General features: G+C 47.1%; 1 protein-coding gene across 16 annotated transcripts; it reads right to left on the reverse strand.

Moving 5' to 3' along the window:
- Positions 1 to 321: 321 nt before the first annotated feature.
- On the reverse strand, positions 322 to 33,350 carry LOC109770557 (uncharacterized). 16 transcript variants are annotated; one of them, XR_012204789.1, is made up of 15 exons: positions 33,020 to 33,330; positions 28,162 to 28,236; positions 19,908 to 20,017; positions 19,709 to 19,819; positions 19,573 to 19,630; positions 16,505 to 16,594; positions 11,718 to 11,812; positions 11,520 to 11,573; positions 11,275 to 11,430; positions 10,186 to 10,243; positions 9,978 to 10,092; positions 9,658 to 9,706; positions 2,311 to 2,380; positions 1,782 to 1,853; positions 322 to 855 (listed from the first exon to the last, which is right to left on the reverse strand). XR_012204789.1 is itself a non-coding variant. In XM_073510351.1 (14 exons), exons 2-14 carry the CDS (start codon positions 28,349 to 28,351, stop codon positions 739 to 741), a joined length of 1,278 nt encoding a protein of 425 aa, XP_073366452.1. In that variant the 5' UTR covers positions 28,352 to 30,218; positions 33,020 to 33,350; the 3' UTR covers positions 322 to 738. The 16 variants fall into 16 exon arrangements, 13 of the variants coding, with proteins under 13 accessions (XP_073366452.1, XP_073366451.1, XP_020184854.1 ...); XR_012204790.1 differs by having other exon boundaries at positions 11,293 to 11,430; positions 33,020 to 33,329; XM_073510351.1 differs by lacking the exon at positions 9,658 to 9,706 and having other exon boundaries at positions 11,293 to 11,430; positions 28,162 to 30,218; positions 33,020 to 33,350.
- Positions 33,351 to 72,089: the final 38,739 nt, after the last annotated feature.

Consider the following 72,089-nt stretch of genomic DNA (forward strand, 5'->3'; position numbering starts at 1 on the left):
CACTTTTATTTTGCTAGCTTTCTAGCTTTTATTTTGCTATAAATTATGTGACTTATTAAAACTATATTAGTGAAAACATTTTTTCAATATGAATTTAACGGTATAACTTTTGTTACACATAACTCACATTTGGTTGGTTAAACATTGACCAAAGTAAAATTTTGACACGCCATAATCATTCAAAGGGAGTATGATAGGTGGAGGTGATCCCGCTAGTTGCGTTGTTCCTTTGAGCCTTTGAGCGTCCTGTAAATTTGTTTGCTGACTTCTATAAAAATTATTATGCCAACGGTGTACTCTACAAAAAGTATTTACATGGAATTATAGGCATAATGAGTGGATGGACATCAATTAATAACCTTTTTGTGTACACTTTCTCTTGTACGCCTAAAAGTCCAGTACAACAAATAAGGTAATAATTGGGTGTTTTTGTCACGACCCGATCGAGAGGGGATCAAGAGGGGAAAGGAGATCAGGGGAGAGGAAGAGGAGCAGGGTAGGTGAGAGCGAGAGAGACGTGAGGAAGGGGAAAGTAGTTCATCTATTTTCTCATTGCCATCATCTGTCCACTCACACGGTTACAAGTAGGCTACAGCTGGCGTAGCACACACGCACACCCCTGGCAGGTGGGTCCCAGCCCAGCCTCCCCGCTAACTGGTCGTTGCAAGTTCAGGTTCTGCACTTGCACTCTTCAGTCCGCTGCAGGTTCATCTGCAGGCGTGACAGTTTTGCTAACAGTTATGGTTTATGCTGAGCCCGAATTGAAGCCCGGGCAACATGATGAGCAGCTGGAGCTTTCTCGTTGATAATAATTTGTTCTGGGAAGTCCACACGAATTGACTTGAACTTATAGCGCTGTTTGACATGGAAGAAAAGACCATGTAAATACTGAGCATAACAGGTTATGAAGCTGGTAGCATCACCACAAAGAACACTACTAAGCCATATTTTCCTCGACTACCTTTATTCGAAAACAGTCAAATTACTACTCATTCAGAAATATGATGTTGATTTAGATTAGTCAAGTGAAAATAGCGTCTTTATATTCATTCAGAAATAGAATTTGTAATGTTTAATAAGGTGTCCATATGAAAAGAATCGTCAATGTTGCATACTAGAGCCCCGCAAAAAAAAATGTTGCATGCTAGAGACCATGTCTATAAGACCCAGAACAGCATGTATTGGTGAAGAGGGAGTAAAATGGACAGTAGATTTGTCTCCTCCCCCACGTGAGATTCTGAAATAAACTCAGGTGGTTGAGATTTCACAATTAAGAATGATCTTTGTAATCTAGTTTCTGCAGGAACAGGTTATCCGGAGCACGTCTCATGTGCACTACACGCTGAAGCCCTGGCCATGTTGCACGCTATAAATGCTACTGCAAGAATGGGATGCAGTCAAATCATATTGGAGACCGACTCTATGGTGCTAAAGCAGGTGGTTTCAACTCAAGATTGCAATTCAGCTGCGCTAGGTTCTCTGTTTCAGGAAATAAAGCTCTTGATGTTGTTAAATTAGGTACTTGCCCAAGATCATGTAATGTTGCTGCGCACAATTTAGCTGTATGGAGCTGGGTTAGGGAATGGCAACTTTGAAATCTCGGTTGGCCATTTTCCAGACTTTGTAACGAACTCTGTAGCCGGCGACTCTGCCGGCATGTATTAGTTTAATCGAATACTAGTTGTTCCTTTCAAAAAACACCAGTAATGAGTAGAAAAAAAGGGCAGAAGTTTAATGATAGGTTTATGAAGAACAGGAGGAGGATGGTATCAAAGGTATACCTGTTCTTTCCAAGATATATCTAGGATTTTGTAGTATGGTTCCAGCAGTACCACTCGATCGCCTTCTTTAATCTATGGCATACAAGGATTACACTAGAATGGTTACATAAAATACAGTACCAGCAAGAGCAACTTGGGGAACTTCAATATCGACGGGCTTGGTAGCTATTTAAATAGTAATGAATTCTGGGACAACAAAAACTATTGGCACAAGAAGGACATTGGATCATACTCCCTCGTCCGGAATTACTTGTCGCAGAAATGGATGTATCTAGACGTATTTTAGTTCTACATACATCCATTTTTATCCATTTCCGCGACAAGCAATTCGGGACGGAGGGAGTATGTTTTAAGATTGCTCTTAGTAATCCCAATGGTGTGGCACTATAACAGCATAGACACCAGTTTATGTTCCATACATTTGACGCTTAAGCATGCAAGCACAGCTACACCCACTAGGATAAAATCATGACGCAGTATCTCAATTTCTCATATAAAAATTATTCAGCAGTGATATGAGAGATCTTACTGCTTCATTCTGTAGCCCGTAAACTGATAGTATGAAATAAGACTGATCCAAGTCACATGTTAAATAATACCTGAAAGACCATAAAATTGTTGTCTCAGTGGAGTGTAGCATATAACTTTACGTATGAGATAAAAATCCATGACAATAAGTTACGCGTAAAGAGCGGCCGATGGGCTATGCCACCTGGATTTTTACTGTGTCGTAGAGGAATAGACAAAGGAGGTGAAAATGCATCGAACCATCGATCCTATTCCTGTCCTCGTCTCCTCATTCGCCTCTCTAGTTTTGTCCTCCCTCTAGGAGTGGCGGCTAGGGTTACCGCGACCGCCGTCGCCGCTGCCCCATTCCCCATCCCGTGATTCCTCTCCTTCTCCCTCGTCTGCCGCTGCCACCCACCACTCACCAGCGCTATTCCCCACAGCCACCGCCACCACCGGTGCCCCCACCCCTTCTCCCCTCCCCTCACGCTCTCCCCATCACCGGTGGCCTCCTCCTCACCCTAGATCGAGCAGCTGGTCCAGATCCGATGCAGGCTCAGATATGGTACGCCCACAACGCTGCTTCAGCTTCGCCCCGTGTTGCATCTCCGCCTCCCAGCAGCACCATGATCTGGTCCTCCCCGTTCACGGCTATCAGCAGGAGACGGAGCATGGCGCTGCCAGCGGGAGAGGCGCCCTTCTGCGCGAGCGTGGCCACTTTTCCCCGGACGTCTACTTCGTCGAGGAGGTCATCACTGGATACGACAAGACCGACCTCTACATGACATGGCTCCAGGTACATGGTCTACACAGACACACAAATCCCATACTTTTTGATTTCTCTGGTTTGCTTCAGATTTATTGATCGATATGTTGGATGCGTCGCAGGCAAATGCAATGTGGAGTCCGCAGGAGAGGAACACACGGCTGGAGAACAGTACATGGGGGATCTGGAACCTCGCGTCACCCACGTCGACCAAGACGGGCCATCATGGTGAGTTCGACGGGAGTCGCGACATCGACGACATCCAGATCAAGCCCGGCTCCTCCTATATCTGGATCGACCGTTGCTCCCTCGATGACTACGACGACGGGCTATTGACATCATCAGCCAGAGGCGACGTTGTTGTTTTCCTTCCGGGACTCCAGAGTTCAGACGCCCATGGGCGTGGACTTGTGTGTGAGTGATCATGAGCTCTACTCTTCTTGAATTTTTATTTGGTGCATTGGAGAGAGTTTTAGACATGCCGGGCGTCATGCCTGTCAAACTGGGTGAAGCGTTATGCACAAATTAAGATGCTCACGTTCCAGTGATTTGCTAGAAGCAGCACTAGCCAATTTTACATAGATTTTCAGTGCATCAAGATGTGATGACTTGAACCAAAACCCGAACAAAGCCAAAATGTGATGATACATGTTTTGCTTCGAGACCAGTCTTGCTGCTTAACTTGAAAAATACCTATATTTTGTCACAAACTAGATGGGTTGAGTGATTCTTTGTTGGTGAAATGATCTGCCCAGATAATTAGATAGTGATAGTTAAAATTGTGTTGTGTTATTATTTTTGTTTTATCATGGGAAGAAGCCAAGCTTAGCAGGCGGGCAGAGGCATTAACGCAACATCAGTCTCCTAATACACGTTTTCTAGAGTCGCCTGGTCCGCATTAACACAACCCACGCAAAAACTCGGCTGCTAATACAACGATGTTCATGTACACAGGTCAAAGTAAGCCACAAACAAACCAGCCCAAAATAAGCCAAGGCAAAAGACCGCCACATGACAAGGTATGTACAGCGTCTGGATTCTTGGGTGGTTTTTGACTGAATGTTGGATGGTGCTACGTGCAAGATGTTGACCTCTGAACTGACACTGGGTTTGATTTTTCTCTGTCACGCTTTCTGCAGGATCTAGCACTGGTAATATCATGCAGGTGTTGGAAGTGTACCTGCCAGTTTTGCTCGGATTGGTTGAAGAGGGTGAGTAATTGCTGCCATTTTTGGTTTTTTTGCTGTTTTGGTTTTGATGCTCGGCAATTCTGTATATTTTCTCCTTTCAGTTATCGTGTAAAATGCGCAGGTAGTGAGTTCAGGCACAGTGTGCAGTTTGTATGGAGTAATCAAGAGGACAAGGTCGAGCTACTTGCTTGCCCATGTCAAGCTTTGACCAGTATTTACTTCTGTCTTCAGCTCTAACATGGATCAAATTTTTGATTGCAGGAGGCGCTGTCTGAGCTGCACTTAATGGCCATGGTCTGCTTGCTGCAGGCCAACTCCCTGCTTTTTCCAAGGGCTTACGGCGAGGGTATAGCCCACGGGTCTCTGAAGGCAGCCTTACTAACTTACTATAAACTGAACTGCATGTAAACTCATGGTCTGGCAAGTTTATGCATTTATGAATTGGAGAATGTTCATCACCTGATGTGTGCTTCATGCCGATAACTAATGCATCATTTCTTGATAATGTACATACAGAGCAAACGTGCCACGGTAGACGTTTTCTTGAAACCATCTGGCTACTTGGATTGCGCGATCAAGTGCTCCAACATACACCATCAGAATTAAGGTAATCTACTCTTAAGCAGCTCGCCAGATAAATTGAAGATTTTTCTTTCCACATTTTAAAATATAATTATCTCGTAGCTCTGAATCATTGTTTATTTTATACAACTGAGAAGGATGAACTCCATTGTGCTGTCAAGCATTACAACAAGATGAACCCACTAATCTATGTGAAGCTGTACACACACCAGGTAATATTTCTATATGTTCTTGGATGATTTTCTTTTTTGCATGGAACACATTTTATCTCAACGAGTATTCTGCTTTGAGTAATCGGGTTTCAATTCCGTATTCATCGATGAAAAATGGTGTGCTTGATCTGAGGTTGTACACCTTTAAACAGTCAGTTCTCTTCATGCTAGATTTGCAGTTTACTTGATAAAATTAGGAAAGACCGGTTATTTATGACTTGGCACTAGCTGGTTATCCCATTTTATTTTGGCATTTTAGCAGTACCATTTTCCTGTTAAAATCTAGGCAACCTTTTCTAAATAGCATATTATCATGCAAAGGTTTTAAGAGCAATCCAGAATAGAGGTCCAACCCTTAATCATGGTTATATTTCCTTCTATGATCTTCCAAGTTTCATGGCATTTTTTGTGTTGTGTCTGTTCCAAGTTTCATGGTATTACTATTTTTGACATATGCAAGAACGCCTTCACCAACTGATGTAGCAAAAGAAAAGTATGTGGATGATATGTACTTTCTGAAAATAATTCCTTCTGTTCTGTTTTTCATTATACATTGATTGCTATTTATGCTTCTTTAGCAGTGACATTATAGTCAATTTGCATTTTCTATCTTTTAGCTACACTGCCAAATCCAACGACTTTGATTTGTTCGTACCATTAGGCTGCAGGGAAATATTACTTTATGTAACATGCACATTTTTTTCTTAATCTGCTGTTGTTGCTTCTCATTTCTGAAATTTTCTTGATGCAACTTCATTTGGATTTATGTGAATAAAAGCGTAAGGGGTCCAGTGGCAATGCTACAAAATAATTCCGGACGTGAGTATCTGGATCGCACTGCTGTTGGTCGTCTCATGTCCTTCGTACATCGGGCTTCTGACAGATCCAAGTCATGGCCTCATGGGGTCCCTTTCTTCAGCCAACTGAAACACTTCTTGTTAGCTTGTCTTTGCTTTTGAATTAATTGTAATGCATCATCTCACCCATCTATGATCCATGGGTGAGTCCTACATATCCCCCTTAGAGGTACCGTTGCCTATGATGGTTCTAGCTCAAATAATATAGTTAGTTCTAAACTCAAATAATATAGTAGTATTTGTATGTTTGATCGATGCGCTAATAATAAATCCTAATGTTATAGCATACACACATATTAATGTAAATAAGTGAGACTAGGACCAAACATGACAGGAGATTGTGCCGACACAAGATAAGTGTGCACAAGCCTGCCTCAGGTGGCGCCCCATCCTCTAGTAGGAACAAAAGAGATGCAACAATCTTGTACGGACTCTGTAAAGGAACAAAGTTGTATAGATTCACATACCTAACTCTATTGTGCTTTGACATCATAAAAAGGGTGCTGAATCTTATCGACAAATATTAAAGGGCACACAGCTGTGCAATGGATTTTTTTTCTATCTTTCTAGTTGAACAAAGATAATAGCTTCTTTAATCTATTCAGAAATACTATTTGGCTTTGACCATACTATATTATTTCTTCTAATTTGCAATTGGTTGCATAACAACTATTCTGGAATATTTCTGTACCACATTTGCTACCTTGAGCATACTATCTATTTGTGAATCTGTGTACTGCGCTTCGAAATTATGTAGTTGTATACGGATTTTGGCATAGCGATCTGAGACCTTGTTTTTTGGCCTTGTGCTTCAGCCTTTGGAACTTCTTGGCCCCTAAAAGCACACACACAAACACACACACATTGCTTTTTGATGAGCATGTGAGAAGGACTTCTAAAAATTGCACTAGAAGCAAAAAAAAAAACACTGATCTCGGTGCTTCCTAGTTCCCTCAATCCCTCCCTCTTCGTGCGCGCCGCCACAGGCCGAAGCTTCATCACATCATGTCCGATTATGACTCCCCAAATAGGATAGATGATGAGCAATATCCGTCTATCTAGGTTTGTGGAACTATTTGTATAATTTCATATAGGATACTGAAGTGGAGCTAACTTGCTCAGCAATCCCTTGTGCCCGCCCCTTCGAAGACTCATCCAACCGGCTCCTGTACTCATGCCTTAGGTCATGTTGTACTTCTACATATTTGTCATGAGAACTTACTTTCAGAAGGTGCCCTCTTATTTTCTATGGATTATTTTGTTGGTTGTGTGTAACTTAAACTTGGATGTGTTATTTTCTTTTAGCTTGGAACAATTACTTGGTCTTGTAACATTCAACATAGATAATCTTAGCATGTGATTGATGTTTGAATTCTTGTTGTTTTATATGCGCGGTTGTCTATCTATACTTATCATGGTTTATTGTGTAATTTGGTCATGTGCATTTTGTTGATAGTCTAATTTGGATCTGGCTTGAGGGGTCGCCCAGATTATTTAGTTTTGGTGGTCAAGCTAATTGTTTGAGAATGCACACATGATTGCAAGTACAGAGGCTAGATGCAGCAGGCTGGACGGAACAGAATTGTGTGTTAGAGCTCACGCATGGAGAGAAAGAAGGAAAGAGGTCTGGTTTGGAAAACTGAAGATGGAAAAGATTTTGCATAATCAGCTATTCTGCCAAAACAGAGCTAATATGGAAAGTCTAGTAGTATTGGGCCCAGGCTGATGTTTTTACAGATATAGACGAATTAATTAAAGATTACGAAAAGCCTTTTGGCTTATGTGCCAAGGAAACAGCACGTCAGGAGTCCTACTCCAATTTGCCAAAGGCCAGGCATACCCTTATATATGTGGGTACATGGCCGATTGAAGAATCAATCGATCCTTTTACAACCTTACGTTCCTTTTTCTCCTACGTTCTTTTCTTTCCAGCACCTAGCTCGTAGCTTCTGCCCAGCCCTAGCAACCCTAGGGTTTGGCTAATCTTTGCCGTTTTGCATTGAAAAAAGGTCGGTTTACCTCCATGAAAGTGAGGATTCTGTGGTGCTGTGTGGATCAATTTCGCGCAGCAACACATTTGTTGATTTCATTTTTGTTTTTGGAGTGCATGAAACTTAATTAAATAACCATATGTTGCTGAGTTTTTAGACGTGCACAAATAATAATGATGATGGGACTGGTATGGATAGCTCAAACAAAAGAAGATGAGCTCATGCTTATGGATGCCTATTATGTTATGGATCATAACCCAAATACTTGAAGAAAAAGAGGAGAGACCATTATGTACAGCGCAACAGTGGGTCTTTGAAAACCTTAGCGATGCAAACGATTGTTACACAATGTTCGGAATGTACCAGCCTTGTTTTCAAGTATTACATACCACAACTGGTTGAACACTACATACCACAACTGGTTGAACACTACGAACTGAAGTCGACGAGGAATATTTTCATGCATTGGACCAGTGGCGGAGCTACAGCAAGGCTACATGGGCCATGGCCCGCCCAGCTTTGTAGCATTTCCTTCTATGAAAGTCAGCTCATGAGCCCAGAAAAATCAGACATTGGTATTCTTTTGCACTGTGGCCCGACCAATCTTTTGCTGGAAGCTCCGCCAGTGCATTAGACACTACGAACTGGTTGAACATTACATACCACAACTTGTTGACTTCCCGCGTCACACGTGAGGGGGTGTTGAAGCTTAACAGACACGAGAAAAGGGCGAGAGGGAGGCCAGCAGGGATGGGTAGGGCGCGACGAGGTGGAGCTTCTGGCGCGAGGATAAGGCTCGGGGTGGCCTAGGTCGCCTGGGAGACGATCGGCGGCGGAGGACGGCGATTTCCTGTGAGCTCAATCGCGACAGCTGCAGTGCACGAAAGCAGCGGGCGGTTTTGCTGCATGCAGTAGCTGCAGAGCGACGGTGTCATGGTCGGATCACCTCGAGCTGGCAGCGTCTGGGTTGGGCTGCCTCGTGTTGGAGTTGGGGAGCAGGTATGAGCGGACAGCGGCGGCCGGAAAGAAAGAGGAAATCCTATCAAGCCTTCTGCAATTTAGCCCTTTAACTGTTTATTAATCACGTACTATTTCCTGATGTTGGTATGTGTACGGAATAATTTCGAGGGTGTGCAGTAACCGGTTTCGGAGTTCAGGGTTGAGTCTTAAACAAAGCAGTAACTTGAGGGTTAAAAGGTGAACTTCTCTCTTCTAAATATAGCTTGTTCTAACCAGAGGTGGCTCTGACAGGGCCTACACATAGCAACATAGGAGGGGCAGCCACAGCATGTGTGTTGCTCACAAGTGGAGAGGCGTGGTGGTGCAGAGACATGCAGGACACGGGTGGTGGCGGTGGAGGAGGCATGGGGAGGTTGTCACAAAAAATAAACCTAGGTGGCAAGGTGGGTGTGTGGGAAGGCTCCAGCCAAAGTTCCACAAGTGGTGGTTGAATGGGTGCGGGCTCAGTGTTAAGTGCGGGGCTCAGAACAGAGCACTATGTACTGCATTGTATACAGCTGCAAACTCCTGTCCGTTTTGAATCTGTACTGCTCTTTATATGAATTTTAGGGTTACACATTTTGCCAAGAAAGAGCATAACTGCCACCTACCGTGGGGATGGCCTTGGGACCATGTGGATTATTGTGGCGACCAAATAGCATGATGCAGCACAGTGAGTCGCAGTGCATCGACAGTATTGATTTATACTAGTGCAAATCCTGCTCCTCATCTTTACTATTAAGCAGAAGTTCTTAGCTGTAGTTAATCTCACTTATGAGGTGGAGGATCACCGTATAAGGACACCATCTTCTTCGGGAGACCTAACGACCAAATCAGCATATCGTCATTTCTAGTCACGCTAGTACAAAGAGCTCAAAATCCGTACAAACTAGATGATGCATCATAGAGTAATTTTTGTACTGAAGCTGCTAATACAGCAGACTGTTCAAGCATACATAATAAAAATTCATGTTTTATTTTTTTAGATAATTCCAAATGTTCTGAAACAACGCAGTATGATGATAACAAAAATCAAGTTATAATGGAGCAAGCATAAGAAACTTATTGAATTTAAGGACTGAGACAACTTACAGTGGAGCATCATCGTCATGTCTTATCCAAAGAACCACTTTACACACAACAGCAACTGTCTTGTTCAAACCTCCTGATAGGATGCTTATGGTTGCTTTCTTGTGGAATAACTTGACTATGATGGCATAGAGGGAGAAGTTAAACAACAGTAGAACAATTTTAACACAGTATACAACTTCAATGTTCGCAGTGCCAAAAAGAGTATTACAATTGACTTCATTCAGAGATGACACCAATGATGCTGATCTCTTGGGTCGTAGTCGTCCCTGTGAAAGAAGTCATAGGTAGAAACTTTTGCACCAACAGACAAAAAAATAGTTTTGAAAGCACAATAATGGTGTGCTTTAAGTCATTGCATTAGCATCGGAAATAGTTGGGCAAATAAAATTTGAATCGTGGAAAGCATGTGTGCCACTTAGGGCTGTTAATGGTTTGGGCTCAAACCATGAACCAAACCCAGACTAAACTTCCTTCGCAGTTTTCTAGGACCAAGGTCAAGGTCGTGTCAGAACCACTGAACCCATCTCTATCCAGGTGATCAGTCTGCTAATCAGTGGCACCACGGACCTTGTCCGCCACGACAGCGGCAGCTACCAATCTCCTCCACCACAGCCTCAAGGGATGATTCCTTAGACTGGTGACTTTGCCATTGCTGCAGTTGCCACTGTAAGATATTGTTCCATTGTCGCATTCACCACGGTGAGCGCAAAGATGTGTTGCTACGTCACACCAGGAACAGGTGCTGACCACACCACTGATTGATGCTGCTCCATTCAACAACAATCACAAAACGAGTTCAATTAACTCAAAGTTGATGAGTGCGGACAGCAGCCGCCCTCCCTCTCTGTCTGGCTTTCTATTGCCTGCTTATAGGAAACCATCGACCCATATAAACCACTCTCTATTCAAACCCATCAAAGGCATTCACTTTCTGGGCTGGGTTGGTTTTCATCGCAAAACTGATTAAACGGGGGATCACAACAGCAGGCCTATGTGCCACAAATAGTTATATCCTAAGGAGTTAACTAACACTTAAAAGGTACGAGTTATGGGCAAACTGAAACTATAAACCTGACAAGAGCACTCTCACGCTAAAACTGAGCATGGAATTGATGTTGTAACAAATGTTATCATATCATTTCATCTAGGTTGTACTGAATCCCATGAAAATTGTTAACTTCTACATATATGCATAACCATTAAGTAGCATCACACGATCGAGACTAAAGCTCAAATGAGACCAATGAGACAATTCTGTTAGTTCATGTCCAGTGCTGCAGTTTGCAAGTGCACTTACTATAGTTACAGAAGGTACCTTCATTGCATTCTCTAACTTATCAAGGAGATTGATGATCTTCTGAACTTCTATGTCAGCCCTGAGAGCAGGATCTTTTAATGCAGCAGCTTCAAATCCGCGAATGGCACTTTCATAGTTCTCTAAGTATTTGTAAGCCTGAAAGGAACCAAAAATATTATGGAAATGGAAAGTGTTGGTGGAATTTTTAGCTGACTCTGCTACCCATTAAAGATCTGGCTACTCACTGTGGCACAATTATAGTAGAGGTCTGGATTTAGTTTCATAGTTTCATCCTTCTCCTGAAACAATTTATTGAAACAACATAATACATGCTTTACATTTTGAAAGAATGGAAATCGATATAAAAAAATCCATCTCATAATTTAAGAAATTACAATTTGCAAACTAATAAGATGCGCAGAAGCATGACATGCACAACTTACAGCGTTTTGATATGCTTTGATCGAATGATGAAGCCTAGCTTTGTCCCAGGCTCCGCTCGCAAAGAAGCTTGTGAGGTATGCATTACCCAGATTATCTATATACAGAAAAAGGCAAGTGAACGGTTGTTGAAATGGTAATCTTGCTGAAAAAACTGAAATTACATCTCAGAATAGTCAATAGAAGTTGTTTCAGCAAGACAATCATTGGTCATTACATAATGCTAGCCTAAACAAGCGGAGGAAAAAACAGATTTAATGTACTCATAAAGCAAAAGAATAATTTATCTTTTGTTTCTTTCGATACTACTAGTGACCCTGCCCTGTTGGCTCCCTTTTTCTCGAACGACCTGTTAGCTGTTTTCATATATATAACTTCTAGTAATGCCAGGAAGAGAAACCTTTCGCATTTAAATGTGGGTTGAGTACCACTTCGGCTGCGTTTGTCATTGCAGTTAGTTGAAACTATCTTTTGTTTAGAAAGAATTATTCCAGCGCAATATAGTTCAGCAACCACAAACTAAGCCATCATCTAGAAGTGGCGCCTAACTTAAAGAAACTATTCATATGGAATATTCACATATGGCATAATTTGTCCGAGGAGAGATGATTGAGAGAAGGAATATTAGTATTAGCATTGGGGGTGTTAGGGAGTATTAGTATTGGTCTATTGAGTCTGTATTAGTCCCTTGTCCTTCATGTCTTGTGTAATATATTATACATATATGCCCCTTGGGCTATGCAATAGAGATAAGTTGCATCCATAACAACACCTACTACTTCCACAGCCAAAGCACCTTCCACTTCTGCTCCTCCGCCACCACCAGCTCGGTTGCCCCCACAGAGGTTCCAAAGACTAGTGGTGCATAATTCTCCTTTTACCAGTGCTGCTCTTGCACAGAAAATCAAGGAGTAGCTACCGTTCCTTCCCGCCGAGAAGGTCTCGAGGGTTGTGGTGTTGGGCAAGTTTCACTCTATGAGCACTCAAGTCAAACCTCTTGCCAAGGACGTGAAAGCCATCAAGGCACGGATAGAGTATGATGAAGATGCCATGCGATCTAGCGATGATCATGAGCATGATGACATCATGACAGTGACCTGCACCTAGAGTTTGTTGGTGACCACCACCTCCTTTGGCAACCGGATTTTCTTCGGTGACTATTCACCTCTAGTTCAAAAAGATCCCCCGTCAGCCACCACTACCGAGATCAAAGCCATGACCTTCCTCCGGACTCCTTCCATGATCATCAACAACGAGACTGCCGTAAGGGCATCTTCTCCTCCGGATGTTGATCAAGCTTAGTCTAGTGGGACGATAGTCCTCTCACTTTTTGGTGTCTTGATGCCAAGGGAGGGGAGGGTGTAATTCTAGACTAGCTTCGTGCTTTTCGGGAAAGAGCTTTCCAAGGGGGGCAGTTGTTTAGGAGTTAGTATTGTTGAGTTACCAGTCTTGCTACTTTAACTGATTCTTATGACTTGTAAACTCTTAAGTTCCATGTTATGACGTTGTAAGCAACTTTGCACTTGCACTTTATGCTTATGCTTTAGTGCATCTTTTGAGGTCATTAACAAGTGTTTTATCCCATGTTTGTTGCGTGGTAGAGAGCATATTTACATTCTTGTACACACGATGTATTCTCACGGATTCTATAGTATAGAGAGTTTCTCACATTCCCAAAAGATTGTTGTGCATTTGCATTTCAAAAGCAAATTCTAAATAATGCACAATTTTTGGGGGAGCTCCCATATTTCATATATATCTAATTATAACTTTGTACACTTGTTGCATATCTTTCGCGAAACTTTAATAAATGTTGTCATCAATGACCAAAAACAGGGAGACTGAAACTGCATCTATTGCCACCTACGGGTTTTGCATTATATGACAACATGATTAAAGGGACTAATGGTTGGTGACCCCCACTTCTTCAAGGACAAGTGTTAGCAAGGCCAAGGACAAATTTTTAGTTGTTAGTGATCCAAGATCACATTGAGTCCATAGGTATGTCTATACCATCAAAAGGGAATCAAGTATGTGTAGTGATGAGCTTCTTGCTATGTGCTTAAAGATCGAAACCCAAAATCACCCAAAAACCTCAACTATTTCCCTAATATTCTCGCTCTCTTTACACTGTTAGGAGCCACCAAGCCAGATTCATTCAGAGAGATAGTCGTTCCAAAACCCTTGCCCATCAGGAGCCTACATGACAACTCCACTCAAAGCCACGAAAGCACTCGTGCAAGCCTCTGTACATCGGTCTGAACCTATGAACCATCGCCGATCGGAGATTCCGAATGAGGTCCAGTAGCGCGCGCAGGTGTGTCAATGCCAGTTGAAGCCTCTGGATACTTTCTCCAGACCCTCCGAGCTATACAAAAGTTGCCTCTTTGCAGTTCAGTCGGAGCCTCCAAGCTGATCATTCGGTGCCTCTGAGCTGTACAGAGAAGTGTGCAACAGTCAGATATTTTAGGTCTAACCTATATATACCCTAACCCTGTCCCACCAAGTTCACTCAAGCGCTTCAACTCAAACATCCACTTCTAAGAGAGAAGTTAAGTGCTGTGAGGACTTGTCTACTACAGTTATACTCACAGCCCCCAGCCACACCTCCTCAAGTAACAGAAAGACAAAGACCGATCATCAGACCTCACACACGTCAACTTAAATATCAGGTACATTCAATTCTAAGAACTTACACTAATGCTCATGAGAATATGACTCTAACTAAATCAAATATGTTTATATTACTCCCTCCGTTCCTAAATATAAGTCTTCTACTCCCTCCGTTCCTAAATATTTGTCTTTCTAGAGATTTCAACAAGTGACTACATACGGAGCAAAATGAGTGAATCTACACTCTAAAATATGTCTATATACATCCGTATGTGGTAGTTCATTTGAAATATCTAAAAAGACAAATATTTAGGAACGGAGGGAGTAATAGATTTCAATATTGACTACATACGGATGTATATAGACGTAGTTTAGAGTGTAGATTCACTCATTTTGCTCCGTATGTAGTCCATATTGTAATCTCTAAAAAGACTTATATTTAGGAACGGAGGGAGTATTAAGGAATAAAGCACCTAGCATGGACGAGAGGGGCAAGCACTGCAGCATGAGCAAGCATACGAGGAATGAAGATGGCCCTTCTAGTGAGGATAAGAGGATTTCAAGACTTTGCGTCCGCCATAATGACACATGGAAACATGGATGAAATATACAAGACGACACTTCATAACTTTGTCCATAATCATCCATAGGTGTTGTGTGACCTCGCTTTTAGGCCAGGCCCATAAAATAATGAAATACAGAACAATAAGCAGTTTTTAGAGTCCATATTAGTGGAGAAAACGGACTTAGGGTGGATTTCGGCACCCTCCTTGGGCTGGCCGAATTTCCCCTTTGTCCCACCATAAATACCACCCTAGGGCATCGTTTAGAATTGGGTTTGGTTTACTCAAAAGCTAGCCAATGTTCCAACTTCATGTAAACTGACATGTGCAACGCCATTAGCGAACGCATTTGGAACCCCAGTTTAATCAATCCTTAGTTTGCAATACTTAGATTGCTATTCTTAGTTCTCTTTTATTCTCAGTCAAACACAGGGGATTAGACATTCATGGGCAGGCTGGCCGTGCCTCTGACATCATCGGTAACCCCAAGGATACAAGTCTAGCGGTAGGGTGCACCATCTAGTGTCTGGTGTAGCTAGGTAGTCAAGGACCTAAAGGTCGATTCAACGCAAATCGAATAAGTGCCTCCCACCGAAAGATTAAACACCCTTGTGGCTATCATTGCGCTGAGTTCAAAAAGCATTCTACTCCAACATCCACGTCAAACCTTTGAATATCTTCTCTCCTATTTGCTCTCAAGTCTATCTTTCAAACATCCAAACTCTCCAAATCCAAAGATCTATCCTATGACAGTTTGAGTGTGGAGGAGATTATCTTATGAAGCATAACCAAGGGATTCATCAAAAAAGAAAGGGCAGCCCGGTGCACGTAGCTCCCGCTTGCGCAGGGTCCGGGGAAGGGTCCGACCACTTTGGGTCTATAGTACGCAGCCTTTCCCTACATTTCTGTGTTTCCAGGACTCGAACCCGTGACATGGTCACAAGGTCACAAGGCAACAGCTTTACCGCTGCACCAAGGCTCCCTTTCAAGGGATTCATCAAAGGCAACCTTATATTGTAAACTTTTGAGGGTGTGCGCCTCCTAGATCGACTAGGTGTGCTTGGGAGCCTTCAAGGTGTGAAGGCACCAAGAAATTTGTGAGGGCTTGGAGATCATATCCCGAGTGAGACTTGACCTTTGTAGTCTATAAGCCACGGTGGAATAGATTGGTCTGCGCTTGGTGGGCCTGTGGGCGACCGAACCAAGACCTACAACATGTCATGCAATCAGATGTTCTGACATGCAAAACTGAAGGTTAGAATTACCATGTTTTAATAATTTCTAGAGAATAAGAAAATAAAAACCAAAAGCAATTTATGCCCTAGGAGGCAGAACATGCTTAAGAACATATTCCTGGTCAGAAAATAGGTTAAAGATCTTGAGTGGCCATTTTAGATTTCTGATTATGCATCCATACAGCTAACTCGAGCTCAAGGTCATACAATGTATTGATAATATGCAAAAATCACATAATCAATGCATCTTCAACTCAAAAATCACCTACTATATTTTATCAGCAAACTAACACCATGGAATTAAGACTACAATACCATCTCTAGCTAGGTGAGAGCACATAACATATGCAAATATATTTAGAAACAAGGGACTCATACACCAGGAATTTCCATCTTTTATGTCCAGCATTACAGCTTCTTTTGCATGATTAATGCTCTCTTCCACTAACAACGCTTGGTCTTCACTAGCTGCAGATGCAAATAGAAAATACATGAGTGCAACGAGATGAAAATTTGCCGACAACAAAAATCAGCTTCTATCAAACTAGGTGCAAAATATTATCTAAGAGGAAAAAACTCATGCACAGAAACAATCAACAATAGATAATCCAACACATCAGAAAATTATGTTGAACTTCCCCAAAATAATAACTCTTAACCAATAATGCCTAGTCCTTTTTGTAAAGCGGATCGGTGAGCAAGAGGCTAATCTGAACACCTATGAGAGAAAAGGACATACCATAAATTAAAGCTCACGGACCACCCATGAAGTTCTCAAATTCTACTCAATTTAGTGACAACTCCATCAAAAAGGAAACTAACCAATTCAAGCCAAAATCAAGATTATCTATGGAGCAAGGCTTATACAACGGAAATGGGACTAAGCAAAAATCACTAATTTAAACTATCAAAGTCTGATTTGTGTTAAGGGGTATTACTATTCGTCTAGGTGTTCGTATTAGTCTAGATTTCCTTTCTTGTACTCCAAGTCCCCCGTACTATATATTTGCCCCTTAGACTATGCAATAGATGCATTCATAATATCCTATCATGCGCCTAGGTTTAGGGGAAAAAATCAGACATCCGCAACTCGTCCTCTCGATCACCTCCCTCAGCCTCTCCCCCGATCTCATTCTTATCAAATGGATTCCACTCCTCCCTATCGATTCTTTTTTCGGTCCTATGGATGATCCCTCCTCTCCGGCATGAAGCGTCAGGCCCGTTTTCGTACTCAATCTCGACTGTTTCCCAGTCTTCCCCCGTTCCCATCATTTTTCACGGTCCAAGCTTCCAATGGCCATCTCCTTGACTGGATCGACATCATAGCACATGGGTGCTGGAAGCTAGAGTCCCTGGGTCGAAGCCATCTTCTCCCAAGATAGTGCTAGGATCAAAGAGCCCCTGGATGATGCCTCCATTGATAGTTCTAGGATCAAAGTTGCCGGAAATCCAACGGAGCACATCGATGCTCCACTCTGGTGCTGGGTCGAAGCAAGAGTCCCCGCCCAATATGTGATGCCTTGGTCGCCACCACTCATCATTCGCATCTTCAGGCCGCCCCCATCCACTAGGACCTCATGCCACCTCTAGCTAGACATGTGTCGTCGTCGTCCCTCCCTCTGAATTGCAAGATCCTCTTTGTGAGTTCCTTCCTTGTCTTCCTTGAGAAGGCTAGATCTATTTTTCTCTATCTTCGGCGGCATCGGGTGGGTCCCTAGTCCACACCTTCTATACTGGCGTGGCTAGGGTTACACAGCTTGACCCGGGATGGTTCAGGGCCTCGAGACCTACGCAGCTTCACATCTCGGGTCTTGTATCTTGTCTGCATCTACTTCAGGCTCGCGACCCTCTCCGGGCTGAGTACTCTAACTTCATCCGTCATGGGATCGCCCTTTCAGAGGGACCAAGGGAGCCCTCGGGATCATGTCTCGCATTCTTTGCTCTACAACCTCGTTAGTAGCCCTCGAGTGCCAGGCGATCTTTTCTTTGCAGATTGTGTGGGACTTGTTGAAACTCCTTCACACAACTCTCGAGCCTTTTGGAGAAACCACTAATTTTATGGATGCAACTTATCTCTATTGCATAGCCCAAGGGGTATATGCATATTACACAAGACTTGGGTACAAGAAAAGAGACATAGCCTAATAAGGACTGCTAGACCAATACTGATACTCCTTAACATGGTGGGATCGCATGGCATGAGAAATATAAAAGCACAACAGACTTGGTAGACACAATGGAAAATAGAACAAAGCTAGAAGCTAGGAAGCACACATGAGACAATGATACATGAGCCATCGTGTTTGCAAAAGAGGCTAAGTAGGAGGCGGTGAGGATAAGATGCTGACGAGGAGCAGCGGAAAAGAGCAACTAGCGGACGAGCGCCCAACAACAGTTGAAGGTGCATGTGCGAGATGGAGTCGGCAAAGAAAACCGTTGAAAAATGACCAAGCGTCGAGGAAGAAAGACAGTGCCTCATGATGACATTTTTTCTTGATTTTCTTAGAAACATTTTTTCTTGATTTTCTTAGAACATCGCCCGACACAGATGGACATGCAATCAGGAGAACAGAGGTGACCAAGAAGTAACAGGCCCAAGCACTAGCAACACCCAGCTAGCACAGCCGTACACAACATCAGGGGCAACTTGAAAGGAGATTCCTAGCAATGGTGGCGGTGGCCGGAAGGGCAGAAGCGACATGGATGGCGGAGAAGGGCCTGACTGGCATGTGTAGGCAGTAAGCTGGCCGCACTCGTTGATTTGGGAGATGTTGGCGATGGAAAGGAGGCGGCAGCCCACGTCTAACCAGCGGGGGCACACGTCTGGAAGTGGGCACACGCTTGAGCAGGGGTCAGCACGTGGCGTTGAGCCCAGGAGTCGTCAGCTCGGGTAGGAGTTCCTCCCTCCCTCTCTCTCTCTCTCTCTCTCGTCCATTCCGACTTCCCCCATGCTCGTCCCTCCGAACAAACTCGACATCCTCTTGACGGTACTGTCGAAACGAATCTATATTGGCCTATGTCTCTTTACGTATTTGTATTAGTATAGATTTCCTTCCTTGTACCCCAAGTATATTGTACTACATGTTTGCCCCATGGGCTATGCAATACATCTAAGTTGCTCCTCTAACAACAGGCACAATGGCACAATGACATCAGCACTACAACTAATAGCCAATGCTTCAATACAATACTAAGTCTCGCGATAGTCTTGTTAAAAACTTCTTTACTTATCATCCAAGTAATGCTGTAAGATAATTTGAGCAAAAATGGCAGATTAATTTTATTATCTCACACAAAAAAGAGCAGAAAATTTTCTTGTAATTGTATACAAAAAGCAGATTATGCATGCCTAGCTATTCATCGGTGGAGTTAGGGCGGTGGCATAGTTTGCAATAGAACTTTGGACTTTGAAAAACCATCGGCTGAGTGATAGAAGACATCCTTACATTGAGCCATACTCCTTTCAAGCATTGAGAGTTGACATAGTATTTTCTTATCTGTGCCCTGCCAAATGAAATTATGCTCTGGAGAATTAAGAAACATATAAGAACAGAATAAGTAACTACATCCAGATTAATTTACCTTACTTAGTGCTAATAAGAAACAGTTCCTTGCTGATGCCAAATTCCCCTTCTTCCAGATGCAGTTACCCAAACATAGCCATGCATCCACAAGAGATGGATTCAGCTTTACCTATCCAGAGCAACAGACATTATTTAGGATTCTAACCAGGCAAACTCCAGGAGCAAGAGAAGGAATTGTTTAATCTTCTGCTACGTACTGCTTTGGATAAATGCTCTTCAGCCTCCTTACAATAATCTGGGAAGACATCGAGTATTTTCCCCATCAAAAATTCATAAATAACACGCTCTTCTGGGGATTTTCTTTGCTCTGTAACGTATGAGAAACTAAAATTAATACAGAAACAGAGCATGGCAGGAACATTTCTACAAGGGTGAACTATTACAAGAAATCTGATGAAGATACATATGCACATATTTATATGAATAGGCGTAAAAACAGTTCGAATAGTTTCCAACCAATCTGAACTCTTTCTTTAAGAAAACCAGTCAGATAATTAGTTTACTTTCTTTTAAAGAAAAGGTAGACCATTGTCTACCTTATGCATTCAAAACGAGCCATAGTCCAGGTGACCAGAGGTCAATTATGTGAGTTTGGTGGAAACAGAGAGCTAGGCACAGCAACATCCATTCTAACTCTCTGGAAGCCATTGACGGAAGATTTGGGTGCAGCTTCTGTGCCAAAAATCCTTCTCAACCTGAGAAGAGACGTTGCAGGAAGGGTCTCAAGCAAAAGAATAGAGCACGGGGGAAATCAAGTGCAGCCTGCCCAGGGGTGACTATTGATCATGCCAGAAAGAGATGAGCGAGCCATTATGTAGCACACAGCAGGAAGATTGCAAAACCCAGGGGATGCAGGATTTTAAAGTTTTCCAAATAGTAGTTGTCGGAATCGGGGCTCCGGGGACCCAAGAAGGTTCGAACTCTGGGGTGGGCTCGCTGCCTACGTTCCGCTCTACCTCGCGACCCTCAACTCCACGACGATGCTCCGGAATGCTCGAGCTAAGGAGGAGAACAGTGTACCCAGCTGTTTACCCAGGTTCGGGCCACCTTGTGGTGTAAGACCCTACTCCTGCTTTGTGGTTGGATTGCCTCGCGAGGGAGGATGAGTATTTGTGTACAAGGGGAAGATGGATGACTTTCGAACCCCTCTCTACGGTGGCACCCTGCCCTCACTTATACTAACCTTGGTCCTCTTCCCCCGAAAACACATGGCGGGAAGGGTTGCCTCAACGGCCAGTTTGAAGGGGGACAGGAGTGCAGTCTATCCTGACAAAAGCGGTCTTCACCTGCAAAAGCCTCCTGCCGTGACGCGTCGGTGGGCCCGGTGATGACCTCCGTCCTGGCGAGCGTCTTGGTCTTCTTGCACCGAACGGATAACCTTTGGGGATTGCTTTGGGAACCGGTGCGTTGTCCTTGCTCCCTTAGCACGAAGAGGAAAGACTCCTCATCCGCGCCTGCTGGCGCCCCTCTGGCTCCGCACGTCGCCACGTGCATCACCCACGTGAAGACGCAGGGCCGCGTGACTCCGCCGCGCAGCCCTTGACTCGCATGCCCCTGCAAGGGGCCTCGGGAGGCAGCCTCAGGAAGCCGCCCCGCGAGAGGGCCTTGCGAGGCTCATGGTGACACTCGATGACGCACGACTCGCGAGGCAAAGCCCTCGCGAGGGTCTTACTCATGACGCCCTGGAGGTGGGCCTACTGGTGGCGCCGCGCTCTGGGCCGCAGGCAGACGGGCCTGGGTACCCCAGTCCCACGGGCCCGAAAGTAGCCCCCAGGCCCGCAGCGTGCACGACCCTGTCTGCGAAGGGAGGGGGCGAAACGGCGCGGGCCCCATTCGCCTGCGGGTCAGGCTCGACGCGTGGCGCACGACGTGGCGCTGGACGCTCCCACTTCCCCACGATGCTTCGGCAACTGCCCGGGCTAACATAAAGCTTGTCGGGCACGGCGCGGGGCCATCATTGCTCTTCCTCTGTTCTGCATCCATCTTCAGAAGGCGAAGGGGCACGGACCGGCCCCCATCAAACACTATATAAGGGCAAGGGGACGAACCCCTTGGCTCATCTTCTCCGCTCGCGCCTTTCCGTTTCCACTCGTTGCTGCAGCCATGGCGCCCATGAGGAGGTTTTCCGCTGCTGAGAAGGGAAAGGCAGCGCTAGAGGAGGTGGAGCCGCCGAAGCCAGCGAGGGGGCGACGCCGCCCTCGCAAGTCCGCCGCGGCGCCCGGGGTGCCTCCCCGAGGACGCGGGCTTCCTCTATTGGCGGCCTACGCCGGCTCAGGCAGCCACTAAAAAAGCTCTGCCCGCGGACGCGGGGGCAAGGCGGTCGTGGCCGGGGTGGCCGAAGCGGCGCAGCCGTCCTTCCGCCCCAGGCGTGGAGCCACTCCGCTGATGCGGCCTACGAGTTCATCGTGGGCATGCACCACGATCCCTGCACCTAGCTCCAGCTCCCAGACTCCTTCGCGGAGGAGATGGCGGGCCGCGCACCGCTGGGCTTGTGGGTGTAGCCAGACGGCTGCTGCAACGGCCCTTCCTGGGTGGCGACGGAGTTCTCCCCCGCCGGCTTCATGTTCCTGAAGCGGGGGTGGAAGTCGTTCGCCCTCGCCCGCGGCTTGAAAGAGGGGCACGTCCTCTACTTCAAGCACGACGGGGCCGTCACGCTCTTCATGAAGATCTTCAGGGTCGCCGGCTGCCGCCTGAAGTGCTGCATGGAGAGCGACAACAGCGACAGCCCCGGCGGCGACGACGGCGACGCGTCCTCCTCTGACAGGAGCGGAAGCAGCAGCGGCTCCCCCAGGCTCAAGAGCGAAGACGAGGACTCCGATTAGGGCGTGATCGATGCCCGAGCCGACGCCCTAGGAGCGGCGGCCTTCGCGATGAGGTTTCCTTTTGTTTTTTTTTTCTTATCCCTGCGTCGAAACGACATGGGCCCCGTGCGGGCATGTAAGGAACTATGGCGTTTGCGCCTTAACTTTAATGCTTTTGCGGTTCGAAATCGAGTTCATCCTTAGCGTTCCTTGTTGAGCTTGCCCCCTTCTTTCGGGATCACCCTAACGCTCTGCGTCGCTAGGACCCAGCCCCGAGCGGGCCTCGACCATCACTGGTATGTCAGGTCGCGATGCCTAGGACAAGGCCAGGAGGTGAGGGGGCCGAGGTCCGGTAAGAACTCCTGAGGTGCGGTGCTTAGGAGGTCCCCGTTGACGCGCAAGCGGCTCACGCGGGAGGAGGGGCTTCCGCCCCAAACGAGGCCACGGGAGGAAGGAACGCTATCAAAGACCATCGAGCCGCGTGGGTCTGTTAACTTAGCTTTTCGGGGCACGGCGCGAGGCGGCCGCGGCTTGCGAGGAATTCACGCGACGTCAGGACGCGTCTCCCTGGAGCTTTTATCTTTATTCCGTCTTCTATCTGCGATGGGTCAATGTTAAGCCCGCGAGGGGTGCGTGAAAAAATTGTCACCTTCGCATTTTAACCAGCACCTCTGTGATTTAAACTGTGTATCTCCTCCCCATGCTTCCTCGCAAGGCTCGCCCCTCTTTTTCTTGCTCGCCAAACGATGCTCTACGTCCTCAGGGGCCCGCCCTCGAGCGGGCGGGCTTCAGCAGCCGCTGGTATGTCAGGTAGCGATGCCTGGAATAAGGCCGGGGGGTGAGGGGCACCGAGAGCCAGTGAGAGCCCCCGAGGTGCGATGCTCTGGGGTTCCCCTTTCGACGTGCAAGTGACTCGCACGAAAAAGAGGTGACACGCCTCGCCAAGGTTGCGTGAAGGAGTTCCAACGGCAGCGGGAGCGCCGCGTGAAGTGGTTGTACTTAGCTTTTCGCGAACGGTAGCGCTAATCAGACCGTCTCGAGACGCGTCGCCCGAGGCTGGGCCTCCTGAGGCAATGCGAAGCGCTACTCATACGACATCTAAGCGTCTAGCTCCTGAAGCTGCTGTATGCTGATAGGTTACGAGGTATAGGGGACGACGCGCGCTTGCCAACCTTACTCATGACTGTTTCGTGAGGAAATAAGGCACCAAGGACCTAGTGAGGTGACGTGCATGGGGCAGGCCCACAAGCCAAAGCTCGATCGCTTGGGTTTATCAGCGCTGCAGGGACGGACCCGAGCACAGGCGTCATGCCAATAGCCCCTGCTCGCGAAACGATCACAAGTAGATTTGCAGCGCGCGGCGCCCACGAGGTGGCACCTCCAATGGCGACGCGGCACCAAGCACGAAGTTAAGCAAGTACATAACTCATTAGAGTATAATCAGAACCAATACACAACCAAAAGTGAGGCGGCTGAAGCCTCGCGATGCGCCATCGCGAGCTGCGCGAACCTTTCGAAGGTGGCGCCGGCATTCACCAGGCCAAAGGGCAGGTGGATGTAGTTGGTGGCGATGCCTCTGCTCTGGCCGACACGCGACGGCCAGAAGAGGTCCGGGGAACCCGCCCTGTTGAGGCCCGCGATGTCAACGCACACGTGCACCTTGCTGTCCTCCTTGGGGACAACGGCTGGACACGCGGGGCGACGCTCGCCGCGGATGGCCCGCGCTTCTTGCAACTTGTAAGTTTCCTAGGCGATGAATTCCTGTGCTCCTGGCTGCTGGCGTCGTACTCCTTGCTCCAGGGGGCGCGCGTTGAGGCACGCCTCCCTCGGCCTCAGGGGCGGGGCCCTGGGTGTCGCCACCAGCCGGCTGCTTCTCTGCTTCAGGGCGATCCTTGGAGAGGAGCTGGTTCTTCTTTGCGTAATTCTTTGCGGGGGCGGCCCCAGGGAGCGCGGCAGCGCCCTCGCCGTCGGAGTTCTCGGCTGCGGCGGTCCGGTAAGCATAGCTCGAGGGAGCAGACCGCATCCTTCTCATTGCAGGCGATGGTGATGACGCCACTGCAGCCAGGCATCTTGAGGACGTTATAGCCGTGGTGGGTTGCCGCCATGAACTTGGCGAGCGCAGGGTTCCCCAGAATGGCGTTGTACGGAAGGTTGATGTGGGCCACGTCGAAGTCGATGAGCTCAGTGTGGTAGTTGCTGCGGGTGCCGAAGGTGACAGGGAGGCGCACTTGTCCCAGGGGAACGATGGACCCGTCCGTCTCCCCAGAGAAGGGCCTGGTCGGCATCAGCTGGTCATAGGGCATCTGGAGCGTCTCGAAGGTCGCGATGGAGATCACGTTGAGGCCAGCACCTCCATCGATGAGGGTCTTGGTGACAGCGACGTTGTTGATGATGGGAGTGCGCAGCATGGGGAGCGCACCGGCAGGAGCCGAGCACCTGACGTGGTTTTGGAGTCGAAGGTGATGGCATACTGCGACCACTTGAGGGGCCGCGCGGCCTCAAGCCTCGGGAGGGCGGCGTTCACCTCGCGAGTGAACTGCTTGAAGAGGCGGTTGGACGCGGGGGCCTGAGCTCCGCCGAGGATACAGGCTATCACGCAAGGCTCTTGGTAGCCCCCAGCTCCCTCGTCTTGCAGGTTGTCGTCATTTCTTGGCGGCGGCGGCGGAAGGGCAGCGTTGTCCTGAGGGCGCGTCTCGCGAGGCTGACCGCGCCAAGCGCCGTCGCGTGGCTGGTCGCGCCAGCCCTGGTGGGGGTTGCCGTTGCGGTTGTCCCACCGACCGCCACCGCGGCCGCCTCCGCGGTCGTTGCGGTCGGGGCGACGGCCCAAGCGCTCGTCACGGAGCGCCTTGAGCTCCTGGCAGTCGTCGATGTTGTGTGCGCGCATGTTATGGTAGACGCAGAACAGGCGGCCATCCTAGACGGGCTCATCGCGGTCGCGGCCGCGCTTTTGCCCAGGCTCCGCCGCCAGCACAGTAGGGCCCTTACACTTCACCTCCTTGCTCTTGGCCTTCTTGTCGTCGAGCGCGGCGTCGAGGTTATCGTGGTTGAAAAGGCGGCCCTCTTCGGCTTTGGCGCACTTATCGGCCATGTTGAACAGATCCAGCACCGAGCTCAGATAGTCATTGATGGCGAGCTTCTCGCACATCCTGACGTCTGTAGAACGCCAAGATAATGGCTTCATCCAAGGCGAGTAGGATCTTGTTGCGCACCTGACTGAAGCACTGAGTGTATTTGCGGAGGGTCTCTCCAGGGCGCTGCTTCACACGCCGCAGGTCGTTGATGGTGAGGGTGCGATCGTAGCTGCCCTTTTAGTTGGCGACGAACTGATCACATAGCTCGCTCCATGAAGAGATTGACTCCTCGGGCAGGTTCATGAGCCAGGAGCGCGCGCCGTCCTAGAGGGCCATGGGAAATTAGTTCGCCATGACCTTGTCGTTGCCGTTCGCCGCCTCCATGCTCAGCACGTAGAGCTGGAGGAACTCTGTGGGGTCGGGAATGCCGTCGTAACGCGGGGGCAACTCAGGCTTAAACTTGACAGGCCAAACCACCTGGCGCAGCTCGCAAGTGAAGGCCCGGCAGCCGACGGTGCTTGTGGGCGCACCGCGGGCGTGGGCGGCGCGGTTTTGGCGCCCTGCCGCCGCGACCTCCTGCACGATCTGGTCTTGGCGCTGGCGCTGCTGCTCGAGGAGCACACGCGCGTCAGGCGGCGCACGATGCACGATCGGGCAACTAGCCTTATCTCGGGCCTAGCCAGGCGTCGTAACCGGCGTCAGCCGGGCGATAGCACAGCAGCTCGCGCACCATGAGCAGCTCGGCTTGCGCGTTCGGCGGCCCGCGACTGCCTAGGGAGGAGGAGGTCGTGGCTTGCTTAAGGCCATAGAGAGAGCGACGAAGACGGCATACCATGCCATCAGGAACAAAATACCCAGCTGGGGGCTGCAAGTAAACCTCCTCGCACAGCTCATCATTAAGAAAGGCATCCTTAACATCAAGCTGAGATACAGACCAATGGCGAACAGAGGCCACGGCAAGGAGTGTGCAAACTGTACCATAATCACGACCATACTCCTGCTGAAAACCACGAGCCACGAGATGAGCTTTGTAACGCTCAAGAGAACCATCAGAGCGAGTCTTAACCTTGTAGACCCACTTACAAGTGATTGGACGAACACCAGGAGGAAGAGAAACAAGGTCCCACGTGTCGGTACGCTCAAGGGCAGCAAGCTCCTCTGCCATCGCAAACTGCCATTCGGGATGAACAACAACTTGACAATAAGAAGTCGGCTCAAGAACAGCAGCACCAGCGGTTGGAAAACCAAGGCGATCAACAAGCGGAAGCGGACGAGAATGCAAGCCATAAGTAGGCTGAGAGGAGGAAGATGACACATCAGAAGTAGATAGCTCATCAGTAGATGCATCCACGACACGTGGACGACTAGTATAATACTAAGGAAAAGATGGAAGAATCCAAGGAGGGATCTCCAAGGTAGACTCAGGGGATGGAGACGAAGAAGTCACCAGGATGAAGGTGCGGAATCCGATGACAGGCAAGGTGAGGAAACCATGGGAGATGGTGACAGTGGATCGGCAATAGGCGGAGAAGCAGGGGTAGCACGACGAATAGACAAGGGCTCGACAGGAGTGATAGGTGTGTCAGGAAAAGTGAGGAAAGAGAGATCCTCCATTGAAAAGGTCGAGGAAGATGGCCGCGGGTAGAAGGGACGAGACTCGTCAAAAATCACATCCAAATACGCATCCGATGACCGATGGATCCCAACAACGATAGCCCTTATGCTCATCACTATAGCCTAAGAAGACACACTCAACAGACTGAGCGGTCAGTTTGGTGCGTTCACGGGTGGCAAGAAGAACATAGCAAACGCAACCAAACAAACGAAGCGCCGAATAATCAGGAGAACGATCAAAGAGACGCTCAAAGGGAACGCCGCCTTGTAGAGCAGCGGATGGCTGAAGGTTGATGAGATAGGTGGAGGTGGAGACAGCCTCGGCCCAAAAATGAGGCGGATGAGAGGTGGCGATCATCAACGCACGAGCCGTCTCAAGAAGGTGACGATGCTTTCACTCAGCCACACCATTCTGAGCATGAGCACCAGGACAAGAGAACTGAGAAAGAGTCCCCTGCTCAGCAAGAACACCACGCAACATCTTGGAAATATACTCGCCAGCGGAGTCAGCACAAACACACGAATGGGCGAAAAGAAATGCATGTGAACCATGGCAGCAAAATGCTTATAGATAGACAAAACCTCACTGCGAGAAGTCATAAATTAAAGCCAAGTGTAACGAGAGAAATCATCTATGAAAATAATATAGTATCGATGACCAGTCCCAACCAAAGTGTGTGTGCGACGATCCTGAACAGAACAAGAGTCAACGTCAAGAATGACACGACAACCAAAATTAGTAAGTTGACCAGCAAAAAACAGATTCATGGTAAGTCGAGGAACATGAGCCACATCAGGAACAAAATAAGAAGTGGTAAGAGTGCCTCGACTAGCAACAGAAAGAGGAGTACCATCAGCAGTGAGTACATGAACAGGAAAATCAAGCGATCTAAGAGAGGACAAATTGGAAAAATGAGAAGACATATGAAATGAAGCTCCGGAATCCAAAACCCATGCGAATGTACCTGACTGTGTAGTGGGTGGTTGCTCAGTGCGGGAAGCATCAGTCACAGAACCTGCAGTACCCGTCGAAGAATAACCTGAAGCGGCAAGCAGACGCTTAAGTCTTAGAATATCCTGCTCAGTCAAGGCGGTGGCTGAAGATGTCAAAGTAGAAGTAGAAGTCCCTGAAGATGATGTCCGCGCCTTACGCATGTGTCGCTTCTTCTAGAAGCACTGAAACTCAACATGATCATCCTGGTTACAGTACCCGCAATGAGGACGAGAGCGGCCCTGACCGCCAGTAGGAGTGGGCAAGTGCAACGGAGCATTGGAGCGGGGAGTAGTCGGTGCAGCATGCGGCATAGCATGAGCTCGAGTAGCAAGCACAGAGGAAACCTCAAGTAAACCAGCACCACGTAAGCAAGTCTCCTCAGCACGAATCTCTGAAAGCACCTCCATGAGAGAAATACGGCCACGAGCAAACAACTGAGCGTGCCGGGGCTCAAACTCCTTACGGAGCCAAGATAAGAACTCGTAGACACGATGAAACTCCAAACCAGCAGTGGCAACACTGGCAAATACGACAACCAGCACTGCGAAGAGAATCAAGCTGACGCCAGATAGCAAAACTCTGTGCATAGAAATCATCAACAGTGGAGTCACCCTGCTGAAGAGCATGCTCCTGGCGGACCACAAATAGGTACAAGGCATCACGAGAGGGCTGGTAGCGCTGACGAAGACGGATCCACATCTCAAATACGGTAGGGAGGCCCAAGAACTCAGAGACAAACTGAGGCAGAACGCTAGCAGTGAGAATAGCTGGGGCACGAGCATCATCAACAAGCCACTGAGTATAAGCAGACAAAGCCTCGTGATACGTGTGAAGAGCCTCCTCATAAGTCAAAACCTGCTCATCATAAGCACGAACGGCGGCATCATCAACAAGCTTAGCTACATCCTTCACAGCCTGAGTAGCATCCGCAGCAACAACCGGTGGTGTCGACAAAGTAGGGGCCACAGGAGGAACCGGGCACGGCGGACAACGGACCTCGCCAGGAAGAACGGCCCACAGACAAATGCCACGCATATGAATGCGCATGAAGGCAACGAACTCGATGTAGTTGGTGCCATCAAAAATCACCGGACAACAAGGAACTGCAATATAGCCTGATGTTGTAGACATTTTTGCGGCAATCACCGGGCAGGCAGGAGTACAGACAGAGAGTCCTGATGATCAGCCGCAGTCAGCGCTCGCGGCAGCAGCAGATGGACGAGACGAGAGCCAGCAGCAGGAGCGGGATCCAACGAGGGCGACAGAGACCAGCCAGAGGTGGTGGAATCCGGAGAGGGGCAGCCGGACCGGACGAGGGCAACGAAGACCGACGACTAGTGGCCGGATCCGGTGAGGGGCGGCGAAAAACGGGGCCGGCGGCGGAAGATCGATCGCGGGTGGAGACTCCTGTGCGGGATTGATCTGGATCGATCGCGGGCGGAGACTCCTGTGCGGGCTTGATCTGGATCGATCGCGGGCGGAGACTCCTGTGCGGGCTTGATCTGGATCGATCGCCAGCAAGAGGTTCTTGGAGCTGGCTTCGATCTGAATCGATCGCTGGAGGCTCGCTTTGATGTTTTTTTCTGAACCGGGCATAACCCCTTTCCATTACTTATCATAAGGGAAATACAGTAGTTCGAGCTTAAGGAAGCTAGAAAGGGAAAAGCGATTTCAAGGCACCACTAGGAAACCCACTGTAAGCACTCGTCATCAAGCAGCTCATTATGGGGCGAAAACACACCTAAAAACCAACTAGCATAACCAGTGCAACGAGGGTACCAACAAACAATCTCCAAAGGGGGTAAGGCTCACAGGATGAGGAGAAAGCAAAAGCCCACGCAGGTGCAATGATCAAAGTCTAACATAACAGCTGGGCATTTTTTCTGATGTGAGGCAGGACGGCAACAACTCGTCAGTCCATCGCTGGTTCAGCTGGGGCCGCGCAGATCCTCATCATAGTCGCAGCGTTGGTCTTGAGCATCTTGGCGCCACGTTCCATTGCATCGCGATCAACTCCAACCATCAGACCTGCCGATAGTTCAAGACACCACACGCAGAGAAAACCACATCAAAAGGAGTCTTTAGCTTTTTATGTTCAAATGTGGCCTTGTTGCGACAGTTCCACATAGCCCGGCATATCGCAGCAAGGCCAAAGGTATAGAATTTAGATCCACCCGGCAAGAAAATATAACACCAGGAGAAGAAGTATTGCCATAGATTGTTCGGGCATAATTTCGTGCCCAGGACACCCAACGGTTCTCCAGACTACCCTGGCGACAGGGCAGGTAAAGAAAAGGTGCTGCGAGGTTTCTCTATCCATACAAAAGGAGCACTTCGGGTTTCCAGCCCAGTTTCGTCTGCTCATGACATCTCGTGTCAACACAGCGTCCTGGAATAATTGTCATAAAAAGATTTGAATCTTAAGAGGGAGTTTAGCTTTCCATATCCATCTATAATCACAGCAAGCTAGATGCTTTTCCATGTATGCGTATACAGACTTAGTTGTGAAGCGTTTATTCTTCCCAAGATTCCAGACTACTTGGTCGGGCTCATTGGAGAGTAACCAGGAATCAACCACTCGCTTGACTTCCCCCCACTGATCCAGCAGCGGAGGGTGCAAGCACCTCCTAAAGAAATCGACGCCAACATTTTTTTTAAACTCGGCAACTGTAATCTCCTGATCATTGCAATATACTATAAAGTTCAGGGAATCTATCACGCAAAGGAGGATTATTGGCAATGGAGTCAATCCACATTCTAGCAATGTTGCCAGATTTCAGGACCACCCCTCTTCCAGCCAGATAGCACTCTTTGACCTTCATAATGGCTTTCCAAATCGGTGAATCTCCGAATCTACTTCTCACCAATGTTACCGTACCTTTTTTCAAGTACTTAGCTCGAATCACATCCTGCCACAACCCTTGTTGTGTCTCGAGTTTCCACCACCATTTCGTGAGTAAGCTAATATTTTGCTTACGGAGATCTTTCACCCCCCCCCCCCACAATCCCCCTTTATTCTTAGATCTGCAGATCCTGGTCCATTTCACAAGATGATGTCGTTTCCTGCCATTAGTTTCTTCCCAGAAGAACTTTTTATGATGTTTGTCTAATTTGTAGATCGCCATCTTAGGAAGTAAGAACATAGCCATGTAGTAATAGACAATGCTAGAAAGGGAGGAATTTAGGAGTATAAGTCTTCCTCCCGAGGATGCGGCATTACCAATCCACGATTCACAACATTTTAGAAATTTGTCATCTACAAAACTCCATTCCAGGCTATGCAAGGTGGAGTAGATTACTGGCACTCCCAAGTATTTCATCGGGAAATGCCCAATTTGACAGTTGAATAGTTCCGCATAGGAAGCTAGTATATTATCGTCTCCCCCAACACACAAAATTTCACTTTTAAGGAAGTTTATTTTGAGTCCAGACATAAGCTCAAAGATACATAAGAGGAGTTTCAAACTAACAGCAGCTTCCTCATAATGCTCAAAGCAAATGACCGTATCGTCAGCATATTGGAGGATGGCCACGCCACCCTCTATGAGGTCCGGAGCGAGCCCAGTTATCATTTTTTCTTTCTGAGCATTGTGAATCATCTTAGAAAGTGCTTCTACAGCAAGGTTAAACAGAAAAGGGGAATAGGGATCGCCCTGGCGAACACCTTTGTTGCTCTGGAAATAAGGTCCCATCTCATTATTGAGTTTTATGCTTACTGTACCATTATTCAGGATTTTTTTCACCCAGCCACACCAAGTTGTCCCAAACCCTCGGTTACTATGGCATTCAAGGAGGAAATCCCAGTTTATCTTGTTGTAGGCTTTTTCAAAATCTAGCTTAAGCACTACGCCCACTTTTTTATTTTGATGAGTATGGTGTAGCACCTCATGGAGAGTGAGGATCCCATCCATAATATTCCTGTACTTAATAAAAGCATTCTGGTGTTTGTTGATAAGCTTGTCAGCAAAAATAGCTACTCTGTTATCCATCACCTTAATGATCAACTTATAAGGACATCGAAGGAGACAAATAGGGCGATATTGTTGGATTTTCTTAGCACCATTCATTTTGGGTATCAAGGTGATCACACCATAGTTTAGACGAGCCACATCCAGAGTGTTATTATGAAAAGCATGAAACAAACGCATAATGCCAGATTTAGCAAAATCCCAACAATGCTTATAAAACTCAGCCAGGATATTGTCTGGGCCAGTGCCCTATTACTATCCATGCCGAACAATGCTTTTTCACCTCTTCCTCTGTGAATTCACTGGTTAGGAGTATATTATCCTCTGCAGTGAGTTTCTCTTCTTCCGACCAGGCATCCGCAGATAGGAAATATGCAACTAGTATTCCCATGGTGCCATAGTCCAGTATATACAGTACTCTAACATAACTTTCCTACAATACAGTAAACCCTCTTCTGATTTAGCATGCCAACAGGACAACCGAGGTTCCACGGTTGTACAATTAATTCTTTAAGCGTGTTCTGGCTAGGTCAGAAAATCATCATATACATACCAATGGCATTCAAACTGTCATCTTACCGTGATCATCACTATCTTACCCCAATACTGGTTTTGTCTGTTTTGTACCATAGACTCCCCCTAGTGTATGTCATGCCAGCGGCCAGCCACCACGCTTAATAGCTCCCAGACCCCGGCACCAGATATCTACAGAAGCTGTTGACACCCATACTAGAGTTTTCTTCTAAATTAGGAGTATCAATACACGTGACAGTAACAAAAATAAAAGGGCTGGCTAGAAAACAAGAATATTAACACGAAGATGAATAGTTTGTTTGCCGGTTGGGGGGTGGGGATGCGTACCGGGAGGCAGGGAATCGAGGACTCCCAGGGCGGCGTCGGCGCAGGCGCGGAGGGACGCAGACTTCTCGGAGGGGTCTCGGGGGAAGAAGGTGTCACGGAGACTGTACAGCTCCTCCACTTTATCCGCCACCTTCTCCAGCGGCGTCCACCCCGCCTCCTCCCCTTGGTTCCCCTGCCCCTGCTGCCGCTCTGGCTCGGGCACCGGGGCAGAGCTCACCGACGCGCCGCTGGCCTCGCGGCTCATCGTTTCCCTGGGCGGCGATGCGATCTGTTGAGGCGGAGAGGGCATGCTCGGTAGGATGCCATCTGCCCAGATATCCTATATATACCTAAAAGATTCAGCCCCATTAAGTTATTTATCTTAACACATAAGCTATCCACGTCAGCAAAACCAGCCACATCATCGTTTTATTACCGGCTTACATGTGGGACCCATCACCCTACAAGACAACCGCATTAGCAATCAGTTACCAGCAGCCCACTCAACAATTATTTTTCTTTTTTCTTCCAATGAACAGTTTTCTTTATTGAGGGGCTAACGAACAGTTTCTTAGTGGGATGAGTAGATCAATTACTTCGTCTCCTCCTTTCGTGATATATGGAAGGAATAACTCGGTCTTCTCCGCCCTGTCCCTTCCACTCCCCCTCCACCGATCAATAATCCCCACCCTGCATCCCCGGACTTCCCTCACCACTACCATCCATCTCCCTCTGATGCGCTACCTTGGCCATCCTCTTACTCATGTTGGCTTCCCCAATCGCAAGACCAGCGTTTCCTCTTCGCCTAGCTATGCCACCATGGCGACCTTGGGTTTTGATCGAGTGGTCTGCGAACAACAACCTTGTCACATTGTGTTGGTCTTAGATTTGCCCCCAGCTCATGAAATTATTCTCCTTGCCAAAGATTTCTCTTCGTTGTCTTTTATCATGTCTCAAACATGTAGATTTGAGGTTGTTGATTACGTTGTACAAATCTGGGATTAGCAGTTCATAAAGTAAGATTGATTAAATATTTTTTCATATTGCGCATTTTAAAGATGTACGTCATGGGCAACAGTATCCAGCGCAGGTGGCCATCCCCTGCTTACATGGAATTGGCATGTCCCCAAAACTCATGACGTTTTTACAAGTTCCTTTTCGAATTCTTATGTTCATAGCAAGTACGACTCAACACATGGTCTTCTAGGTCTAATTTTACACCATTATGTTTCAGAGAATATATTTAATCTGCTTCTTTCACATTCAGTAGAAACAATTTACAGAGCATTGCCACATGTACGATGGATTGAGTCCGATTTTAGTACAAGAAAAAATAACAGCCATCCATCATATCTGTTTTGTGGGCTGTTTAACCATTGATTGGAGGATCATACAAAAATCGTGTGACAAACTGTCGTATGCACAGTAACTTCATTGCTGACGCAAGTGCTATAATTTGGTGTGTCAACATTTTCAATTTAGTTTACTTTTCATTTCGCAATTGTATCCTCTAATATTTATCGGAAAGGATGAAGACTTGCATGGATTTGCTTTTGCTTCGTGCTCATAACTTGTGCTGATATTTTTATATCTGCAGATTTGTTGTACCTGATGGCGATGGCTAATAACGGATCATGAAAACACAATTTTATTTGGCTAATAACGGATCAAGAATTTTATTTGGCTAATAACTTTTGTGCTGCAAGAATTTCAATACAATTTGTGTTTTCCAGAGAATTTTAAGCTGGAAACAATGGTTAATATCAGATTAAGAACAACAAATTGTATCATCCAAGAAGATTCAGTTAAGAAGTTTTTTTTGCGGGTGCAGAGGTAGGAGTTCCTTTTGCAGCCACTATTTTGCTGTCCAGTCCTGGGATAACTGAAGAATAATGTGTAGAGAAGTCTTTTGGGGCTAATTTGAGCTTAGGTACAATTGATCTCTTTCTTCTTGATGTCGTTTTACTCCATGCTCCACATTTTATTCTAGGCTTCATATAGTTGAATGAATAATGCAGTGAGTGATCGCCTATCGGATGATTGAGGTAAAGGAATATTACAGAGATGGAACCTTTTATCAGGTTGTTTTAGCTTATGTACACGTCGTTCTGTGGTTGAGGCTTGAAGCTGCTATTTTCTATCAAGTTTGCATGAGCTAAAAGGATAAAATACATAGATGTTTTTCACCATCAGATTTCAGTTTTGTTCTATTAATATCACAAAAATATCCCACATATAGGTTGTTTTTTGATCAGTGTGGCATCGTTTTTTATATTCAAGGACATTACTAGCTGTGGCCAAACGAGTTGTCTTTGACATTTGCTTCTTCATTTATCATAATTTTTGCCTTCTTTCTACCTCTCTATTATATCCGAATTTGGTGTGACTTATTATTTATTCATGTGGGTTTCATATGTGTTTGAATGTGATTTGGATAGACTTCAACATGAACATACGCCCCTTTTGTAGTAATTCAAGTAGTTCTAGAGCAGGAGACTCGCCACGATGGTAAGTATAGTACGTACCAAACCATCTCCCCTTGATTACGATTGCCCCATATCATACTATGCTTTGGTTTACTTACTTTTTCATTGTGTAATAAGTATCAACTTGATCAACAAGGGACCAGGAATGCAAATCTTTTAGGTAAGGCGAAAATTCAACATGGCTCATACGATCATATGCTCATATTATCCGGACCTATGGTTTGCATAGGGATCTGGTCCTGCGGCTGTATAACTAGATGTATTGCTTTTGGTTGGAATATAGGAAAAGTTGTTGTGGCTCCCTCCTGTGCACAATTAATGCTAGAACATATGTTAGTCCTCTACGGTCTAGGGTCATGGTAGCATTTCCTGGACCGACTATGTGAAACATCAGGACCACGATCGAGGCGTCAACCCAATTTATATAATCGCGCTACTCACTCACCCAGATCCCCTATCATCATCTTCTCCCTTCTCCGTAACCAACACCACAGGCGTCAGCAATGGGCTGCTCATTTTCCTCCTTGTCCATCATGTTGAGCAAGTCTTCACTACAATTTTTATTTTCCTCAAATACCCAGGTCATTTCAGATTAATCAGTCACATTAACCATAAAAGGACTTGAAATGGTGCGTACTAGTTGTAATGACAGAGTACGTTTTACATAGTACTAGATTTTTTTCAAAGATGGGTCCTTCATCACCATGTCTTTCTGCGAACCTCCTGATCTGAGAGTCCCCATGGCGCATGACCACCTTTCAGTGGATTGAGTCTACTTGAACCCTACTTTTTTTATCCCGCAAAAAAAAGAATCCTGCTTTTTTTATTTAGTTTTAGAAAATAAAAGGCTATCACATTTCCGAACGGAAATGTTCTATGATCATGCGCGGCAAACAAAATCGAAAATTACATACCACCGAGGTTCACACACTAGCACAAGTTGGACTTAGAGCATCTCCACTCGCCCCCTCAACAGCCCCCCATGTCTCTTTTTTATCGCCGGCTCAAAAACACCGGCCCAGTCACGCCCCATGAGCCCAAATTTCACCGGTTAGGGCTGAAATTGGTGCCGACGGACCAGGCCGAACCCAGCACGCTGGGGGCGACCGGGGGCACCGGGGGAAGAAAAAATGCGCCAAAACTTCCCGCGCCGGACTCCTACCCCGTGGGCCCGCCGAGTCAGTGACTGCATCGTCGTCCTCATCTCATCGCCTCGCCTCCCGCGTGAATCAATGCCAAGCCTGCCGCCAGTTAGCCTTCCATTGATCACGGGCGGCGCAGTAAAGGCGAGCCGCCGCGCGTCCCGCCACTTCCCACCACGTGTCCGCACTGCTGCCGCCCCCTCATCGCTATAAAAGCCGCCTCGTCGCCGCTGGCCGCACACTCGCCTCCACAGCCCTCTCTCTCTCTTGCCACCGACCACCTTCTTTCCCTCGCCGCCCTTGCTCTCGCCCTCTCTCCTCACTCTAGACAGATGGCCGAGAGATTCCCCGGCGACGGAGCGACGGCCAACGGCTTCTGCCGCCGCCATCTTCACGAGTGGGAGGCGCGCCTTCTCTATGAGGCCAACTACCCGGCGCCGCCCGACATGCGTGTGCGGTGTACCAGGCTCTTGGAGGCTCAGCGCCGGAGTCGTCCCCGTGCCCCCGCCGCCCTCGGACGCTGAATGTCGAGGCGAGATCGCGTGGATCCGGGCGGCCTTGCCAGAGGAAGCACAGCTGCAGCCAAAGTATGCCCCGACAATCCACACTCCATGGACATCGTACTTCCAGCACCACCACACCTGTTTAAGGCCCGTTGGCGTAGCCAATTGTGACAAAGCTCGGATTTTGGCTGGATTTGCTTCAATTCCTCTATTGGAAACGATGAAGCCCAGCAGTTTTCCAGCTGGGACACCGAAAACAAACTTTTCCGGATTGAGCTTGATGTCATATGCATGGAGGTTGTCGAATGTGAGACGTAAATCATCTATTAGTGACTCGACATGCCTAGTTTTAATGACGGCATCGTCCACGTATGCTTCAACTGTCTTGCCTATCTGTTTCTCCAGGCATGTTTGAATCATGCGTTGGTAGGTGGCCCCGGCGTTTTTGAGCCCGAAGGGCATGGTGTTGAAGCAGAATGGCCCATATGGGGTAATGAATGCCGTTGCGGCTTGATCGGATTCCTTCATTTTGATTTGATGGTATCTGGAATATGCATTGAGGAAGCACAGTGAATCGTGTCCTGCGGTAGCATCAATGATCTGGTCGATGCGGGGGAGGGGGAAGGGATCCTTAGGGCAGGGGTCTTTGAAATCGACGCACAGGCGCCAGGATTTATCCTTCTTTGGCACCATCACCAAGTTTGCTAGCTAGTCCGGGTGTTTTATTTCTTTAATGAATCCGGCCTCGATTAGCTTGGCTAGCTCCTCCCCCATAGCTTGACGTTTGGGTTCGGAAAAGCGCCGCAGTGTTTGCTTGACCGGTTTATATCCCTTCAATATATTGAGGCTGTGTTCGGCCAACCTGCGTCGGATTCCTGGCATATCAGAAGGGTCCAGGCGAATATATCCCAGTTCTCGCGCAGGAACTCTCATAGCGCGGTGCCGACCGTTGGGTCTAGTTGTGCCCCGATAGATGTTGTCTTCTTGGGGTCCGTTGGATGGACTTGGAATTTGACTATTTCTTCTGCTGGTTTGAAGGAGGTGGATTTGGGTCGTTTGTCCAGGATTATGTCATCCCTATCCAAAGTGGAGCGCAGCGCAGTCAGCTCTTCGGCCGCGAGGGCTTCAGACAATGCCTCGAGGGCCAAGGATGCGGTTTTATTTTCGGTGTGCAATGCTATGTCCGGATCACTGACAAGAGTGATGGTGTCGTTGGGCCCGGGCATCTTGAGCTTCATGTACCCGTAATGAGGTATAGCTTGGAAGCGTGTGAATGCGTCTCGCCCCAGTAAGGCGTGATATCCGCTGTTGAAAGGGGCCACTTGGAAGGTTATATCTTCGGACCGGTAATTCTCCGGCGTGCCGAATACCACGTCGAGCGTGATTTTTCCCGCGCATCGCGCCTCCCGACTAGGAATGATACCCCGAAAGGTCGTGCTACTTTGCCGAATGCGGCTCCTGTCTATTTCCATTTTTATGAGTGTGTCCTCGTAGATGAGGTTTAGTCCGCTGCCGCCATCCATGAGCACTTTGGTGAGCCGGAAGCCGTCCACAATTGGACTGGGACCAAGGCGGCTGGTGCCCGGACTGTCCTGAATTTTGGTTCGTCATCGGCATTGAAAGTTATGATCGTGTCGTTCCAGGGGTTTATTGCTGCAACTTGGCAGACTTCAGCGAGGTCGCGGAGTGCCCTTTTGCGCTGATTTTTTGAAGCAAAGGTCTCGAAGACCGTAAATACTCTGAGGTCGTCGTCTTCCGGGGGGTGTTGTTCTGGGGTATTTTTGGTGAGGAGATCTTCGCCCCTCTTGGCCACTTGCCGGAGTATCCAACATGCTCTAAGGCTGTGGGTTGGTGTGGTATCCGGTGTTGCATGTATTTTGCATGGCCTATCGAGCCATCCCTCCAGAACAGTTCCGCGCCCCATAATGGGCTTTGATTTCTTTACTATTGGGTCAGGCGCCCCACGAGGGTGCGTCCTTTTTGCCCGGACGAGGGGCTGAGTTGAAACCGGTGGTTCCCAACGAGCTGCCTGAGTTTTCCAAGCGCTTTCCATTGCGCAGTACTTCTGTACTATGGCTGCCAAGTCAGCGAAGTGTAGTACGCGACGGTGGTTGATGGCGTTGAGGATTCCTTCGTCCGTGCAATTGTTGCAGAATGCTGAGATTGCGTCTTCATCACGGCAATCTTTAACCTTGTCTTTGACAAGGAGGAATCTGGCCCAGAAATGATGGACCGTTTCCTGAGACAGCTGTCGTATGTACATAAGATCGCATATAGCTAGGTGGGTGGGTGGTTTTAGATATGAACCCTGACCCGATTTGGGATCCGGAGTTTGTAAATCTTCCGGACTTAATGGTTCGGACTCCGGGATATCAACTGATGCTTTAGGCCCGTCGTCCGATTCTAGGTTCGGAGGGCAGGGCGCGTCGTTCCGCGGACAGGTATCCGGCTCCTCGAGCTCGGAAATCCGAACATAGTTCATCCTCAACATAGAGGAAGAGTTATTGTCTTGATCCTCCACTACCGCTATCTAATGGGTGATCGGCGGAGATTTGATTTCTCTCTGGTCAGGTTTAAGCCCAATCCGATTGTAGTCTGTAGCGACCCCCAAGGCGGCGATGCGATCTAGGAGTTCGTTTAAAGACGACAACTCCGTCGGATCCATCCGTTTGGAGTACTCGGAGTCAATGCGGAGACGATTTTCGATGACTCGAGAGGACATCGTCGGCTTAACGGCCGAACATGCGGTCATGGTAAAGCTACCAAGTCGGAGGGTTTGGCCCGGAGTGATGTAGGGTGGAACCCTAGATGGCTGATCTTTCACGAAAGGAGCGGATCCCAACTAAGAACACGAAGAACGCGAGGGGAAACACGAGGGAAAACACGAGAGAATCACTCAAACCAACAAGATTCGATTACACATGTGCTAGATCCTCGAAACACAAGGTGAGATACATGATCCAAAGTCAACAAGGGACGATACATGAGGTAACCGGTTCTTCTCCGTGAGGAGGTCTTGATGGGGCCACCCAAAAGGGGGTCTTGAATCCAACGTAGATCTTCTCCGTAGAGGGCCGCGGTCTCTCACGTGGAGTAGATCCTAATGGATGAGCAAAGCTCTATCTCTAATATGAGCTAAACCAATGCTGCCCTAGCTAGGAGGAGGAAGAGGTCTATTTATAGTCTTAGTGCAAAAGAGGGGCGAAGTGAAGGGGTACATGGGCTTCGGCCCGAAACTGTGCGCAAACAGGTACCGGACGTCTGCTGGGGGCCGGTCGTCCGGTGGCTCATGGGCGTCCGGACGTCCGGTGTCGTCGGACTTCCGCTAATTCCATTCTGTGGAGGCGGTGCCGGAAGTCCGGTGACTTCGGACTTTCGCTAATTTTGGCTCCGGTGCGGAGACGCCGGACGTCCGGACCTTGTCGGTCGTCCGCTCGCTGGAGGGTGTGGTCGGTCATCCGGTCCTAGCCGGGCGTCCGCTCGCTGTAGCCTGTGTTGGCTGGGACTCGGGCATGTTGAGCTTCAGGCGTCGGACATCCGGTCCCGACCGGTCGTCCGGTGGCTGTAGTTTCTTCGGCAGTCCTTCTTCTTGTCCTTCGCACTTGGTGTCCTTGCCGTCTTGTCCATTGGATGTAGATGTTCCATGGTTGTCCTCCAAGTACCTAAGCACACATAGTGTTTCCGTTTGAGGTAGTAGCCATGTCTCATGAGTCGAAAGTAGTAGTTCGGAAAGGAGCGAGTTCACCTTATCTTCGATAGCCTTTGTTCGGGCTCTTGTCATGGGTCCAAGTGGTGTCGTGGGAGACGTAGGTTGGTCCATGGGGATGACCTTGGGATGCTCCGCATCATCTCCCCTCCCTTGGGAAAGATCCGACCTCGGATCGAAATCCTCATCTCCATGGTACGGTGAAAGATCTTTGACGTTGAAGATGTCGCTCACGTTGTACTTGTCGCGCGGGAGGTCGATCTTGTAAGCGTTGTTGTTGTAGCGTGCTAGCACCTTGAAGGGTCCATCGGCTCGTGGTAGAAGTTTGGACTTGCGTTCGTTGGGGAAGGGGTCCTTGCGAAGGTGTAGCCACACAAGATCTCCAATGTTGAATATCATGGGTTGTTCGTTGACGTTGAGCTTGGTCGCGAGTCGTTGTACTTGGCGCTCGATGGTGTGCCTTGTATCTTCATGCATCTTCTTGAGGTAGTTGACTCGGGCGCTCGCGTCCATGTTGATGCGCTCTTGTAGTGGTAGAGGAAGAATGTCCAATGGGGACAACGGGTTGAAGCCGTAGACGACCTCGAAAGGGGACTTGCCGGTAGTCGAATGTCTTGCACGGTTGTAGGCGTACTCGGCGATAGGTAAGCACTCCTCCCACTCCTTGATGTTCTACTTGATCAAGACGCGTAGTAGAGTGGAGAGTGTTCAGTTCGTCACTTCTGTTTGGCCGTCGGTTTGTGGATGGTATGCCGTGGAGAAGAGTAGCTTGATTCCGAGCTTGGCGCATAAGGTCTTCCAAAAGTAACTCAAGAACTTGACGTCGCGGTCTGAGACAATCGTCTTTGGCACACCATGAAGTCGCAAGATTTCCCTACAAAAGAGATTGGCAACATGTGAAGCATCGTCTATCTTGTTGCAAGGAATGAAATGTGCCATCCTTGCCATTTCTAGTTCTAGGCAAACCAAGCACAAAATCCATGCTAATATCTTCCCATGGTTGATATGGAATTGGAAGTGGCATGTAAAGGCCATGAGATTGAGCTTTAGACTTAGCTTTGCGACATGTAGAGCATCGGTTGGTGAAGCGGTTGACGTCGAGAAACATCTTTGGCCAAAAATAGTTCTTGGAGAGCGTAGCAAGTGTCTTATCACGTCCAAAATAGCCCATTAGTCCTCCGCCATGAGATTCTTGCAAAAGCAACAAATGAAGAGAAGACTCGGGGATGCAAAGTTTGTTAGCTCTCATAAGATAACCATCTTTGATGTAATAGCGTTCCCAAGATGGATGCGTCAAGCACTTTGCATAAGGAATAGCAAAAATAGGATCATGCTCATACAAGTCTTTTATGTGCTCAAAGCCAATGACATTCAATTCAAGTTGAGTAACAAGCATGCATATACGGGGAAGCGCATCCGCCACAATATTTTCCTTGCCTTTAATATACTTGATGACATAAGGAAATGACTCGATAAATTCACACCACTTAGCATGACGCTTGTTCAACTTAGTTTGACCTTTAAGGTATTTAAGCGTTTCATGATCGGTATGGATAATAAATTCATGAGGGCGGAGATAATGTTCCCATTCGCGTAAAACTCACACTAAAGCATATAGCTCTTTGTCATAGATGGGGTAATTGAGTTGCACGCCGGAAAATTTCTCACTAAAGTATGCTATGGGGCGCTTCTCTTGCGTTAACACACCTCCTATGCCATTACCACTAGCATCGCAATGAATTTCAAAAGGTTTGTCAAAGTTGGGTAATGCAAGCACGGGAGCATGAGTAAGCAAATTCTTAAGCTCATTGAAAGCACTATCTTGAGATGGTCCCCAAACAAAGGGTGCATTTTTCTTACTCAAAGCATGTAAAGGAGATGCAATGGTGCTAAAATCCTTCACAAATCGATGGTAGAAACCGGCTAAACCAAGAAAACTACGCACTTGTTGCAAATTGGTTGGTTGGGGCCAAGTTTTAATAGCATTGATCTTAGATTCATCAACATGAACACCCTTAGAAGATACTACAAAACCCAAGAAAACAAGCTTATCAACACCAAAGAGGCATTTTTCCATATTAGCATAGAGACGCTCTTTTCAAAGAGTTTGTAGCACGGTTCGAAGGTGGGTGACATGCTCTTTGAGAGATTTGCTAAAAACAAGGATATCATCGAAGTAGACAACAACAAATTCACCAATGTAAGGGCGAAACACATAATGCATAAGACGCATGAAAGTACCGGGTTCTTCCGATAAACCCATAGGCATGACTAACCACTCATACAAACCAAACTTTGTTTTGAAAGCGGTTTTCCATTCATCACCCTCTTGTATGCGGATTTGATAGTAACCACTTTTAAGATCAATTTTTGAAAAAATAGTGGCACCGCTAAGTTCATCTAGCATATCGTCAAGGCGTGGAATGGGGTACTATATCTAACGGTGATAGCGTTGATGGGTCTACAATCGGAACACATGCGAAAGCTACCGTCTCTTTTTGGCACAAGAATGACCGGTACGGCACAAGGACTCAAAATTTCACGCACATGTCCATGGTCTATGAGATGCTTTACTTGCCTTTGTATTTCTTTGGTTTCTTCAGGGTTGATTCGGTAGGGAGCCTTGTTTGGAAGTGGCGCTCCGGGGATGAGGTCGATGCGGTGCTCGATGCCTCGTAGTGGAGGTAGACCCGGAGGTAGCTCGCCGGGGAAAACATCTTGAAATTCCTGCAAAAGAGAAGATAACACTAGAGGAAGATTGTGAGAGGTGTTTGCTTTTGGTGCCTCATCTTTGCACAAAAGGACATAGTGTAGGACACTTGATGGGTTCGCACACACTTCTCTCATCTCACGTTTGGTGGCAAATAGAACTAAGTTTGTCTTGTCGCTCATCGTGGAGGCACTCAATTTTGGCCTGTGGCGCTCACTCTCTTTATGGTGGTTCGCTCTCTCACTATTCTCTCCACGATGGGTGGCTTGCTTGTCGGCGAGCACTTGGCTTGGAGACATAGGTCGTAGCACATACTCCTTCCCTTTCATCTTGAAGCTATATTGGTTTGTGCGTCCGTTGTGGATGACACCTCGGTCAAATTGCCATGGTCGTCCAAGAAGGAGGTGGCAAACGGTCATCGGAAGGACATCACACTCCAAAGTGTCTTCATAAGCTCCGATCTTGAAAGAAACTTGTACCCTATGCTCGACTTGGATGGTGCCATTGTCGCTTAGCCATTGAACCTCGTATGGGTGCGGGTGCTTCATCTTGACCAATTGAAGCTTGGAGCATAGTTCGCCACTTGCTAAGTTATGGCAACTCCCTCCATCGATGATGACCTTGACGGACCGTCCCTTGATGCCGGCTTTGGTGTGGAAGATATGGCATCTTTGGTCGTCTTCTTGTTGATGTTGAAGAGTCAAGACCTTGGAGACAACGAGAGCGGGACTTGAATCTTCGTCACAAAAGACTTGATCATCTTCGTCTTCATTGTTCACTTGCCGGTGCATGGCCACTTCCTCAAGGGCTTACAATTCTCCTTCGCTCATGGAGTCATAGGTTCTGTCGTCGTTGAGGATCATGGTGCGCTTGTTTGTGCACTCGAAGGACTTGTGGCCTCGGCCGCCGCATGTGAATCATTTGAAGGTACTTGTCTTGATGGTCTCATTGGTTGGGGTAGATGATGATGAAGCTCTCGGCTTGAAGTTACTTGTAGTAGGAGGACGACTTGAGGTTGTCGAAGTTTTCTTGTAACTTGACTTGTCGCCGTTGCTTGTAGATGGTTTGGTTGAAGTAGAGGTTGATGGAGTCGTTGAAGCTTGGGTATTGGAGAAGCCATAGGACTTGGATGAAAACTTGGCATACTTGAAGTCATCTTGCACTTGACGTTCCGCTTTGGTAGCTTGGTGCACGAGCTCGATGAGGTTCGAGTATGGTTGGAAGTCGGCAATCTTCTTGATAGGGTGATTGAGTCCATTCAAGAAACGTGCCATAGTTTTCTCATCATCTTCCGTGACATTGGCTCTTATCATGGCAATCTCCATTTCCTTGTAGTACTCTTCAACGCTCTTGGTTCCTTGCTTGAGGAGTTGGAGTTTCTTGAAGAGGTCGCGGTTGTAGTAGTTTGGCACGAATCGTGCTCTCATGACATCCTTCATTTGCGTCCAAGTGGTGATTGGCGGTTCACCTTTGGCCTCTCGGCGCTCAATGACTTGTTCCCACCAAATGAGGATGTAGTCTTGGAATTCAAGGGATGCCATCGCGATCTTCTTCTCTTCTTCGTAGTTGTGCAAGCGGAAGATTTTGTCGACCTTCAATGCCCATGAGATGTACTCTTCGGGATCATTGCTTCCGGTGAACTTGGGCATGGTGAACTTTAGCTTGCCATATCGTTGCTCTTCATTGTGTTGGGGTCGGGGATAATGACGCCCATGTCGGTGAGGATTGACAAACTCATGTTGCTCTTGGCGAGGAGGGTTGTCGACCTCATGTTGCTCTTGTCTTGGAGGGTTGTCGACCTCATGTTGCTCTTGTCTTGGAGGAGGTTCATTGTCTTCATGCTCTCGATGTACTTGATTTTCTTGTCTCGCTAGAGGAGGAGCTTGTCAAGCTTGACGAGGAGCGTGACGATGCACACGTGCTTGGAAAATCCTTTCTTGAACTTCATCGTAAAGTGCTTCTTGATGTTCACGAGCTTGTCGTCCTCGGTTGGCTATGGCTCGACTAGATTCGTGAAGGGCACGTTGCGCCTCAAGAGCTTGAGCTTCACGTAGTTGTTGTTCTTGACGTTGTGCCTCGGCATCTTGTGCATCTTGGTGTTGTCGCGCTCGCTCCTCTTGTTCTTGTTGTCGTTGGCGTTGCCGTTCTTGTGCTTGCGCGAATGCGGCTTGGGTTTGACGTCGTCGGTGCACTTGAGAGTCGGTGTCGTGTAGAGGATTGCGGTTAGCTTGACGGTCTTGACGCACGGCACGACGAAGAGTGTTCGATGTCGGTGTACTTGAGCCGAAGATAGTGTCGTCGGAGTGTTGACTCGAGCGGCTCCTTCTTGAGTAGGACAAAGTGGTAGAAGAGCAGTTGACCAACAAGGCGCGAATCTCATCCATTCTTGCGTCATTCTCGTGCTTGTGTTCGTCGAGCTTGTTGTCGAAGTAGTCTCTTGTACGTTGCTCGGAGAGTCGCAAGTCGGTGGCGAGATGGTCGATGCGGTCGCTCATTGCTTGTTGCTCTTGATGCAAAGCTCGTTGTGCACCAAAGAGGTGGATCTTTGTGACGTAGGATGACATGTAGTCGTCTTGCTCCAAGAAGAGTGGGTTCGTAGAAGTACTTGGCCTATCCATCATTCCAAACAAAGATATGTGAGTGGGAGAAAGAGAAGAACCAATACCAATGTACCTTGATCGATGTTGAAGATGGATCAAGATCACTCCAATGTGTAACAAGGAAATAGCACAATTGGTACCAATTCTTGTCGGTTTCTCACACCTACACAAGTAAAAGCTTATGGTGGAGCTTGGTTAGGATGGTGGCACACAATTTGATGCAATTGTAAGTGAGACTCAATAATGTTGGAAAAGGTTCACAAATTTGCAAATGCAACAAGTAGACCAATAGCAAGATAAGGTACACGAAAATACACACGCAAATAGATAAGTGGGGTCGTGCAACCAAGGGTGAGCCAAAAAGTGGAATCCACAAAGATGCTCGTGTTGCACAACACAAGAGAGACGCTAGCACGATTGCACAATAGGCGGATACGAACTTGTGCACAACCTACTAGGCAAAAATGCAACGACTTCTATCCCAAGTATGCTATATGTATGATGTTTCTATGCTATGATCCAAGATGATCTAGTATGACAATCTTAATGTTGTATGATGCCATGGTTCTTGTTTATAAGCTCTTTGCTTATCTTTCCCTTTTGCTTAAAAGCTTGTTTGGCTCTTTGATGTTTGAGCTCTTTTCTCATGCAATGCTTCACGAACCAAGATAGCAATTGTGTATGCGATGACAACTTTGTGACACAAGAGATGATACCAAGATATGCACCACGATGATATGGTGTGTATGCTATGGGAAGTATGATCACTAATGTGCACAAGTCACGTTGCCGGCAATACTCAAAGGCTAGTCTCGATGGGTAAGTGACGCAAAAGTAAGGCTATGGGGTTATCAAAGCAATTGCCAGGATGTATGATGATATCACGATACCAAGATGTGCTTGATACCAAAATGATGTAGCCGATCATAGTAGTCCATGGCGAAGATGAGCGGTCGTGATGTCGATGTCGAACCGTACCTAGATAGCCGAAACACAAAAGGACACGGAACCGCAACTCAAATTCTCAAATCTCGAAGTGGCAACATGTGTCGGAGTGCGAGACGGGTAAGCAATGGTGGTGGTATGCGGAAGTGGTGATGGTGTATAGGTGGTAGGAGTGCGTATGCGGAATTGTGGAGCGGTGGTGGTGACTAAACTGAAAAAAATTCAGTTTTGTCAGGGAACGCCGGACGTCCGGTGGTCGGACGTCCGGTGCCTGGGCGATTTTCGGGCACGGGATGAACTCGCGGTGTTCGTGATGGAGAGGTCGAAATTCTTCGAATCCGAGCGTTTTTGTGGATGGAAAAGGTGGAGATGATGGGGAAAAGCTAGATCCACTCAAGGCAAAGCAAATCCATGGATCAAATCCAACAAAACTTCATCACACCAACAAATCATAAAAAAAATTTGGGGCTATTTTTGGTGGGGATTTTCGGATTAGGACGAAAAACAACAAAATCAAGCTAGAAAACAAAGAGGGGAGGCTCCGAAATCGTGATCAACCTGGCTCATGATACCAAGATGATGTAGGGTGGAACCCTAGATGGCCGATCTTTCACGAAAGGAGCAGATCCCAACTAAGAACACGAAGAACACGAGGGGAAACACGAGGGAAAACACGAGAGAATCACTCAAACCAACAAGATTCGATTACACATGTGCTAGATCCTCGAAACACAAGGTGAGATACACGATCCAAAGTCAACAAGGGACGATACAAGAGGTAACCGGTTCTTCTCCGTGAGGAGGTCTTGATGGGGCCACCCAAAAGGGGGTCTTGAATCCAACGTGGATCTTCTCCGTAGAGGGCCGCGGTCTCTCACATGGAGTAGATCCTAATGGATGAGCAAAGCTCTATCTCTAATATGAGCTAAACCAATGCTGCCCTAGCTAGGAGGAGGAAGAGGTCTATTTATAGTCTTAGTGCAAAAGAGGGGCGAAGTGAAGGGGTACATGGGCTTCGGCCCGAAACTGTGCGCAGACAGGTACCGGACGTCCGTTGGGGGCCGGTCGTCCGGTGGCTCATGGGCGTCCGGATGTCCGGTGTCGTCGGACTTCTGCTAATTCCGTTCCGTGGAGGCGGTGCCGGACGTCTGGTGACTTCGGACTTCCGCTAATTTTGGCTCGGGTGCGGAGACGCCGGACGTCCGGACCTTGTCGGTTGTTCGCTCGCTGGAGGGCGTGGCCGGTCGTCCGGTCCTGGCCGGACGTCCGCTTGCTGTAGCCTGTGTTGGCTGGGACTCGGGCATGTTGAGCTTCAGGCGCGGACGTCCGGTCCCGACCGGTCGTTCGGTGGCTGTAGTTTCTTCGGCAGTCCTTCTTCTTGTCCTTCGCACTTGGTGTCCTCGTCGTCTTGTCCATTGGATGTAGATGTTCCATGTTTGTCCTCCAAGTACCTAAGCACACATAGTGTTTCCGTTTGAGGTAGTAGCCATGTCTCATGAGTCGAAAGTAGTAGTTCGGAAAGGAGCGAGTTCACCTTATCTTCGATAGCCTTTGTTCGGGCTCTTGTCATGGGTCCAAGTGGTGTCGTGGGAGACGTAGGTTGATCCATGGGGATGACCTTGGGATGCTCTGCATCACGGAGCCAGGGCTCCTCCAGAGATGATATTGTCCTTGACAACAAGGCGAGCCATCAACCCTGTTTTCGACGTCACAGCGGAACTCTCAATGAAAGCACCAATGTCGGTGTCAAAACCGGCGGATCTCGGGTAGGGGGTCCTGAACTGTGCGTCTAAGGTCAATGGTAACATGAGACGGGGACACAATGGTTTACCCAGGTTCGGGCCCTCTCTATGGAGGTAAATACCCTACTTCCTGCTTGATTGATCTTGATGAATATGAGTATTACAAGAGTTGATCTACCACGATATCGTAATGGCTAAAACCCTAGAAGTCTAGCCTGTATGACTATAATTGTATATCTTGCCTCTACGGACTAAGCCCTCCGGTTTATATAGACACCGGAGGGATCTAGGGTTACACAAAGTCGGTTACAGAGAAAGGAATCTTCATATTTGGTCGCCAAGCTTGCCTTCCACGCCAAGGAGAGTCCCATCCAGACACGGGCAGAGTCTTCGGTCTTTGTATCTTCACAGCCCATCAGTCCAGCCCATGGCTAACAGGCCGGATGCCCGAGGACCCCTTAGTCCAGGACTCCCTCAGCCGTCGCCGTCGCCTCGACCTTGCCCGCGCGCGCTGTGAGCCCCTCCCCCGACCTCTCCTCCCTCCAATATAAGCCACCGCGCCGGCGCCGACCGTAGCTATACACACGCGCGCGCACGCGCGCACACACACACACACACTACACACGCACACACACACACTACACGCACACACACACAATTTTTCTGTTTTTAGTTTTTTTTTCTTTTTTTCATACAAAGTTTTAGATGAATTAATTAATTAAATTAGATTAATTTCAAATAGTATATAGAAATGCTAGTTATAATATAATGTCAAAGGTTTTTTCTGTTTTTTATACAAATGTTATAAATTCAGTATATAGAAATGTTAGAAATTTTAGAAATGTTAGTTTTGGCTAGATGAATTAGATTAATTTCAAATTGTTAGACGATGATCGATGTTTTTTTAGTTTCTTATAATTTTAGTTACAGAAATTTAGAATTTGTATATAAGAAATCACAATCCAATAATTTAAAAAATGTTACATTTGCATATAGTATTTGTTTTCGACGATGCCCGGCCCGCATCCTCGTCGTCGACCCGTTCGTCACGACGTCCTGCTTCAGAGGACCCATGTCCGGGACTGGGCTCCACCGGGCTAGCACTGGGAGGTGCTACCTTCAGGGGCGCGCCGCTTGGTGAGGAACCCGGCCCCGCGTCCCGTCGTCGACCCTGATCTCCTTTGGTGGCGTTCACGTGGGCCACATTCGGTGCAGAGGGAGCCGGCCCTGCCGGAGGTGGTGCGTCGCCGTGTCAGGGAGGAGGACGAACACGTCTGTCGCTGCATGGCTGCTATGGACGTCAGGTTCTCCAATACCTGGCAGGTTCTTTGGGGAGCTGACCGGAGATATGATCCTGTGATGGTTTCTTCTCTTTGGGTGTCCACCGCCCGTGCCTCAGGAACCGCGAGTGGCCTAGATTCTTCTGTAGTATTCGATCTTTATTAGCTAGCTAGCTAGTGATGTATTCAATATATAATATTCGAGACGATGTATTCGAGATTATATATATATATTATTGGAGACGATGTATTCGAGATTATATACTATTCGAGACGATGTATTCAAGATTATATATTATTCGAGACGATGCATATTATGTACTATGATTCAGTTTTTCCTTATTGATTGCATCCATGAATTGTAATTTGAATACTAAATTGTTCTATATTTCTTCTGGATTAGTTAAATAAAAGCTATGGCAGACAATACCGGCAGAGAGGGAGAAGAGGCCCTGTTCGAGATCATACGCAGCCCTCGCGGGCCAGATGATCAGAATGAAGGAGATGATGGCTCCCAATATCTGAACAATACCGGGGAGGGTGATGATATGATATTCAATCGCGACGAGCGAATTGATGAAGTCATGCACTATGATTATGATTATGATGACGCCGACAATGTTGATCTTGAAATGACAGAGACCGGCGAGGTATATTTATACAAGCAGGCATCTGGTGATCATCACATGTTTTTTTATTTGAAGATATATTAACGAATCGATCTTTCTTCTTTCAGCCCTCCGGATCGAGAAAATTTGCTTCTACAGGCAGCAGGACAAAGCGAGGCCCGGGCAAAAAGTTGAAGGAGGGTGTAAAGTACAACATCGATGCCATCAAAGCTAATGGCGAACCAAGCACGCCTAAGAACATTGCGAACAAGTTCATTCGTCAGTGCGGAGTTCTTGTGAGGGACCAACTCCCGATCTCCATTCAAGAATGGAAAGATCCAACAAAGAAACGTCCAGATCTTACTTGGGTCGACGACAGAGCAAAAAACGCTTTGGGAATCTCTCATGGAACATTTCACCCTACCAGATCATTTCACTGATGCAGATGTGGAGAAATTCAAGGACGCTGCTCTTAGGAAGATGGCAATTGCATTCAACACCCACAAGAAAACTATATGGGCCAAGTACGTCGAAGGAGGAAAGAAGACTCCAGAATTCAAGGGAACACTGGAGAAGCAAAGAGAACACTGGCCCGCTTTCGTGAAATTCAAGGAATCAGAATTATCTAAGGAACGGTCGAGAAAAAACAAGGCCAATGCCGCAAAAAAGGAGCAGTTCCATAGGCTGGGGCCAGGTGGCTACGCGGTGGCAATGCCTAACTGGGATAAGTCTGAGCAAGAGATGCTGGATGCAGAGGTCACTCCAGTTACTAGGAGCTGGCCCTTGATACGTCTCCAACGTATCTATAATTTTTTATTGTTCCATGCTATATTATATTCTGTTTTGGACATTAATGGGCTTTATTATACACTTTTATATTATATTTGGGACTAACCTATTAACCGGAGGCCCAGCCCAGAATTGCTGTTTTTTGCCTATTTCAGAGTTTCGCAGAAAAAGAATATCAAACGGAGTCCAAACGGAATGAAACCTTCGGGAACGTGATTTTCGGAACGAACGTGATCTACAGGACTTGGACCCTACGTCAAGACATCAACCAGGAGGGCACGAGGTAGGGGGGCGCGCCCTCCACCCTCGTGGGCCCCACGTTGCTCCACCGACGTACTTCTTCCTCCTATATATACCCATGTACCCTCAAACTACTAGATACAGAGCCAAAAACCTAATTCCACCGCCGCAACATTCTGTACCCGTGAGATCCCATCTTGGGGCCTTTTTCGGAGCTCCACCGGAGGGGGCATCGATCACGGAGGGCTTCTACGTGATCCAGAGGACTTGGACCATACGTCAAGAAAGCTACCTGGAAGGGACGAGGTAGGGGGGCGCGCCTACCCCCCCCCCCCCCCCAGCCGTGCCCTCCACCCTCGTGGGGCCCACGTTGCTCCACCGACGTACTTCTTCCTCCTATATATACCTACGTACCCCCAAACTACCAGATACGGAGCCAAAAACCTAATTCCACCGCCGCAACCTTCTGTACCCGTGAGATCCCATCTTGGGGCCTTTTCCGGAGCTCCGCCGGAGGGGGCATCGATCACGGAGGGCTTCTACATCAACACCATAGCCTCTCCGATGATGTGTGAGTAGTTTACCTCAGACCTTCGGGTCCATAGTTATTAGCTAGATGGCTTCTTCTCTCTTTTTGGATCTCAATACAATGTTCTCCCCCTCTCTTGTGGAGATCTATTCGATGTAATCTTCTTTTGCGGTGTGTTTGTTGAGACCGATGAATTGTGGGTTTATGATCAAGTTTATCTATGAACAATATTTGAATCTTCTCTGAATTCTTTTATGTATGATTGGTTATCTTTGCAAGTCTCTTCGAATTATCAGTTTGGTTTGGCCTACTAGATTGATCTTTCTTGCAATGGGAGAAGTGCTTAGCTTTGGGTTCAATCTTGCGATGTCCTTCCCCAGTGACAGTAGGGGCAGAAAGGCACGTATTGTATTGTTGCCATCGAGGATAACAAGATGGGGTTTATATCACATTGCATGAGTTTATCCCTCTACATCATGTCATCTTGCTTAAAGCGTTACTCTGTTCTTATGAACTTAATACTCTAGATGCATGCTGGATAGCGGTCGATGTGTGGAGTAATAGTAGTAGATGCAGGCAGGAGTCGGTCTACTTGTCTCGGACGTGATGCCTATATACATCATCATACCTAGATATTCTCATAACTATGCTCAATTCTGTCAATTTCTCAACAGTAATTTGTTCACCCACCGTAATACTTATGCTCTCGAGAGAAGCCTCTAGTGAAACCTATGGCCCCCGGGTCTATTTTCTATCATATTAATCTTCCAACACTTAGCTATTTTTATTTTCTTTTATTTTACTTTGCATCTTTATCACAAAAATACCAAAAATATTATCCTATCATATCTATCAGTTCTCACTCTCGTAAGTGACCGTGAAGGGATTGGCAACCCCTTTATTTTGTTGGTTGCGAGGATTTATTTGTTTGGTAGGTGCGAGGGACTCGTGCGTGGCCTCCTACTGGATTGATACCTTGGTTCTTAGAAACTGTGGGAAATACTTACGCTACTTTGCTGCATCACCCTTTCCTCTTCAAGGGAAAACCAACGCAGTGCTCAAGAGGTAGCAAGAAGGATTTCTGGCGCCGTTGCCGGGGAGTCTACGCAAAAGTCAACATACCAAGTACCCATCACAAACCCTTATCTCCCGCATTACATTATTTGCCATTTGCCTCTCGTTTTCCTCTCCCCCACTTCACCCTTGCCGTTTTATTTGCCCTCTCTTTTCCGTTCGCCTCTTTTTCGCTCACTTCTTTGCTCGTGTGTTGGATTGCTTGCTTGTCACGATGGCTCAAGATAATACTAAGTTGTGTGACTTTACCAATACCAACAATAATGATTTTATTAGCACTCCGATTGCTCCTCTTACCGATACTGGATCTTGTGAAATCAATGCTGCTTTGTTGAATCTTGTCATGAAAGATCAATTTGCCGGACTTCCTAGTGAAGATGCCGCTACCCGTCTAAATAGCTACGTTGATTTGTGTGATATGCAAAAGAAGAAAGATGTGGATAATGATATTGTTAAACTGAAGCTATTACCCTTTTCGCTTAGAGATCGTGCTAAAGCTTGGTTTTCATCTTTGCCTAAAAATAGTATTGATTCTTGGAATAAGTGCAAAGATGCTTTTATCACTAAATATTTTCCTCCCGCTAAGATCATCTCTCTTAGAAACGATATTATGAATTTTAAGCAACTTGATCATGAACATGTTGCGCAAGCTTGGGAGAGGATGAAATTAATGATACGTAATTGTCCTACACATGGTTTGAATTTATGGATGATCATACAAATTTTTTATGCCGGGTTGAATTTTGCTTCTAGAAGTCTTTTAGATTCGGCCGCAGGAGGCACTTTTATGGAAATCACTTTAGGAGAAGCTACTAAACTCCTAGATAATATTATGGTTAATTATTCTCAATGGCACACTGAAAGATCTACTAGTAAAAAAGTGCATGCGATAGAAGAAATTAATGTTTTGAGTAGAAAGATGGATGAACTTATGAAATTATTTACTACTAAGAGTGTTTCCTCTGATCCTAATGATACGCCTTTGTTTACTTTGATTGAGAATAATAATGAATCTATGGATGTGAATTTTGTTGGTAGGAATAATTTTGGTAACAACGCGTATAGAGGAAACTTTAATCCTAGGCCTTACCCTAGTAATTTCTCTAATAATTATGGTAATTCCTAGAACAATTCTTATGGGAACTTTAATAAGATGCCTTCTAAATTTGAGACTAGTGTTAAGGAATTTATGAATTCGCAAAAGAATTTCAATGCTTTGCTTGAAGAAAAATTGCTTGAAGTTGATGAATTGGCTTGGAGCGTTGATAGAATTTCTCTTGATGTTGATTCTTTAAAACTTAGATCTATTCCTCCTAAGCATGATATCAATGAGTCTGTCAAAGCCATGATAATTTCCATTGATGAGTGCAAAGAAAGAACCGCTAGGATGCGTGCTAAGAAAGATTGCTTTGTGAAAGCGTGTTCTTCTAGTTTCTATGAAAATAAAGATGAAGATCTAAAAGTTATTGATGTGTCCCCTATTAAATCTTTGTTTTGCAATACGAATCTTGATAATGATGGGACTGAATATGATCCACCTTTACCTAGAAGGCGTTCCAAAAATTCGGAGTTTTTAGATCTTGATGCAAACATTGGTAAAGTGGGATTGAAGAGATCAAAACATTAGATATTAATGAACCCACTATTTTGGATTTCAATGAATTTAATTATGATAATTTCTCTTTGATAGATTTTATTTCCTTGTTGCAATCCGTGCTAAATTCTCCTCATGCTTATAGTAAAAATAAAGCTTTTACTAAACATATCGTTGATGCTTTGATGCAATCTTATGAAGAAAAACTTGAGTTGGAAGTTTCTATCCCCAGAAAACTTTATGATGAGTGGGAACCTACTATTAAAATTAAAATTAAAGATCATGAATGCTATGCTTTGTGTGATTTGGGTGCTAGTGTTTCCACGATTCCAAAGACTTTGTGCGATTTGCTAGGTTTCCGTGATTTTGATGATTGCTCTTTAAACTTGCACCTTGCGGATTCCACCATTAAGAAACCTATGGAAAGAATTAATGATGTTCTTATTATTGCAAATAGGAATTATGTGCCTGTAGATTTTATTATTCTTGATATAGATTGCAATCCTTCATGTCCTATTATTCTTGGTAGACCTTTCCTTAGAATGATCGGTGCAATTATTGATATGAAGGAAGGAAATATTAGATTCCAATTTCCGTTAAGGAAAGGCATGGAACATTCTTCTAGAAAGAAAATAAAATTACCATATGAATCTATCATGAGAGCCACTTATGGATTGCCTACCAAAGATGGCAATACCTAGATCTATCCTTGCTTTTATGCCTAGCTAGGGGCGTTAAACGATAGCGCTTGTTGGGAGGCAACTCAATTTTATTTTTAGTTTTTTGCCTTTTGCTTCTGTTTAGGAATAAATATTTGATCTAGCCTCTGGTTAGATGTGTTTTTATGTTTTAATTAGTGTTTGTGCCAAGTTTAACCTATAGGATCTTCTTGGATGATAGTTATTTGATCTTGCTGAAAATTGCAGAAACTTTCTGTTCACAAAAATAATTGTTAAAAATCACCAGAACGTGATAAAATATTGATTCCAATTGCTGCTGATCAATAAACAAATTGTCTAGTTCTTCCTATTTTGGCTGAATTTTTGGAGTTCCAGAAGTTTGCGTTAGTTACAGATTACTACAGACTGTTCTGTTTTTTGACAGATTCTGTTTTTCGTGTGTTGTTTGCTTATTTTGATGAATCTATGGCTAGTAAAATAGTTTATAAACCATAGAGAAGTTGGAATACAGTAGGTTTAACACCAATATAAATAAAGAATGAGTTCATTACAGTACCTTAAAGTGGTGCTTTGTTTTCTTTCGCTAACGGAGCTCACGAGATTTTCTGTTAAGTTTTGTGTTGTGAAGTTTTCAAGTTTTGGGTAAAAGATTTGATGGATTATGGAACAAGGAGTGGCAAGAGCCTAAGCTTGGGGATGCCCATGGCACCCCAAGATAATCTAGGACACCAAAAAGCCAAAGCTTGGGGATGCCCCGAAAGGCATCCCCTCTTTCGTCTACTTCCATCGGTAACTTTACTTGGAGCTATATTTTTATTCACCACATGATATGTGTTTTGCTTGGAGCGTCTTGTATGATTTGAGTCTTTGATTTTTAGTTTACCACAATCATTTTTGCTGGACACACCTTTTGAGAGAGACACGCATGATTTGGAATTTATTAGAATACTCTATGTGCTTCACTTATATCTTTTGAGCTATATAGTTTTTGCTCTAGTGCTTCACTTATATCTTTTAGAGCACGGTGTTGGTTTTGTTTTATAGAAACTATTATTCTCTCATACTTCACTTATATTATTTTGAGAGTCTTAAACAGCATGGTAATTTTCTTAAATAATCCTAATATGCTAGGTATTCAAGACTAATAAAAAACTTTCTTATGAGTGTGCTGAATACTAAGAGAAGTTTGATGATTGTTTTGAGATATGGAGGTAGTGATATTAAAAGTTGTGCTAGTTGAGTAGTTGTGAATTTGAGAAATACTTGTGTTGAAGTTTGCAAGTCCCGTAGCATGCACGTATGGTAAACGTTATGTAACAAATTTGAAACATGGGGTGTTCTTTGATTGTCCTCCTTATGAGTGGCGGTCGGGGACGAGCGATGGTCTTTTCCTACCAATCTATCCCCCTAGGAGCATGCGCGTAGTGCTTGGTTTTTGATGACTTGTAGATTTTTGCAATAAGTATGTGAGTTCTTTATGACTAATGTTGAGTCCATGGATTATACGCACTCTTACCCTTCCACCATTGCTAGCCTCTTCGGTACCGTGCATTGCCCTTTCTCACATTGAGAGTTGGTGCAAACTTCGCCGGTGCATCCAAACCCCGTGATATGATACACTCTTTCACACATAAACCTCCTTATATCTTCCTCAAAACAGCCAACAAACCTACCTATTATGGCATTTCCATAGCCATTCCGAGATATATTTCCATGCAACTTTCCACCGTTCCGTTTATTATGACACGCTCATCATTGTCATATTACTTTGCATGATCATGTAGTTGACATCGTATTTGTGGCAAAGCCACCGTTCATAATTTTTCATACATGTCACTCTTGATTCATTGTTATCCCGGTATACCGCCGGAGGCATTCATATAGAGTCATACTTTGTTCTAGTATCGAGTTGTAAATAAATATAAGTGTGATGATCATCATTCATAGAGCATTGTCCCAAAAAAAGAGAGAAAGGCCAAAAAAAAGAAGGCCAAAAAAAAAGAAAATAAAAAGGGACAATGCTACTATCCTTTTTTTCCACACTTGTGCTTCAAAGTAGCACCATGATCTTCATGATAGAAAGTCTCTTGTTTTTTCACTTTCATATACTAGTGGGAATTTTTCATTATAGAACTTGGCTTGTATATTCCAACAATGGGCTTCCTCAAATGCCCTAGGTCTTCGTGGGCAAGCAAGTTGGATGCACACCCACTTAGTTTCTTTTGTTGAGCTTTCATGCATTTATAGCTCTAGTGCATCCGTTGCGTGGCAATCCCTACTCCTTGCATTAACATCAATCGATGGGCATCTCCATAGCTCATTGATTAGCCGCGTTGATGTGAGACTTTCTCCTTTTTTGTCTTCTCCACATAACCACCATCATTATATTCTATTCCACCCATAGTGCTATATCCATGGCTCACGCTCACGTATTGCGTGAAGGTTGAAAAAAGTTTGAGATTACTAAAGTATGAAACAATTGCTTGGCTTGTCATCGGGGTTGTGCATGATGAGAGCATTCTTGTGTGACGAAAATGGAGCATGACTAAACTATATGATTTTGTAGGGATGAACTTTCTTTGGCCATGTTATTTTGACAGGACATAATTGCTTAGTTAGTATGCTTGAAGTATTATTACTTTTATGTCAATATTAAACCTTTATCTTGAATCTTTCGGATCTGAATATTCATACCACAATTAGGAGAATTACACTGAAATTATGCCAAGTAGCATTCCACATCAAAAAATTTGTTTTTATCATTTACCTACTCGAGGACGAGCAGGAATTAAGCTTGGGGATGCTTGATACGTCTCCAACCTATCTAGAATTTTTGATTGTTCCATGTTATATTATATTCTGTTTTGGACATTAATGGGCTTTATTATACACTTTTATATTATTTTTGGGACTAACCTATTAACCGGAGGCCCAGCCCAGAATTGATGTTTTTTTTGCCTATTTCAGAGTTTCACAGAAAAAGAATATCAAACGGAGTCCAAACGAAATGAAACCTTCGGGAACGTGATTTTCGGAACGAACGTGATCCAGAGGACTTGGATCCTACGTCAAGACATCAACCAAGAGGGCACGAGGTAGGGGGGCGCGCCCTCCACCCTCGTGGGCCCCACGTTGCTCCACCGACGTACTTCTTCCTCCTATATATACCCATGTACCCTCAAACTACTAGATACAGAGCCAAAAACCTAATTCCACCGCCGCAACATTCTGTACCCGTGAGATCCCATCTTGGGGCCTTTTTCGGAGCTCCGCCGGAGGGGGCATCGATCACGGAGGGCTTCTACATCAACACCATAGCCTCTCCAATGATGTGTGAGTAGTTTACCTCAGACCTTCGGGTCCATAGTTATTAGCTAGATGGCTTCTTCTCTCTTTTTGGATCTCAATACATTGTTCTCCCCCTCTCTTGTGGAGATCTATTCGATGTAATCTTCTTTTGCGGTGTGTTTGTTGAGACCGATGAATTGTGGGTTTATGATCAAGTTTATCTATGAACAATATTTGAATCTTCTCTGAATTCTTTTATGTATGATTGGTTATCTTTGCAAGTCTCTTCGAATTATCAGTTTGGTTTGGCCTACTAGATTGATCTTTCTTGCAATGGGAGAAGTGCTTAGCTTTGGGTTCAATCTTGCGATGTCCTTCCCCAGTGACAGTAGGGGCAGCAAGGCACGTATTGTATTGTTGCCATCGAGGATAACAAGATGGGGTTTATATCATATTGCATGAGTTTATCCCTCTACATCATGTCATCTTGCTTAAAGCGTTACTCTGTTCTTATGAACTTAATACTCTAGATGCATGCTGGATAGCGGTCGATGTGTGGAGTAATAGTAGTAGATGCAGGCAGGAGTCGGTCTACTTGTCTCGGACGTGATGCCTATATACATGATCATACCTAGATATTCTCATAACTATGCTCAGTTCTGTCAATTGCTCAACAGTAATTTGTTCTCCCACCGTAATACTTATGCTCTCGAGAGAAGCCTCTAGTGAAACCTATGGCCCCCGGGTCTATTTTCTATCATGTTAATCTTCCAACACTTAGCTATTTTTATTTTCTTTTATTTTACTTTGCATCTTTATCACAAAAATGCCAAAAATATTATCCTATCATATCTATCAGATCTCACTCTCGTAAGTGACCGTGAAGGGATTGACAACCCCTTTATTGCGTTGGTTGCGAGGATTTATTTGTTTGTGTTGGTGCGAGGGACTCGTGCGTGGCCTCCTACTGGATAGATACATTGGTTCTCAAAAACCGAGGGAAATACTTATGCTACTTTGCTGCATCACCCTTTCCTCTTCAAGGGAAAACCAACGCAGTGCTCAAGAGGTAGCAGCCCCCTAGGTGCAGAACTTGGTTCTATGCGCATGGGGGGGCGTTGGACCCGAAGACAGGCCTGGTTTCGAAGAAGGCAAGTCTAAAAGGAGCCGAAGATAAGTTACTTCAAGCAATAAAAGATGCTCGAAAGGGGGTGTTCACGCCCAACAGAGAGAAAGACGAGCTTACGCGCGCCCTGGGAAATCCTGAACACCCGGGAAGAACACGAGGCAAGGGTGTTGTTCCGTGGTATGAGGGTTTTTTGGACTGGAACGCCGACTACGGAAGCCGTGCAAGAAGGAAGATGGAGGAGGATGAGAAGAGGAAGCTGGAGGAGGAGCAGAGGAAGCAGGAAACAGAACGCCTTCAAGGCCTAGATGTAACGCCCACGATGCGGCTATATCTCCCACGTGTCGAGGCATGACTTAGAGGCATAACCGCATTGTGATTTTGTCGCAAGAAGGGTCATCTTCACACAATCCCATGTAATGAACAAGAATGGGATAATGAGAGTTGGCTTACAATCGCCACTTCACACAAAACATAAATTAACTCATACATCATCCAAAATCCACACATAGACCGACTACGGTCAAATTCAAATGAAAATAAGATAACCCCAAATGCTAGATTCCCGATCGTCCCAACTGGGCTCCACTACTGATCATCAGGAAAAGAAACATAGTAACGACCACGTTCCTCATCGAACTCCCACTTGAGCTCGGTTGCGTCATCTGCACTGGCATCGTCGGCACCTGCAACTGTTTTGGTAGAATCTGTGAGTCGCGAGGACTCAGCAATCTCACACCCGCGAGATCAAGACTATTTAAGCTTATAGGAAAGGATGGTGTAATGAGGTGGAGCTGCAGCAGGCACTAAGCATATATGGTGGCTAACATACGCAAATGAGAGCAAGAAGAGAAGCAAGGCAACGGTCGCGAAACTAGAAATGATCAAGAAGTGATCCTGAAACTACTTACGTTCATTCATAACTCAAACCGTGTTCACTTCCCGGACTCCGCCGAGAAGAGACCATCACGGCTACACACACGGTTGATGTATTTTAATTAAGTCAAGTGACAAGTTCTCTACAACCGGACATCAACAAATTCCCATCTGCCTCATAACCGCGGGCACGGCTTTCGAAAGATAATACCCTGCAGGGGTGTTCCAACTTAGCCCATTATAAGCTCTCACGGTCAACGAAGGATAAACCTTCTCCCAGGAAGACCCGATCAGTCTCGGAATCCCGGTTTACAAGACATTTCGACAATGGTAAAACAAGACCAGCAAAGCCGCCCGATGTGCCGACAAATCCCGATAGGAGCTGCACATATCTCGTTCTCAGGGCAACACTGGATGAGACTAGCTACGAGTAAAACCAGCCCTCAAGTTTCCCCAAGGTGGCCCCGCAGGCAGCTCGATTCGAACCAACACTCGAAGGAGCACTGGCCCGTGGGGGTCTAAAATAAAGATGACCCTCGGGCTCGCGAAAACCCAAGGGAAGTGTCGTGGAATTGTCACGGCAGATGTCCTTGAGTTAGGACTTAGTCGTGGAGCCATCGCAGCTAGGAAGCTTGAAGGGGTTAATGCGGGACAAGGAACACGAGGGTTTATACTGGTTCGGCCCCTTACGGTGAAGGTAAAAACCTATGTCCAGTTTGATGTGGTATTGATTAGGGTTTCGATAACCTGGGAGCTAAACTGCTATCCCGGCTCTCGATGAGATTGTTGTCGCCCTTAAACTGCTGCCGGGTCGTCCCTTTATATAGGGTGGCTGACGCCCTGCAGCTCTCAGAGTCCCGGCCGGCTCATAAGAGTGTCCGGCTCGGACTCTCAACTATTCTTGCCTTACACTACAAGTTCTACCATAATAATGATTGTAACTACGGGCCTTAAGCCATATCCGGGTCTTAAGCCCATCTTTGGCCCACCGTCTTTAAGCTTGGCGCCGGGCTTCTGGCAATGACCATATGAGTAACCCGGCCCCTCCTGGCGGGTGACTCTAAGGTCTATATCCTCAACATTAGGCCCCAGATTGATTTGAGCCAGCTCATGTCAATCTTCAGCTCTTTCGACAGAAAAAATCTCCGGCTTACCATTCGTGTGAAGGCCATATCCCGGCGTGACGTCATCCTCTGGACTCCGGATAATCCGCCGTGACGTCATCTTCCATTAAGTCCGTTTTTTACTCCGCCAGATCCGCAACGGATCTTTCCCTTTACTGTCATCCCGAAAATCGAGGCGCTGCGTGGGGAGATAACTACACCACGGTCTCCTTGATTCTCGCGCCCGCTTTACGAGCTCGCCTTATAAATAGGCCGGCCCGACGGGCTCTTCTCACGCTCCTTCCTCTGTCGTCTTCTTCCTCTCACTGTCCCGTGCTGCTCGAGCTCCGCCGCCGTCGCCGCCGCGGGTCTCCTCGTCGTCACCAGCTCAGGCTGCTGCATCACCCTGATCTGACCAGAGAAACGCGGCGACCCCCGCGACTCTCCAGCTCTTGTAAGTCCTGCTTGTCCTGTAGAGTAGATCTGCCGTAGGTTTCGTCCGCGTTCTTCGTGTTCGTCGCCATTGCCCGCAAGTTCCGGTAGTTCTCATAGTTACTGCCCCTGTTTGATCTTAGATCTGCATAGAACTAGTGCGGCGACTGTTTAGCACCCATTTTACACGCAAACAGCTCTCTTTTTACTGCATAGGAACTTTGTTCGGGCCCAAGAACTCCCTCGCTTCTGTTTCTAGGTCTAGAAATTTTTCTTTTGCCCGACCATTTCGATCCAAAAAAGTTACTGCAATGTGTGAAACCTGTTTTACCACACTTAGTAACAAACTGCAATCATTGAATCTTGGCGGTTTACAGTTCCGGCTTAAAGAAACCACGCGCCGTAGAACCTTCCGGCTTAAAGAGAACCATGCTTCGTAGAATCCTCCGGCTTAGCTGTGATAAGGCCGTAGATAATCAATTTATTCTGAATGCCCCTGCGGTTTAAATAACCCGCTGTACTTAGGTATATACCATTAGTCCCCTTCGTAAGCCGCCACCTTAGCTTTGAACTGTAGATCTCCTCCGGCTTATCATTAACCCGGACTTTTTTCCTTTTTGTCATAGACTGCCGACCTTCACCATGCCTCCCAAAGCTCCCATTACTTGTAACTGGATGAGGTCCAATGTCACCAATGAGACCCTAGCGGATTTTGTTAAGTCAGGATATCTGCCCAAGAAAGACATCATGTCCTACCGTGCCCCTGACCCGTCAGAAGAAAGGCCACAGCCAAAGGATGGGGAGGTAGTGATTTTTGCGGATCACATGAGCCGGGGTTTCGCACCGCCCGGCTCAAAGTTTTTTAGAGATGTTCTAAATTTCTTCGATTTACGGCCTCAAGACATAGGACCCAACTTAGTGTCCAACATCTGCAATTTCCAAGTCTTCTGCGAGGTTTATCTTGGAGAAGAACCTAGTCTGCTGCTCTTCAGAGAGCTTTTTTACTTAAACCGTCAGAATGAGTGCGCCAACGGGCCAAGTCTGGAGTTAGGCGGCATCTCCATCCAGCGGCGTAGGGACTGCCTTTTCCCTTACGCAGAGCCGCCGAGTTACCCAAAGGACTGGAACATGACTTGGTTCTATTGCCAAGATACATCACCGGCTGATGAAAGTCCGCTGCCCGGCTTTCTCCCATCACGTCTGGAGTCAACACACCCATTGTCAGACAAACTGACTCCGGCGGAGCGCCAGCCTCTGCTCCCAACCATCAACAAGATCAAGGCTCTCCTGGGCAATGGTCTGAATGGAATCGATCTGGTCCAGGTCTGGATCTCATGGCGGGTGATCCCATTGAGCCGCCGCCCCGGCTTAATGTGTGAGTATACGGGCCGCAAAGACGACCCTCAGAGACACAGCCGCAACGATCTTCCTGAAGACGTTGCAGAGGAGATGACCAAGGCTCTCTTGAACGAGAGCCTGGCAGACTGTGGAAGGACCGGGTTAGCCCCCTTCTGCAAGACCAACCCAGCCCTAGCGGTAAGCCGCCAATCTGAACATCCTATCTTCTTCTGTATATAACTCTCATCTGAATCGTCCATTGTATTTTTCAGGCTGACGACAAGTTCTGGCGGGTCAAATATGACCATGAGGCGGACAAGAAAGCCAGAAAGGTGAAGAAAGCCGCCAAGAAAGCCGCCCCTCGCAAGAAAGGAAGCAGGCCTACTGCTTCAGAGCTGATGCAATTAAGCGACAGCTCCGAGTCAGAGGTAACCCCTGAGCCTTTAAGTCCTTGCTGTATTTGTTGTTTGTTGCTGTCCGCCTTATCAATACTTGCTCATTGACAGGATGACACCGGCGCAAGTAACCCGGTGGTTGAAGAGGTAATGTCACTTTCCTCCGACTCGGAGCCCTTGCCAAGGCTGAAAGTCCGAAGGGTAACCCGGAAAGTAAGCTTTTCACATCCCTTAGCTTATCAAGATCCTCAATTTATTTTGAAGCAACAGGTTCATGAGAGCCGGCGTCACACCCGGACCAACAAGGACACCGACCTCTCCGCCGGGTTACCTGACACATCAAGGAAGCGCCGAACTGAGGTTATTTCCCACTTGTACCCTTTTCACCCGTTGGCGGGTGTTATCCGTCAGCCACTCAACTCTTCTGACTCCAATTATCAGGAGACCTCCCCCTCTTCGGGTGACTCTATGCAGTCGAGTCTTCCGGCTTTCAAGACCGCGCCCGGGTAACGATAATCATCTCATGTTGTTCTGATCTTTACTCATATTTTTTGTACTAACCTTTGTTGCTCTTTCAGTGCCCAGGCAAAGCTCACCAAGAGGGTGAAGAAAACCAAGTCGGCCGGAGTGCCGGATTTGCCTGAGCCGGAGGTGACGGTCCAAGACCCGCCAGCTGCCTCCGCCCCCGAAGCCACCACTCCAATGGACACGGCGCCTGTAGAAGCTTCTGCTGACCCGGAGGCCTCCGGCTCGGCCCAACCAACAAATGACCCGGACGTGGTAATCACCCGGACGGAGTTCGTTGAGCCGGGGAGACCTACCGTACTGGCCAAGTGCTCCGCTAAGGGGGAGTTGCTGCAGCCCCGCCGGGTGAACCTGGACCTCTCCGACTACACCAACCTGAGCATTGGAGAGCTCGTCTCCGGCTACATCAGCCAAATGCACAAGAGCCGGGACGCCGAGGTTGCCATGGTGACCCAGATCCAGCAGAAGTCTGAGGTAACATCCTTTTGTCCTTTTATTTACTGCTTAGTTACCTGTACCATGCTAGCCCCCAAGTCGACGACTTATGACTGAGTATGTTGTAGACTTAGGTTCCGGCTTACTCCATTTGAACCGGCAATATGTAGATAGAAAACGTTCAATATGCATTAGCCCCCAAGTGCCAAGTGTCTTTGCTTGGAAAACGCTTGGGACTTTAAATTTGTAGAGTAATTGTTCATGCCATAACCCAGAAATTTATACAGGCTGCTGGCAAGAAGCTGGGGACTGACCTTGCTGATCTCACGAGCCGGCTAAAGATGCAAGAAATGGAGACCCGGAAGGCAAACGCCAAGTTTGTATCCAGCATCGCCGCTCAAGAGAAGCTGAAGACAGAATTTGATGCTGAGCGGAAAGCCTGGGCCGAAGAGAAGGCCGCATTGGTAACCCGGGCTGAACAGGCGGAGAAGACTCTCTCCGAGAAGACCGCTGAGCTCTCCGGCCTAAAGCGCCAGGTTTCCCAGATGGTGGCCGCCATCTTCGGTAAGTCGCCTCACCGGCTTTCATCAAGTTTAAAATGTTTATATCTCATAACTCATCCTTGTCGCCGGCTTGTCTGATTCTGTTAAACAGGTCCCAGAAGTGCCAACCTCAACCAGAGCGTGGTCACCAAGCTGAAGGCCGTGTATACCCTGGTGGAGCAGCTCTACACCGGGTCACAGCGTGCCTTAGCTGTGGTGGCCCTATCCAACGAGGTGCCGACTCACCTGGCAGAAGTCCTGCGCCGGCTCGCCGTTCTGCCTCAGCGGATCCAAGAGCTGCGACGGGCCTCTGCAAGAGCCGGAGCGATCGCCGCGCTGAGCCGGGCCAAGGCATTCCTGCCGGAGTTACACCCGGCGGACATCGCCCTTGGTTATCCAAGCCTGAAGGAAGACGGCTCAGCTTTCGATCAGAAGGACTTCGCAGCTTGCGTGAAGGCTGTACGCCCGGTGGCCACCCTTATCGGGAACGACACAGATCTAACCAAGTACCAGCCGGGCTACAACGCGGAGAATCAGAGGATTCCAACCCCTCGCTATGAAGCCCTCACCTTGATCCCGCCGGCTCGTCAGCACACTTTTGCCCCGGAGATTGACCCGGCCGGGTTAATTGACGAGGAAGCCCAATTCGAAGCTCTCAGTGGCATCGACTGGAAGTCATCAACTTTCCAGGTCTTGGGATCAGCCGGAGGAGAGGATAGGAACGAGCCGGAGACTTCAACTCAGCAAGCAGCATAACTCGGCTGGCGGTTTACCAAACAATGCTCCACCCTTTTAGACTTGATGAGTTTTGTAATAGAGTAGGTACAACAGTTTATCTCTGCCGCGCCATCGTGCACGTATTGAATGCTAAAGTCTTTTGAAGTTGTCTCTTTGATATTTCTCCGGGTCATAATCAATCCTTTGTTTTTTCTTAACCTCAAAAGAGGTGCCTTTAAATATCCTGCATAGAAAGGCAAATCACAAATCTTGAGGCGGCTTACCGCCCTGAAAATCATAAGTTTTAGATAACCCGGAATAGGAATCAAAAAAGACTTGTCTCCAATGATATCCTGAATACAGCCGTAAGAACATACTTAACGGCCTGCAAGCATACTTCCGATTTAAATAACCCGGATAAAAAGGTTGGTACTACAACTCCGGTTTACCTGCCTTATAACACCCATTGCGTTCAGCAATACTGTAAACCAAAGTTAAGCCGGCAAAGTGAGACCCGGCTGTACACACCTTGACATAATCAGAGAAAATTTGTGATAAAGCGGAAGAACTTAGGGGCTTTCGGTTCGAATACGACCAGAGACCCGGCCAACAGGGGTTAAGCTAAGATTCGGATACGATAATATAGCCCCCAGTGGGTGTGGCGATGCCAATCAAGAGGGTACCGACAGCTATGTTCTCTTTGGTTCGAATACGACCCATGTTTGAACAGGAAGCCCCCAAGTGATTTTAAGAATTGTTTAATGACGCTGATTCGAATATGATCCACGTCGGTTCTCAGAGGGGTTAAACTATGATTCAAATATGACCAAAGGCAACCTCCCAATGAGCTCGGCACTTTGCCAATCAAATGGGTATCGACAGCTATGTTCTCTTTGGTTCGAATACGACCCATGTTTGAACAGGAAGCCCCCAAGTGACCTTATAGCTTACGGCTAAATTCGAATACGATCATAAGCCGGATCCTCCTTTAAATCAGCATGTAATCTTGCAATGAAAACAACACGTGCATATTTGGAGGAGAAAAAAGGACAGAGGTCCTGCTTTATTGCTTATCATAATATATACATGGCTGAGAGAAATATGTACACCACGAGAGCCGGTGGCTCAAGTGTAGTAAGGCCGAAGCTGAGCTATGTTCCACGGCCGACGGGTCTCTTCCTCCGACTTACGTGAATCTTTGTGCTCCCGAATGTCAATGAGGTAATATGACCCGTTGTGCAAGTTCTTGCTGACCATAAAGGGCCCTTCCCAAGGCGGGGATAACTTGTGTGCGTCTGTTTGATCCTGGATGAGCCGGAGCACGAGATCGCCTTCCTGGAAAACTCGGGATTTAACCCGGCGGCTATGATAACGGCGCATGTCTTGTTGGTAAATTGCTGAACGGGCTGCTGCCACATCACGCTGTTCGTCCAACAAATCAAGAGCATCTTGGCGCGTCTGTTCATTATCCGCCTCAACATAAGCCGCCACTCGAGGTGAATCATGACGGATGTCACTGGGGAGGACGGCCTCTGCCCCATAAACCATGAAGAAAGGCGTGAAGCCTGTAGATCTGTTAGGAGTAGTGTTGATGCTCCATAACACGGAGGGCAACTCCTCCACCCAACAACCCGGCGTCCGTTGCAAAGGGACCAAAAGCCGGGGCTTGATACCCTTCAGAATCTCCTGATTAGCTCTCTCAGCTTGACCATTGGATTGAGGATGAGCAACTGAGGAGACATCAAGTCGGATATGCTCTCGTTGACAAAACTCTTCCATGGCGCCTTTAGATAGATTGGTGCCATTGTCAGTTATAATGCTGTGTGGAAAACCAAAGCGGAAAATCACCTTTTTCATAAATTGAACCGCCGTGGCCGCATCACACTTGCTAACTGGCTCCGCTTCCACCCACTTGGTAAATTTGTCAACCGCCACCAATAGGTGAGTCTTCTTATCTTTGGATCGTTTGAAAGGCCCAACCATATCAAGCCCCCAGACCGCAAAGGGCCAAGTAATTGGGATCATCCTCAACTCCTGAGCCGGCACATGAGCCCGTCGCGAAAACCTCTGGCAACCATCACATTTACTGACCAAGTCCTCTGCATCAGCATGAGCCGTCAGCCAATAAAAACCATGACGAAAAGCCTTGGCCACAAGGGACTTTGAGCCGGCGTGATGGCCACAATCCCCTTCATGAATTTCACGCAAGATCTCTTTCCCTTCCTCAGGGGAAACACAACGCTGAAACGCCCCTGTAACACTGCGATGATGCAGCTCGCCATCGATAACAATCATTGACTTAGCTCGCCGGGTTATTTGCCTGGCCAAAGTTTCATCCTCAGGCAACTTGCCCCAGGTCATGTAAGCCAGGTACGACATTGTCCAGTCTGGTATGACGTGGAGAACCGCCACCAGTCGCGCCTCCGGGTCAGGGACAACCAAGTCTTCCTCTGTAGACAGCTTAACAGAAGGATTATACAGGACATCCAGGAAAGTATTAGGCGGTACCGGCTTTCGCTGAGAGCCTAGCCGGCTTAGGGCATCAGCCGCCTCATTCTTCCTGCGATCAATGTGCTCCACTTGGTAGCCCTGAAAGTGCCCAGCAATGGCATCAACTTCGCGGCGATAAGCCGCCATGAGAGGGTCTTTAGAGTCCCACTTGCCTGATACTTGTTGAGCCACCAAGTCTGAGTCACCGAAACACCTTACCCGGCTCAAGCTCATCTCCTTAGCCATCCGAAGACCGTGGAGCAAGGCCTCGTACTCAGCCGCATTGTTAGTGCAAGGAAACATCAACCGTAACACATAATGGAACTTGTCACCTTTAGGGGAAGCCAATACAACTCCAGCCCCCGAGCCCTCCAGCTGCCTGGACCCATCAAAGTGGATAGTCCAATATGTGTTATCCGGCTTCTGCTCGGGCACTTGTGACTCTGTCCAGTCATTGATGAAATCCACCAAGGCCTGAGATTTAACAGCAGTGCGTGACACGTACTTGAGGCCATGAGGTCCAAGCTCTATAGCCCACTTAGCTACTCTCCCTGTGGCCTCTCTGTTTTGAATGATATCACCAAGAGGGGCAGAACTGACCACAGTGATGGGATGACCCTGAAAATAATGCTTGAGCTTCCGGCTTGCCATGAACACACCATAAACAAGCTTCTGCCAATGCGGATATCGCTGCTTGGACTCAATGAGCACTTCGCTGACATAATAAACTGGCCGCTGAACCGGATGCTCCTTGCCCTCCTCCTTGCGCTCCACCACCATAGCCACACTGACGGCTCGTGTGTTCGCCGCCACATACAGTAACAAGGGCTCCTTATCAACCGGAGCAGCAAGGACTGGGGGTTCTGCCAGCTGCTTTTTCAAATCCTCAAAGGCAGTATTAGCCGCATCATTCCAGACAAAGTTATCAGTTTTCTTCATCAACTGATATAATGGCATGGCTTTCTCACCCAAACGGCTTATAAACCGGCTTAAAGCAGCGATGCGACCCGCCAAGCGCTGAACGTCATTTATACACGCCGGCTTAGCCAGGGAGGTGATGGCCTTGATCTTCTCCGGGTTAGCTTCAATGCCTCTGTCAGAAACCAAAAAACCCAAGAGTTTGCCTGCAGGAACACCAAAAACACACTTGGCCGGGTTAAGCATCATCTTGTAGATCCGGAGGTTATCAAAGGTCTCCCTTAAATCATCTATCAGGGTTTCCTCTTTTATGGACTTAACCACAATATCGTCCACATAGGCATGAACATTGCGCCCAATCTGTTTATGAAGACAGTTCTGTACACAACGCTGGTAAGTCGCCTGTGCACACTTGAGTCCAAAGGGCATAGACACATAGTAGAAGGCTCCAAAGGGAGTGATGAACGCCGTCTTCTCCTGGTCCTTAACTGCCATCTTAATCTGATGATATCTAGAATAAGCATCCAAGAAACTTAAGCGTGCACAACCTGCCGTAGCATCAATGATTTGATCAATACGGGGGAGGGCAAAAGGATCAGCCGGACACGCCTTGTTTAAGTCCGTGTAGTCCACACACATCCGCCAGGTGCCGTTCTTCTTGAGTATGAGCACCGGGTTAGCCAACCACTCTGGGTGAAAGACTTCAACAATAAACCCGGCCGCCAAGAGCCGGGCCACCTCTTCACCAATGGCTTTCCGCCTCTCTTCATTAAACCGCCGAAGGAACTGCCTGACCGGCTTAAATTTCGGATCAACATTGAGAGTGTGCTCAGCGAGCTCTCTAGGTACACCTGGCATGTCGGAAGGTTTCCATGCGAAGATGTCCCTATTCTCACGGATGAACTCGATGAGCGCGCCTTCCTATTTTGGATCCAGATTGGCGCTGATGCTAAATTGCTGAGATGAGTCTCCTGGAACGAAATCAACAAGTTTAGTCTCATCAGCTGACTTAAATTTCATCGCCGACTCATTCTCCGTAGTCGGCTTCTTCAGAGAGGTCATATCTGTTGGGTCAACGTTGTCTTTGTAAAACTTCAACTCCTCTGTTGCACAAACAGATTCTGCATAAGCTGCATCGCCTTCCTCACACTCCAGAGCCACTTTCCGGCTGCTGTGAACCGTAATGGTCCCATTATGACCCGGCATCTTGAGCTGTAAGTATACATAACACGGCCGTGCCATGAACTTGGCGTAAGCTGGCCGTCCAAATATAGCATGGTATGGACTTCTTATCTTGACCACCTCAAAGGTCAATTTCTCCACCCTGTAGTTGTTCTCATCTCCAAAGGCCACTTCCAACTCAATCTTGCCGACTGTATAAGCCGACTTACCAAGTACCACCCCGTGAAAAATAGTGTTGGACTGGCTGAGGTTCTTATCAATCAACCCCATACGACGGAACGTCTCATAATAGAGGATGTTGATGCTGCTGCCTCCATCCATGAGCACCTTAGTGAACTTATATCCTCCCACCTGAGGAGCCACCACCAGGGCCAAGTGACCCGGATTATCCACCCGTGGAGGGTGATCCTCCCTGCTCCACACTATAGGCTGCTCAGACCACCGCAAGTAGCGTGGAACCGCCGGCTCAACAGCATTCACAGCCCTCTTGTGAAGCTTCTGATCTCGCTTGCATAGACTAGTGGTAAACACATGATACTATCCACCGCTAAGCTGCTTTGGGTTGGTCTGATAACCCCCTGCTGCTGTTGATGACCCTGGCCAGACTGTTGATTAAAGCCCCCTTGACCGTTCTGAGGACCGGAATTTGAGCCGCCGCCCGGGCCATGAAAGCCGCCGGCGCCTGAGCCGCCGCCCGGGCCATTGTAATTCTTAAAGGCCTTCATGATTGCACAATCCTTCCACAGATGCGTCGCTGGCTTCTCTCTAGAGCCATGCCTTGGACAAGGTTCATTCAACAGCTGCTCCAGCATCGGACCTGACCCGCCGCCTCGGGGAGGGGGCCTCCCCTTACGTCGCTGGTTATTACCTTGTGAGCTGGCGTTGGCTACAAATCTAGGCTGCCATCGGCCTTGCGCTTGCCTCCTCCTTGGTTCCCCGGGTTAAACTGAGGACCCTTGCCATTGCCGTTCTTCTTTCCCTTCCCTGTCCTTTCATCATCTGAAGGGGGATCCTTGGTACCATCAGAATCGGCGTACTTGACAAGAGCCGCCATTAGTGTACCCATATCACTGCAGTCGCGCTTAAGCCGCCCGAG

Source organism: Aegilops tauschii, chromosome 3, assembly GCF_002575655.3.
Source record: "Aegilops tauschii subsp. strangulata cultivar AL8/78 chromosome 3, Aet v6.0, whole genome shotgun sequence".
Taxonomy (NCBI): domain Eukaryota; kingdom Viridiplantae; phylum Streptophyta; class Magnoliopsida; order Poales; family Poaceae; genus Aegilops; species Aegilops tauschii.

Coding starts and splice junctions, on each gene's coding strand:
- LOC109770557 (XM_020329265.4), bottom strand. CDS start 33,308: ATGCCCTCTCCGCCTCAACAGATCGCATCGCCGCCCAGGGAAACGATG. Junction 20,018..28,161: donor ACCACCCACTACACAGTCAG/GTACATTCGCAT, acceptor CATACGTTACAG/AGCAAAGAAAATCCCCAGAA. Junction 11,431..11,519: donor TCTACTATAATTGTGCCACA/GTGAGTAGCCAG, acceptor GGTTCCTTTCAG/GCTTACAAATACTTAGAGAA.